Raw genomic sequence first — 72089 nt, 5'->3', positions numbered from 1 at the left:
CATCATGCAGATCACAGAACTGAATGTGAGTGAACTAAGAGTAGTACTATTAAAAAATGAAATGTACATCAGAGATAGGCTGTGGGGAGATGAGGTGCACTGTTGGAGAGTGATAGTGAGGGAATTTTCATGGTGGAGAAAGAGGTTATGGGGAGGAGAGCTGCAAAAAATCTATCAAAACAGCCGCCACCAGTGCTCAAGGTGGCCCTGGCTGGGAGTCCTAGCCCCCCTAAAGTTCGGGTCTAGTTGAGCCCCTACCTCCCCCTCCATCTAGCTACACATTGATGCCTTTCTGAATCCATACCTGAGATGCAATGGACTGAGTCAGGCCTGGATCCTCAATGTTTCAAGGGAACAATCCACACCCAGAATTTTTTTTTTTTAACTAGTATGTAAAAAAGGTTGTTGTGGTTGTTGGTTCTAGTAAAATCGCTGCCATTATTTGCTTTATGGTCTGAAATATATTAAATTATCGACTGTTGGTAAAATTAAGATAGCACATCAATATTTCATTGGAACTAATCTGATCAGCCATACCATGGGGCATTTATCTTGACAAAGTGAGTATGTAAAGAAGGTATGTTATCCATTCTGTTTGGTGATCTTGAGATTTGTTTCAGTGACAATGTATTTTATGAGATGTCTGTCATCCTGAAAAAGGCTGTCATGGCAGCATTTCCACTCTGTTGTTCTCATTGCCCTACTGGCAAAATACTCTTACACAATTAACTATGTCCTTGCCTGTCCCTCCCCAGTCACATCAAGATTGCTCTGCAAGTAATTTCTCCTACACTATTCTATCAAGATTCTTCTTCACATATGACAACATTATTTATCAAACTCTACACCACATATTATTTCTTTGTAAATCATTGCATTAACTTAGTTGTTGTGTCAGCCTGACTCAACAAGATTTTTGTTATGCCGAGATTAAGTTTACTAGCACACGTATATTGAATGTAACAGACAAAGACTTATTGGACATTCTCATCATTTATGTGACAGTAATATCAATAATCATCAAATGCAATGTGCTGTTTGGTTGCTTACTATAATTAGTTATTTTTAAATGGAAAAAACTAACTTAAATGGAACGATTATGCTTAATTTATGAAATGTTGAAATCCAGATGGTGCTGTCTGATGGCAATGTTCCAATGCCTTGAAATGTGCTGCCACTATGGAAAACATAGGTTAACAATGTGAACTCAATAGTATTACATAATAGTGCTGCAAATCTATGCCAATAGCAGAAATGTGTCATACAGACAGCAAGTGACAATGCCACTAATTGTGTACTGTCAATGTGGCAAGAAGTAATGTGTAAAGTTTTTATGCAGCCCACAAATAACACTAAAGTGAAAACACAACACATGAAAAATCCAAAACCAATTTAGAAAATCAGTTTTAAATTCCCAAGTTCAAGCCAAGTGTGATGTAGCGTAGGCAGGTTACAGGAGATGGTTAGTCTTGCTGAAAAATTTGCTTCTAAGTCCAGCATGCAGAGAGGGAGTGGCAAGGTGGAGGCTGAGCGTCGCCGATGGCCGTCACTGTAGCACAAAGAGCAGGTCAGCCTACGCAGACTGTCGTGTGTGTAGCAGGAAGAGACTTCGGGGGGCATTGTGGATGGTTATTACTGGAGCTTTGTGTGGGTTGTTGTCGTGGACTGTCGTTGCTGTAAGGGAATAGTGCAGATCTCGTGTTGGCAGTCACCATGGACAGTCATTGTCAGTGTAGATCTCACCAGAGCTTCACATTGGCAGTCTTTTCGGGCAGCAGAGTTTTTGACATGAATGGGCCCGTTCACAGTCACAAAGAGCCCAAACTTTAGAATTGTCACCTTTTCATTTAGGAAAAGCTCTTACTGATGCCAGCCAAAGGTCCAGTACCTAGGGGGCAGGTTTTGGGTATAAGGACTCACTACAACAAAGGTTAGCAGCAGCAGTGCTCATGCAGGTCCAGTTGCAGGTCTAGGCAGTTCCAATTGCAGCAGGGCTGCTGGACAGTTCCAGGGAGTCCTAACAAGCTTGCTTTGGTCCTGTAACTCACACAGGAGGTCAGTCAATTGACCCTTGGACTCACTCTCTGGATAAAGGAAAGCAGGTCCAATCTTCCTGCTCATACAGTAGAGTAGTCCTTGATGAATCACAGCAGTCCTCTTTCAGCAGGGCAGTCCTTCTTCTGTAACTTCCATACATCCATTACAGTTCTAATGATGGTCTCTGGAGGTCCAATATGTATACTTGTTGTCAGCCATTTTGTGGGGGAACTCCCTGTCCTCCACCCACATCTAGTTCTGGAAAGCTCTTCCCCTGTCAATGCTCTAAATTGTCTGGGGTGACAAAAGGTAGGGCAGGTCTGGTGTTAGATTATTTTTGTGTGCAGGAGGCAAACCCCTTTGAAGTGAAAGTAAGTCTGGGTACAGGTCCTTCCCAGTCATATTGTTAAGGTGGCCCATCCTGTCCAAAGCGAATCCAAGTCAAGTCAAGTCAAAAGAACTTTATTTCGGAGAGGGTCTCCATAAAAGGTACATAAGATAAAAATATGAAAGAACGTTTAAAAACATACATTGGATAGTTAAAAAGTGGTAAAAATGGTTACAACATTAAAAACACCAGGACATCTATATGTCCGCTAGTTACAGAAGTCATGTACAATTTAACCCGGTACAAATTAAATCAGGTAAGCGTTTTCAGGTACCGTCTTCTCGTATGCCAGAAAGCCCCCAGAAATTTGGCCACAGCAAACACAATATGAGCAGCCATTTCACTCTTGAGAATTCTGAAGGCTTCATGACACCTAGTAAAACCCAAATTCCTACAAATGGGAATGATCCATTTTCTGCGCGCCTCACTATAGCCCGGACAAAAAAATATAATGTGCAGCTCGGTTTCGTCTCTTACTCTGCATGCCGGGCAAGTGCTGGGTGCAGACTCGGACCAATGACTAGTGAGTGCACGGATTGGCAAGGACCCGTGCCTCCATTGTAGATAGAGCTTCCTAATTAGTACAGGGTAAATATTGTCCAGGGTTGGTTCCAAACTATAGGCATTTTTAGTACAGAGAAATTGCTCCGTAAGAGTCCCTAAGGTTATGGAGGAATATAATGTGGGAGCCTTGGAGTTATAATACAATTTAGTTAGAACCTTTTTTGGGAGCCTGGGGCAAGCATCCAGGGGGTCATTCCAAAGAGTGTCAAGGCCTAAACCCACCAGACTGCTCCTTACAAATTTGAACCAGGCAATATTCCCCGAGTTTGGAAGGCTAAGGACTTCCTGCAAGCCCTGTCTATAGTGAATCAATTCGGGCACCGCCCACAATCTACGCCAGTAGATCAGAGGGCGGCGCGCCAATTCTTCTTCCAGGGGTCTGATGCCTAGGTCGAGTCTTAATGGCACTAGGGGTGTGCTTGGCGGGAGGGCTACTAGGCACCTGAGAAACCTATTCTCCTCTTTAGTCAAACTTGGGGAGACTTTATGACCCCATAGTTCACTGCCATAAATAACGGCTCCTCTAGCTTGCACCCTATAAATATGGAGCGGAGGACCTATGGGTTTGAGGGTCGACCTATTCTTCCCCGCCAGCCTTAGTATCCCACCCACGTGTTGCACTAATTTTAGCCTTGCTTTCTCCTGATGCGGACCCCACCCCATTTTCTCATTAAGGGTTACACCAAGATATTCAAAGGTGTTAACTCGTTCTAGCATATTATTACCTATGCGGGGAATGCGGTGGAACCTGGGTGGCGGATTGAAGGCCATAAATTTGGTCTTTAGAGTGTTAATCTCCAATCCGTGCTCTCTACAGAAGTCCCCAAAGCCATCTAACACACGCTAAATTCCCATCGGCGACTTGGAGAGAAGGAGGGTATCATCCGCAAACATAATTGCCGGAACCCTCCTTCCTGCCAGCTTTGGGATGTCAGAATTGGGGACCTCGTTGAGGTGATCGATGACCCCGTTGACAAAGAGGCAGAACAGGGTCGGTGCAAGTACACACCCCTGTCTTACCCCTCTGTCAACCGGAAACTTGTTAGATAAGGCGCCATGCCTGCCACACCTCACTTGAGCATAGGTATTGGTATGAAGGCAGATGATCATCGTCAAAAGATCACCTGGCACCCCTGCTCTAGCCAGCACTTCCCACAGCTTACCACGAGGAACCAGGTCGAAGGCCGCCCTCAGGTCCACAAATACAGTATAGAGGCTGCCACCCTCCAATTGTATTGTTTTCCAGTATAAAAGGGACAGCCTAAAGACCTGGTCTATGGTAGAGATCTTTTGCCGAAACCCAGCCTGGTGGGGGCTCAAGATATCCCTATCTTCGATCCAGTCCAAGAGACGATCCAACAGAAGCCTCGCGAAAAGCTTCTGGGGGACGTCTATCAGACTGATCGGTCTGTAATTGGCCGGGAGTAGAGGTGAGCCCCTTTTGAATATATGGACGATCTCCGCCCTGAGCCAAGTGGGTGGGACCGCCATACCGTGGGCGATAGCATTGAACAGTACCAGGAGGTAGGGGGCCCAGATTCTAACCTCATGTTTTAGAAGGTCGCCTGGGAGCTTGTCAAGTCCTGGCGCTTTTCCCGAGGGAAGGCGAGTAATTGCCATTTTCAATTCCTCCAAGTTAAAATCTTCCATCGCGGAAGAGTTACCAATAGTTAGGGAGGCTATTTCCCCAAGCTCAATTCCTAGGTGATCCAGCCCAGCTACACTGTAGAGCGATGAAAAATGTTCCTCCCACACTTCAGGCGCGATATTTCCCTCTATAGCCATAACAGGCTCAGCAGAGCCATGTTTGACTATTTGCCAGAATTTCCTAGGGTCTCTGACTTTGAGTGCAGATGTCATTTCTGACCAGTTCTCCCAGTCCCATTCTATTTTGGCATTTTCAAGAAGGAGCTTATAAGCAGCCCGTTTTTCCCTAATGACCGTAGGGGCCTCCTTACTTTTAAATGCCTGGAGAAGGTCTGCCTTGGCTCTCCTGCAGCTAGCGTTGAACCAGGAGGCTCTTTCTCTCCTCACTTTCCTCTCCCGGACCACCGGGTTCAATACCTCGGCGAGGTTATTGCACAGGGTCAGATGGATGTCCCCGAGAGAAAGGCACCCATCATGCGAGGGCAAAAGTGGGAGAAGTCTTCCCACCTTTTCAAGGGCTGATGCCACTAGCTCATAAATTGTCCTGATGCGGTTTGGTTTTTCTAGGAGTTTTTCCCACCTTATTCTTCGCCTATTACTAGATATGGTTAGACTTGGGGCGAATACTCTATTTTCTGCGACAGCAGCATTAAGAAATCCGTCAGCAGCCAAGGAGAGGGACAGGCCATTGTGATCACTGTCCAGCCTGGGGGCTATTTTAAATTCCTTAACTAGTTTCCAGTCCTGAAGTTTGATTAATATATAGTCTATCCGGGACTCCTGGCCTAGTCTATTGAAGGTTGGTTGCGGTGGTATGTCCCCTTTGAACCTGCCATTGCAAGCTCTAAGTGAGTTTGCAAGGGTCATTGTTATTATTTGGGATAGGAGTGGTGAGCATGACCTAACCGGGGGGCCCGCAATAATTGGAATGTCCCAGAGATCATCCTCCTCACTACTAACCCCATCTAGGTGAGTCGGGAATGGCTCATACTGGGTGTTAAAGTCACCTCCGACCAGGAGTGTTACTGAACTAGAGAGAGAATCAAGGAATGTCACCAGGTCCTCCATTGTCCCTGAAGTGCCCGCTACTCCAACCGGTCTGGAATATACGTTTACCAGTGTTAGGCCCATCCCAGTGGGCCAACGTAAGGCCACACACAAAATGTCCACTGAATTGGTTTCTACAATCTCGGCCTTGCAGCCAAGATGGGAACCAATCCATATTGACAAACCACCGGACGGACGTCCCTTCCCTCCCCATATGGCTAAGACATTAAAGGTTGCAAACCCAGGGTAGCAATAGTTCTCTCTAGCCCACGTCTCCTGGAACATGCATATATCATATTTCTTTATGAAGGTTGCCCATTCACCGCAATCTAACTTATTGGGTAACCCAGCGATGTTCCAAGATAGGATTTCTAGTGACCTCAGATCCTTAGCTGTACTTATAACAATCTCGTCAGGAATACTTTGTGCTGGCCCAGAGGGGGCCCGGTCCCCGGTATCAGAGCGTTCACTATCTAGGATAACCTGTGGCGAGGGGATCTGTCTTAGTGAGCACCCACCCGCCCCATTTTTCCTCTCCCCCCAAATGCGGGACGGAGGGTGCACTTCCCTTTGGGAGTGCACCGTCAATACACAGCATCGAGGCAATCGAATCTGTTAGAGTGAATGAATGGGACCCCATTCAGATCTAAGGCTGGCTGATTCCATCTATTAATGCCCCGAGGGTCCCCTTGGGGATGGACTCTACTTCCCTGATACAGCTTTCTCCGGCCCACCCACGACCAACCCTCATCGCCTCCCTCCGCAAACCGCTCTGATTTGTCGGGGTAAAAGGCCGATAGGGGAAGTGTCTGTATGGTGGTGTGTGGTGAACACCCAACCCAATTGCAGATGTAAGCAACTGTTCTTGGGTCTCTAAAGTTGACCAGAACACAGTCCCTTGTTCCCCTTTTAATTGTCTCTCCTACCCACGGAACCCGCCTTGCCAGAATGACCTCGTTATACATGCCTGGGGGTAGGGGCCTGAATTTATTGAGCCAGTCTATAGTCTTGTTTTTGATTGAAGTGAGAGTCTCATTGGAGCCCTCAGCAAGCTCCGGGACACCACTAAGGACTACCACATAGGGAGCGGCACCAGGAGGTAGATGGGCTGATCTCCTGGCGGGCTTTGGATCAAAAGTCTTCATTTGAGGCTGCATGGGTTGCTCCCTGAGATATAAGTTGGGTCCATTCGGTAACTGTACCGGAAAATTAGGTACCTGTGTCTGGGTAACAGGGATAGCCATTACCGAAGTTTTATTAGTAGTGTCCTCCCCATGAGGTAGAAGTGAGGGGGGTGGAAGGGAAGGGTTTGAAGTGTCCCGGGCTGTGTTATTGCTTGGGGCTAGATTATTGGTAACAGATACACTAGGTTGGGTAATGGCTGAGTAGGATGGGTTCATTTGGTGGGAGGATGATGGTGTTGCGGGGGCAGCACCTCCCCTTGCTACACACTTTGAGCAGATACCACTACTATTTAGTGATACCTTCAGTGTCCCGACACCCTTTACCAAATCTTTCGTTAGACCCTCCATTCTAGTCAGCCTACCCTCCACTTTCACAAGCCCCCTGGTAGATTCCATAAGGGATCGCTCAGTTGCATTTATACCCTCCTCAATGCCACTCAGCCTAGCCTCTAGCCGTGTTAGCCTATCTTCGAAGGAGTTTATCAGGCGTTCAATGGTGGAGCTCAGTGCTCTATCCCCTGGTTGCGCTTCCCCATCAGTATTAGTAGTTGCAAGGAGACTACTTGACAATAGGGGAGTAACTTCTACCCTTGTGTTAGTGTTAAATACCTGGGGGGTCCTCCCTCGTTTCTTACTCTTATTTCGTGGGGGTTGAGGGTTATCATATTTTAGTATTTTGGATTTTTTCCCCCCCGGACCCTGGGTGAACTGTTTCCTTTTCGTGGTTGCGCCTTTGCCTTGGTTAACCTCTAGGGTCTTATTCCTAGAATCGGGACCCTGTGGGGGTTGGTTAGAGGAGACAAGGAGCAGGCTTTGGGAATCTCCTTGGATATCAGTGCTATCGATATTAGGTGAAGGTTGGGCTTCGTCAGCTGACCTTAGTAGTGGTGGTGTTAGACTCAGATTCCTGGTATTCTTCGGTTGGCCCTGCTGAATAGGTGATAGAGCCCTAGCGATAGCCCCAAGGGAAGAGCGTTTTGATGCAGCCAATCCCTGTGACAATCTCCTCTCTAGCGTGATTATTTCTTTATCAAGTACAGAGTTAGCCCTTATGATGAAGTTATCCATAGTCCCCACGGTGGAAAATGTTTGTGCTCCAGACCTGGCAAAGGTGCTCCTGGTTTCCCTTGCAGCCATGATCACCTGGTTGTATCGAAGATGGAGTTAGAGGGTGGCCCGGACCCGGCCTCTGCCGTCCTTGAACGGCCTCAAACGGCCCGCTCTTTGCCCGGTCTTCGCCCCGAGCGTCGTCCCGCGCGCGTACCGCTAGCGCGCTAGGACATAGGCAGAGTTAAGCCCGGGGGAAGAGTAGGGGGCGTGAACGGGAAGAGGAACCAGGTGAGCACAGTTAGTGGAGCGCAATGCTCCGTGGTCCTCGCAGTCCCGTGGGTGAGTCGATCTGCATCCAGCCCCCAACAAACAGCGTAGCGTCCAGTACGGTGAAGAGCAGCAAAGAGTCCCACACTTGAGATGCACCAGCCAAGATTTTATACGCTTGAGGCCAGCGAGCGGCTCCCGCGCAGCGGGGGCCATGAGGCGCGGCGTTAGAGGGAGGGACCAGACGGGAAGAGGAAACAGGTGAGCACAGTTAGTGGAGCGCAATGCTCCGTCGTCCTCGCAGTCCCGTGGGTGAGTCGATCTGCATCCAGCCCCCAACAAACAGCGTAGCGTCCAGTACGGTGAAGAGCAGCAAAGAGTCCCACACTTGAGATGCACCAGCCAAGATTTTATACGCTTGAGGCCAGCGAGCGGCACCCGGGGAGCGGGGGCCGCGAGGCGCGGCGTTAGAGGGAGGGACCAGACGGGAAGAGGAACCAGGTGAGCACAGTTAGTGGAGCGCAATGCTCCGTGGTCCTCGCAGTCCCGTGGGTGAGTCGATCTGCATCCAGCCCCCAACAAACAGCGTAGCGTCCAGTACGGTGAAGAGCAGCAAAGAGTCCCCTTTGTGGTACTGTCTAGAAGGAATACACAAGCCCGCACAACAGTCATTCACAGTCATAGTCATGTGACCTAGGAAACTGGTGCAAGGCATGGATGGTTTGGACTAGAAACTGTGATACCACAAAAACTCCTCGGGTCTTTGCAAACGCGCAATATTATATGCTGGAAATTGTGAAGAATTAGAAAATTATAGTCTCATTATGTCCCCGGACAGGAGGAAATCGCTTTCAGGACGAAAACCCTCACCCACCATAGGTGGCATGCTTCATCATATGGGTTCTCCTCCCAGTGGGAAACCTAGTCCCACTGAGGGCTACAACCCCCTCACTGTGAGGGAGGAGCTCTGGGATGTTTTTGTTTGAATGAGAAAATTTCTCTGGATGCTAAAATCCCATATGTGAATCTCAGGTGTGGTGAAGGCGCAGCGCAAAAGAAGTAAATGCGTGAATGTGCAGTGGTGAGATTAAAACTACCTACTGGGGAAAAAAACCTTTTTATTGGCTTGCTCGCACTGGTAGGATTGAAAAGCAGTGGAATTAGCAGTATGGATTTAAAACTGCTATATACCAAAAACGGTCCGTTTTTGGTATATAGCAGTTTTAATCCGAGATTCACATATGGGATTTTATCATCCAGAGAAGTTTTCTACCATTCAAACAAAAATATCCCAGAGCTCCTCCCTCACAGTGAGGGGGTTGTAGCCCTCAGTGGGACTAGGTTTCCCACTGGGAGGAGAAACCCATATGATGAAGCATGCCACCTCTGGTGGGTGAGGGTTTTTGTCCTGAAAGGGATTTCCCCCTGTCCGGGGACATAATGAGACTATAATTTTCTAATCCTTCACAATTTCCAGCATATTATATTGCGCGTTTGCAAAGACCCAGGGAGTTTTTGTGGCATCATTGAATTGTATTAGGGGATATTCTCTTTGCAGGTCTATAAACTTCTTCCCTTGGACCCTCCCCCCTTGTTTTTGTGTTAGCTTGGACTAGAAATTGCCAACTTTCTAAAAGTGGCATTTTCAGAACTGTATCTTAAAATCCAACTTCACTACTAAGAAGTGTTTTACATTGAAATTAATATGAGTGCAAATAGCAGATCTTGATCTGCTCCCAATCCAAAGCTATCACCTATTAAAAGTAATAAGGTACCCAGTGTTAGTTAATGGGGGAGATAGGCCTTATGACAGTGAAACATCACTTTGGGAATGTTTCACCCTGAGGGCATGTCTTACTTTTTAAATACAAAACACCTTGCCCTATGAGGAAGGACCTAAATAGGGGTGATTTATAAATGTTAAAAAGGAAAGTTTAGTCTTGGCAAAATGGGGGATTAAAACTGAAATACAGGCCACAGTATCAGCTCAGAGGTTTTTTTTACAGGGCTACTTCAGGGGGTGGCACAGTGAGTGCTCCAGGCTGAATAGTAGCATTTCAATTAAAGACCCTGGGTACATGTAGTACCATGTACTAGAGTCCTCCAAGTAAATTAAATATGCAATTTAGATGTAGGCTAATTTTACCATGTTTCAAGGAGAGAGCACAATCACTTGAGCACTGGCTAGAAGTGATAAAGTTTCTCAGAGCCCCAAAACCTATAAAACAAATGCAGCAAACAGGAGGTGTGAAGGAAAAATGTTAGGGGGAATAGCATAGGCCTAATCACATGCTCAGAAGCATCTGTTTGGATGCTGAATACTTTGGAGAAGTCAAGTGCCTTGATAAAGGATTGGTGTGCTATTTCCCCAAACATTTTGCTTTCACTCCTCCTATTTCCTGAATTGGTTTTTGCTTTCGTTTTTCCTTCGACAGAATTGTCAAAGCCTCTTGAAAAGGCCCGCATGTGCTCTGGAATTTTGGGATGCTGTGGAAAGCCTACGAACTGATGTTGAATCTTCCTTCTTGAGCCACAAGGCACTTTAAGCTAAAGGTTCTTGGAATCGGAGGATTCATTCAGATAAATCCCAGCCTGCTGGTAGAGTACTTTGAGGACAAAGTAGACTTATCACCAATTTTCAAAGGTCTCCTGCAACTCTCCAGAACATTGTTAGACATGGCATCCTTGGCGTGTTTTCCCCTGAATTTATGCCTCTACCTCCTGCATTTTTGCTGCTGTGCTGGATTTGGTTTTTGCTGACTTAGATGCTTTGGGCACTTTGCAACTGCTGATCAGTGTCAAAGTGCAAGTGCTCCCTGTGTAGACTGGTACTGCAATTGGTTCTCCCCGATTGGCATATTTGGTTTACTGGTAAGTCCCTAGTAAAGTGAACTGAGAGTACCAGGGCCTCTAAAATCAAATGCTACTAGTGGGCCTGCAGCACTGATTGTGTCACCCACCTAAGTACTCCTGCAAATGCAACTCAGACCTGCCACTGCAGTGTCTGTGCACAGTTTTAAAGTGCCATATCAACCAAGCAAGTGCACCAACTTGCCAAGCCCTAAATCTTCCCTTTTTCTGCATATAAGATACCAATCAGGTAGGCCCAAGGTATCCCCATGGGCAGGGTGCAGTGTATGTGAAAGGTAACATATAAACTGATGTGTGTAACATGTCCTGATAGTGAAATACTGCCAAATTTGTTTTTCACTATTGAAAGGCTATCTGTCCCATAGGATAGCATGAAAGATACTTTGTAACATCCTACAAGTATAATTTCACATTGGGACAAGATGGAAAGGTGAAGTTTAGGTTCTCTGAACTCAGAATTTATTAACACATCTTTTAGTAAAGATGGTTTTTAAAATGTTGGTTGGAAAATGCCACTTTTAGAAAGTAAAAGACAGACAATTGATGAACAGAATGCAGAATAAATCAAAACATTCACCCCAGTCAAGAGATCTGGGTTAAATCCATCATTCTTTTTCTCACCATGCTACTCCAGTTTAGATCTGGCCATATGCAAATCAGTCTTGACTCTGTGCCTCATGGGAACAGTCCAGCCCACACTGCCAAGCCAGGTCCTCACTGGACCAGAAACAAGCATCTTAGAACCAGTTTTGGGGTTTCACCCCTCATCAGCCAAGCCTTACATCCAGTGGCACAGTGAGCCAGGGACCCACATCTGGGCATACCCAACACACTTAGGGGGAGAAAGTAAAAGACACACAATGGATGGACGGTGAAACCCCGAAACCGGTATGCGTCAAATCTTCAACTGCACAGCAGGGACTGCGTCAGAGTTGGAGCGGGTGACTCAGACGTTGGAGACTCGGTGCTCAGGACTCAGACTGTGGCGATTTTTACGCCACACCGCATGTGCTAAATCAATTCTTCAGCCGCGCTGCAGTAATGTGTTGGTTTTTCAATGGCACAGAAAGCTTGCAGCAGGAAAAACAGGCCCTGAAGACCAGTGTGGGGATGTTCTTCCTTTCTTGCAGCAGAATCCAACTCCAATGGCCCTGAACTGGAATTGGCACCACTTGGCATGTCAGAACTCCAGGAGGAGGAGTTCAGGGGCTGCAGGTGAAATCTTTGATGGCCCTGAGACTTCTAAACAGTACATAATCACACACAAACTCTTGGAGAACCTTGGCAAGCAGGATGATGAAAACAAAGTCCAGTCCTTATACTCTCCAAAAAAGAAGCAGAAAACAGTAGGCCAGCACAACAAAGCAATAAGCAGAGTTTAAGCTCCCCTCCTACAGCTTCCCCAGCTCTTCTTCTTGGTAGATTTTCCTCTTAGTCCAGAACTGTTCTAAAAATGTGGGGTCACAGGTCCAATACTTATACCCCTTTCTGCCTTTGAAGTAGGCATACTTCAAAGGATAGTCTTTGTGGTTCACAGATCTTGCCTTGCCCGGACCTAGCTCCAGACACACTACGGGGGAGTGGAGACTGCTTTGTGTGAGAACAAGGACAGCCCTATTCAGGTGTCAAAGACAACTTCTCCCACAATTCTAGCTCAGTAAGGCCCATCAGCCTGGTGATGGGCAATGAGGATATGTAGGGCACACCTCAGCTTCCTTTATAAGACTGCCTAGAGTGAATTCACAAACAGCCCAACTGTCAGTCTAAACCAGACTTGGATTACACAGGCAGGCAGAGGCACAGCAAGGTAAAGCAGAAAAATGCCCACATTCTAAAAGTGACATTTTCAAACACATAATTTTAATACCACCTTCACATAAAGATGTGTTTTGAAATTCTGAGTTCAGGTAACCCAAACTCCAAGTCTTTATCTCTTCCCAGTTGAAAGTTACACTTGCAAGGTGTTACACGCCAGCTTCATTGAGAACCTATGGAAGAAATAGTCCCTACAGTAGGGAAGAAAATAGCAGTATTTCACTATCAGGACATGTAAAGCATACCCGCACATGTCCTACCTTTTACATACACTGCCCCCTGCCCATGAGCCTACCTTAGGGGTACCTGACATGTAGAAAAAGTTTTGGGCTTGGCAAATAGGTTCACTTGCCAGGTGGACATGTCAGCAAAAACTGGGCGCAAACACTGCAGTGGCAGGTCTGAGACACTTTTGAAAGGCTACTTGTGTGGGTGGCACAACCAGTGCTACAGGGCCACTAGTAGCATTTGATTTGCAGGCCCTGGGCACACACAGTGCACTTTACTAGGGACTTACAAGTAAATCAAATATGGCAATCATGGATAGTCAATCATAATCACAATTTACACAGGAAGCACTTGCACTTTAGCACTGATCAGCAATGGTAAAGTGTCAAGAGTTCAAAAACCAGCAAAAACAAAGTCTAGCCTACAATCAAAAATACAGTAGGCAGAAGCGAAAAGACAAGAGAAACCATGTCAAGGATGCCAGGTTTAACACTGTCACATTCACACAGAGAAGCATTGTGCTTAATTCAAAGAAATTACATCACTCATGCCCTCCAGGCCTCTGTGGAGAAGGTTGTGGTCTAGTGATTATGGTACTCTGTTGTCCTCTATTGAGCATTTGTTTTGTTTTGCATTTGTTTATTGCTTGAATTTCAAATGAAAAACACAGATATCGGTAGCATCATACAAAGATATGATGACTGATAGGCTCGGTGCAAAACATAATACACGTTACAGCACAGATTGGCTTGACCTAATACCTGGTTACTATGTTACGTTGAATAAAAAACTAAAGGAAGTTACGGGGGTGCTTCCAAGGGTGTGGGGAGAATGGTAGAGTAGGTGGAAGGGTCAAGAAAATAAGAAAGGACTATGGGGAGGGAGGAGAGATGGGTCCATGGGATGGTGCTAAATAGGACGTTGTGCCCCAGGGTTGGGCTCCCAGTCATCAGAAGAGACTGCGAAATCCGTGTCTATGGTTTCGTTGCTAGGGGGGAGTACAGGGAGGCAGGGAGAAGGAATGCATGCAGTCAGAGTCAACATTGCCATGTCAACCAAATATCCTTGATCATCCTGCAGGAAGGTTGACCATATGAGAAGAAATGTGTCAGCTTTGTCTTGCATATCGTAGAGGAGTTTCCCATAGGAGGGTGTCTTTTACATTTCTGTGAGCCATTCCTTGTGAGTGGGTGACTGTGGGAAGTGGCAGTGTATGCAGAGCTTAGCGGCTGTCCTATGCAACCCACTTTCATGGTGGAAGAGTTGGGGAGAATCCACCGTATTGTGGAGCAGAATCAGGGGGCATATATTCAGAATGGAATTCACTGTCTTTCTGCTCACAGTGGATCCCACCTCTTCCCAGTTGGCATGAGTGTCAGGACAGTCATGTAGTATATGTGCAATATCACAGTGTGCATGTCTGCAGCACCAATAGGTGGATTGAGGTTGGAGCCCTGTAGCTTTGACTTTGATCGGCATCCAGTGCCACTTCTGCAACATTTTAATAAGGCCGAATTTCATCGGAGCCTCTATCCCTCCTCAGCTGAGATTGTCCAGGAGTTCAGCCCAATCCTCCACCTCATACTCCACCTGGAGTCGATCTTGCCACAGTGAATGTAGTTTCACAACCTGAGGCTGAGAGTACAAGTGACAGATAAGGAGATTATATAGTCCCGATATCATGTCCTTTGATTGCCCCTAGATGTTAAGATAAATGAGTAGTGGGGTGATTTGGATGTTCCAGGGCTGTGTGCCTAGTCTGTGTGTGGCGTAATTGTATGTATTTACACTGTTATTTGAGGAATAGATACTATTCCTCTCGAAGAGTCTCAAAGGATTTGAGTGTCCCCTGAGATATTTGATTTAGGGTGGGGATCCCCACCTCACACCTCTGGCAAATGCGGAAACTGGCATTGCATCATATTGGCGCCTTATCATGGAGGCTGGCATCCACCAAGAAGTGACTATGGGCATGCGCTCCTGTTTTGGACATGGCCTGAATGGTGAACAACCTTTACAACGCAACTTTTACACCGCACTACCATTACAACGAAACTATTACAACGCAAAATCTGTTACAACGCATGCCATTACAACGCATGCTATTACAACGAAATGCACTAGATGGCGTGCTAACATTAGAAATAGTGTAGTTTTACTATCCAAACACCTTCCCTACTGCAACGTGGACTGGAGTTAGAATAGTAAATTATACATTTCTAATGTCAGCACTCCATCTAGTGTACGTCGTTGTAAAAGCATGCGTTGTAAAGGCTGGCGTTGTAACAGATCTTGCGGTGTAAAAAATGCGTTGTAACGGCATGCGGTGTAAAAGCATGCGTTGTAACGTCATACATCCGGCCTGAATTATTGGATTTAATGGTCCTGGAGTGGAAGCGTTGTGTGTATGTAGGGTATGTAGCCCATGGTTGGCACCCCGTTAAACTGTCCTCGATTGCAACCCACAGTGGGGTTCCTGGACATGGAGTTGCATATAAGTCAGTTGGGCCAAATGCAAGGCAATTCAGTAGAGTTCAACAGAGGAGAGGTCTAAGCCTCAAAACATCTGTGGGCTATGAGTTTACCCATGGCTAGTCGCGTCTCATCTTCCCCCAGATAAAGTTCTTGAGTACCATGTCTGCCTGCCTGAGTACCTTAAGTGCCCTTGATGATGGTGGAGCAGGCACTGCTAGCCATGCCTGCTCAGACATCAGTGCATGAGAACCATCGGGTCTGACGGCATGGTTCGTCCTGGATGAATAACAGTGATAACTACATCAAACAGTGATTATAGCAGGCAGGCAAAACTCATCTACTGGTAACCTAGATACAATGAAGTAGCAACAGTCTTTGGGCATATAAGTCATTGGTTGGCCTGGTCTTCAGTAGTGAGCGGGATTTGCCATGGCACCAGTCCTATGTCAGCTTCACCAATGCCCTGATCATCTATTCCTTTCCGCACTTCAATTGGGGTTATCTGATACCTGCTTCCTTGTGGTTGCGAATTCTCAGTCCCAGACTTGGGCATGGTCATGCCTGGTCTGGCTGAGGTGGGGGTAACTGGGGACGTATCCATGCTCCGGTCTTGTAGTTATTGTAGGAAAGATCACAGTTCCTCTGGACCTTAAAAGTCTTTGGACTTGCCATCCATCATAATCCACATGCGTACCAGTTCAAAGTGTCCATATTTAATGGGGGATAAGAAGGCCTTCCACTTCTTGTTCATATCTCTAGAGAAGTCAGTCGACGTGAATGTTGTGACCTTCAAAGTAAATTGATCTGTGTGACTGTGCTGTCATGGGTATTTTTTGCACCTAATCATGGCAAAAGAAAAATGCTACGATGGGCCTCAACTCTTCTGATGCCGTCGATCTCTGGGGTCCGATCATGTGGGCTCTTTGTATTTCCAGTGAGAGGGAGATAAGCCCCAAGAGGTTGGAGAGCAGATCTCGAAGGAAGCCGCCGACATTCAGCCCCCTCCACCTTTTCCAGGATACTATAGAAGCGGACATTGTCTCTGTGGCTTCTGTCTTTGAGGTTGAAGATCTTGTTACACAGGCACAAAAGCTTGGGGTCTCTACTGGAATGTTGTGGATTTTTGCTTCCAATACTGTCAAATGTTGGTCCAGCCCCTCTACTTTGTTGTGAAAGTAGGTGATGTCCATCCAGATGGACTTTGTTTCTGCCATGAAGTCTGTCATTGTTGCATCAATGAAAGATATGTGTCCCACTGCTGTGAATTCCTTGAGGATCAGGTTCATTGTGTGTTCTAAGGCCCATGGATTGGGATAATGTGGCTTTGGCATGAGAGTTGACTTCATTTTAAGAGAAGCTGTCTTGTTGACTTCCCCGAGGCCATCGTGTTCAGTACGAATGGCCAGTGGCCATTCGGTTTCCCAGGGTATATGTGTGCACTCTTGGCAGCCAGCGTGTTGCTCCCTCCAGGTGGGCAAGCAGACAACTGCAAAGTGGGATAGGGATGCCTTAGTCTTAATGGGGTCCCCCAATGTGATGGCCAATGTCCGTAGGGTCCCTGAGGGTGCCCGGTCACCCCTGGGACAGCTTCCTTGTTGAGGCCGTCCACGGGGGAGGAGATGAAAAGTAAGAGGTTTTCCCACATAGGACCAGGGTGCAGTTTATGGCCTGCTGGGTGATTGGTGGGTCTCATGCAATCTGAGTCCCCCCATGTGGTCTGCAGTCCACCCAAGGTGCATGTAGAGATGGGCAGTCTACTGGGTGGGGGTGCTTCATAGTCAGCTGGGAGCAAGTGGTAGGCTGAGTTCACTCTGCAACTCCACTGGTCTTATGCCGGGGGGAAGGGCTGGATGTAGGCCTGCTTCAGCCTAAGGCAGCTCCCTTGCAGCCAATCCTCCAGGTCAGGAGCAAACAGTTGGATTGCGGGACAGTGAGCAGGACTGTTTAATCATGGGCGCGACAGGAGTCCTCTCGTACCTGGCCCAATTAACAGTGGGGCAATATTTCTGTGGTTCGCTGTGGGGGTTGGCTCACTCAGCCGGCAATCCCACCAGCAATTGAGTAACGCTGTTACCCCGGGGCCGATGTGTCTTGTGGAGCCGCAAGGGCCGATGTAAGGCTCACTGCTGTAGAGGGAAGATGCCAGTTAGGTCTTTGTTGTAAACAGATCGTACTGCAACCAGGTTGAGTTTATAGATCTTTATTGAAGATCAAGAGAGGAGACAAGAGCGGACTCTCCACCACGGAGGCAACTAGTAACTGCCGTGGAACAGAACCCAAGATCACAAGCAAACATAGAGCAATGAGATAAAAGCATTCTATAAGTGGTAATACAATTCTAGAAAGACTAGAACAGAGACTTATGTACTACACACCTTCTTCCTTTCTGTTGTTAGGAACAAAAGCAAAACAGGAAAAGATATAAAAAGACTAAAACTAAGCACGATAAATATAATAATAAGTCACTGTGAATATAAAGATAAAATATAGCAAAAATACAATTTTAGCGGATGAAATCTTGCAAATATGCTAGTGGTCAGCAGTATCTTGGGGTACGATTGGGAGCAACACCCTCAGGCACTGAAGTTGAACCCACCACAAGGTGATCCTCAGGCGTGAGAGAATCGCCACTTCTCCCACCATGATGTTGACCTATCGGAACTAATGTTGTGGTCTCAAGAGTTGTTTGAGCCAATAGGTAACCACTACTGTTCAGAGGAGAAGAGGGTTTGTCCAAGGTAGAAGTCGTAACACCCCTTTTGTATAAGGCCACACATCTGAAATTCCAACACTCACCGTTATTGAGGATTACACAATAATCAAGAACTTTCTTGACGGTGAAGGGCCCTTTGAATTTAGACAACCCCCTACCCACCCTACCACTTTTAACTTTAACAAGGTCACCAATAATGAAAGGGTGAGACACTTTAGTAGAGGAAGGCAAGCCCGAACAGTTACTTTGTAGAGTAACAACTTGTTTCATCCAAGAAGGTATAAGTTTCAATCCGGGAGCACGCCCTCTCATAAGTTGGAAAGGGGAAAGACGTCCATCAACAAGGGGTGGTGTGCGATAGGCCCACAACATTTCATTAACAATTTTCCGCACCACAGACCCATTTGCAGAGGCCATTTGTATGATACCCTTCACCACTCTGTTTGCCCTTTCACATATTCCATTGCCGTGTGGGTTGTATAATGAAGTGCGATGATGGGAAACACCACAATCCTTAAGAAAGGCTTGCATTTCTTTGGAAGTGATTTGTGTGCCATTGTCTGTAATGATGATTGAAGGAATACCCTCATCTTTAAACAGATTTTCTAAGAACTTGATGGTACTCTCAGTAGTAACATTGTTTGTGAATTCAACAACTAACCATTTAGAACAAACAACGAATACGACAATAGCAAATCTGTCCTTTTCATGTAGCTCACTCATAGGGCCAATAAAATCCAGACAAATACTGTGCCAGGGTAAGCCTGGATTCTGTATATGTGCATCAAAGGATTTGGGGCCTACCTTGAGCCTTTTTTCTCCCTCTCTGCAGATGGAACAATTTTCTACCCACTCAACAACCAGGGAATCCATGCCTTGCCACCAGAAATGGTTCTTAAGCCAACGTTATGTAAGAGTCTGGCCCAAATGACCCTCATGTGCTAAGGCTAAAAGTTTATTTCTGAGACCAAGAGGAGGTATAAATTTCTCTTCTTTTAACTAGAACATTGTTGTTAATGAGAGAGAGATCATCAAGTACTTTGACATAAGGTCAAACAGAGATTGAAACAGAACTCTCTCTCCTAGAACCAAGTGTAATAAGTCTGATGACTTCCTGCAAAATATTATCAGAATTCATTTCACGTTCCCAATCATTAGCTTCAAAAGCACCCTCACCCACAAACACAGTATCCTCGATAGAAGCTACTGCAATGTCATAACCAGATTCAGAGACACATGGATCAATAACACTACGCCAATCCAGAGACATTCTAGAAAGGCAGTCAGCTTGTACATATTTCCACCCCTGGATGTATTGGATGGAATATTGAAACTCCTGAAGTTTTGAAGCGAGTCTAACACGTCTAGCTGACCCTTTACCAGTGCCCCCAGGAGAAAGAATTTTGAGGAGGGGTTTATGGTCTGTTCTTAAGATGAACTTCATGCCCCACAAATATCTCCTGAAATATTCTACAGCCCAGGAAGCAGCTAAGGCTTCTCTTTCAATAACTGAATAATTTTTCTCAGCATCACTGAAAGTCCTAGACGCAAAAGCAACTGTGCGCTCTGACCCATCTCTGAGTTGAGAAAGCATAGCTCCAAGGCCAGTAGCACTTGCATCCACTGTTAAAATAGACTTGTTGTGAACATCAAGAGGCAACAGGACTTTAGCATTACAGATTTCTTCTTTGATATTTTCAAAGCATTCTTGGTGTTGAGCACTCCATGAGAAGCTTACGCCTCTTTTGAGTAGTGACCTCATGCATGATGTCTTGTCTGAAAAAAAATTCACAAATTTTGAGTAATACTCAATGCACCCCATAAAAGAACGTAATTGGTCCTTGTCTTTGGGTTGTGGTGTAGAATGATTAGCACGACATAGGTCTTTCTTTGGATTCACACCAGAAGCACTGATGGTGTAACCGAGATAATCAATTTGATTGACTAAAAACTGGCATTTTTCCTTACGGAGTGTTAGACCCGCTGAGGACAGTCTGTCTAAAACTATCTTGAGAGTGGTATTGTGTTGTTCAACTGACTGACCATAAACCAAAATGTCGTCTTGAAAGTAGACCGTGTCACCCACCCCTTCAAAGATGCTGGACACCATTCTCTGAAAAACACTGGTCGCAGAGTTGAGTCCAAAAGGAAGGCGTGTAAACTGGAAAGTACCATAGGGTGTGATAAAAGCAGTCAAGTTCTTTTTAGTCTTTGTGTAAGTTGATTTGATGATATGCACTCCTAAGGCCTAATTTGGAGAACACCATGGCACCTTTTAGAGTTGTAACTAATTCAGAAATGTTTGGTAGAGGAAAGGTGTCTACGACTACACATTGGTTCAAAGACCTCAAATGCACACAGAAGCGGAGGTTGTCCGACTTCTTGGTGACGACAATCGGAGAAATCCATAGGGATGCCTCTACTGGTTCTATAACTCCCGTTGCCAGCATGTCTTCAAAAAGCCCCTTAACCTCTTGCTTGACTACAATAGGGACCCGCCATATTTGTGTTGCACTGGAATTGAACCTTTTTTTAATACAATAAGATGGGAATATCCTTTAAGTTGACATAAACCTTCTCTAAATACGCTGCTAGCTTAAGCAAGGATTTTGTCTAAGTCATTGTCTTTAATGATCATAACTTGTGGAGTAGCACGAGGGTTGACAATTATCCCTAGGTCATACTGATGGACCCACCCAAGGATAGCTGGTCCTGATTCAGACACATAAACTTTCCCTTGGATGTGTCTGTGGAAAAATATGATGTGTGCCTCAAAATAACCTAATATGTCTATAGATTCGCCTTCGTAACGCCCTGGAGAGATGGCTTTAGGAAGGAGCGGTCTGATGCCCCATTTATTTTGGAACAAATCATTAGTAACTATAGTGTCTTTTGAGCCAGTGTCAACCATTAAATGTATATCTTGGCCATTTACTGTGAATAATGCTTTTGGCCTATTCCTACGTTTGTCTTCTTCTTGTTCAAAAGATAAATCTGACTCAACAACTAATATTTTATCTTTTTTTTATCAACCAGGTAAGAAGAAGTACTTAAGCTACACTACAGCGAGGTTTACCATGGCATACTCTGGCGTAGTGACCCATGCGGCCACACTTTAAACACTCCTGTTTGGCTGCAAAACAAAACTTTGAATCAGATGAGTGTACAGTGCTCCCACACCTATTACACATTTTAAAAATAGAAGACTTTTGGGTGTTTACAGATCTCAACAGAAAGTTTTTCTTAATCATCTTCCTATTCTTGACCGCTGCAATCTCACTTTGGCCATCAACATTCTGGACCTGGTCCAGAGACTCTTGGACTGAGACTTCATTAACATAATTTGAGGATGACCTTTTTTCTAGTTCCTTCATGCAGCCTTCAGATTCTTCTACAATTTTCGCTAATTCTATAGCTGTTTGCAGATTGGGGTTCTTCTCTGCCCAAAGACCTTCTTGTATCTTTTTGTTGTTACACTGGACTATGAGTTGATCTCTGATAAGTTCTTCCGTCATGTTCCCAAATTTGCACTTAACAGACATTTCTCTCAGTCCTGCAACAAAATCGTCAATTGACTCACCTGTCTTTTGACTTTTAGTATAAAATTTGTATCTATTCATGACCAAGTTCTCTTCTTTAGAGTATCTAACCGCCAAACGACAAATTGCTTCCTTATACTCGTCTGGAAGAGGTTGACCATTTGCCTGAAGAGCTTGAGGGAGAAAGCGAAAAACGCGTTGGCCTTCTTTGCCTAAAGAACCCAAAAGTAACGCTTTCTTCCTTTTAGCTGAATAGTCTTGAGCATCTAATGCATCAAGGTAATTTTCAAACATTGGGAACCAGTCTTCCCAGGATATGCTTGGCTGTCCAGGATGAGGTAGAAAACTTGGGGGAAGAACTATAGAGGGATTTTCAGAAGACATGGCGTGAATAAGTGTTCTGCCTGGGTTTTCGGATCAGGTGGAACCCGCTCAACAGAGCCTTTCTAACCCAAACCAGAACGTTACCCCCTCCCTAGGGTCTTTTTACACCTAAATAACCACATATATATGTACCACCTAGGGACAGGGAATTCCTATTATATATATATATCAAGACCTCACAGCCTCGCGATCTCAAACAGACCCAGGACTTCCTACCCAGACGGCAGCCTCAGCCTCGCGGTCTCAGACAGACCCAGGACTTCCTACCCAGACGGCAGCCTTAGCCTCGCGGTCTCAGACAGACCCAGGACTTCCTACCCAGACGGCAGTCTCAGCCTCGCGGTCTCAGACAGACCCAGGACTTCCTACCCAGACGGCAGCCTCAGCCTCGCGGTCTCAGACAGACCCAGGACTTCCTACCCAGACGGCAGCCTCAGCCTCGCGGTCTCAGACAGACCCAGGACTTTCTACCCAGACGGCAGCCTCAGCCTCGCGGTCTCAGACAGACCCAGGACTTCCTACCCAGACGGCAGCCTCAGCCTCGCGGTCTCAGACAGACCCAGGACTTCCTACCCAGACGGCAGCCTCAGCCTCGCGGTCTCAGACAGACCCAGGACTTCCTACCCAGACGGCAGCCTCAGCCTCGCGGTCTCAGACAGACCCAGGACTTCCTACCCAGACGGCAGCCTTAGCACGAGCTCATCCTATTATTACCAGAATACACGACAGGGGAATCAGGGTTACCATGTATCAGATCACACAGAGACTATTAGTTGAGCACAACCTGTTCTTTAGTTCGAGGGGCTCTTTTCTCCCTCATTCAGTTACCACTTACCTGATCAGGATTAACATCTGTTCATGTCAAGTTGAATCTGACTAGAAGAATAGGCTATCCTCCTATACAAGGATACACGACACATGCTGACTCACAACAAGCTAAATACTTTATTTAATTGCTACATGCACACTCACAGAATACATCATATATACAACCTGCAAGGAAAGTAAAAGTTTAAGTTATACACTTCAATAAAAAGGGGTCGACATCACCTTAGTCGTATGTAGCCTGTGCTCAATGGTCATCTAGGTTCCCTTCTCGTCTGTGCCTCGGCTTCGCCTGGAAGTCACACCTCCGCAGTCGCGGATCTACTCCCTTCTCCCTCTCCGAGTCACTGGAACCTCTTCCTCATCGGCTACTCTCTCCTCTTTAGATTCAAGTTCATCATCTGTCTTCCCTGAAATAAGTAGTAGCTTTTCTGCTAACGGCCAGGTGCCGCCTATGGACTAGAAGCAAGTGCCAGTATCTGCCTCAGACTTTCACTAATATAGAGGTGCATTTTCTCATGGAAAATTCCAGCCCGTAACCTGCCGCCCACCAAATTCTTGTACCTCCCCGTACCAAGGACACGTTCCCAGCCGGCCGGCCTGATGTAGTGTCTTCGGCATGAAGAAAAATACAATCCTTCGATAAGGGCCGGCCTGAACCGGTTCTCTCCAAGCGAACAACACCTCATAACTAAAACATCACCCTCGACCTAGAAACTTTCCAAGCTGCCGGAGCGGAAAGAAAGATGGAGTCTCTCCCGTTTAAGGCCTACCAGGCCTGGATTCAGCACGGCTCCATGAAATACCCTCACTATAGGGCAGGTTATCCTTAATACTAACGAATCTATCCCCTAGGCTATGTATGTAAGCCCTGATCTATGGGGAGGAGCACAGGATCGTGTCAAAGTGTCTAATAAATAGGCTCTATTCACTACTCTAGTCCTTAGACTTGGATGGAAAGAGACTGAAGTCATATTAATCGCTCTACAACACAAGAAGGCCGGGAAAATCGAGCAGTACATTTCACCCTTGACTTCAGTCTATTATACATCCATTAAACAGAACTAACATCGGTGGAAGAATAATATGAAACAAAACTAACTAATCTATGTCTAGTACCGAGTGTACAGAAGTGAAGCAGTGAAGGGATACACTGAATAAAGCAACAGATAGAAATCAAAACAGCGATAGCAATCAAAATGCCACCTAATGTGTGGCGTAACATATGCACTTCCGGTAACCAATTAAAGAGCCAGTCAAACCGGCCCTGATCAATGTGTTTTCTAACTTCATCCGTTAAGTCATGCAACTTATCTAGGTGTGCACGAATGGATTGTGTATGATCAGATAAGTTAAAACAGCAGAGACCTTCAAAGTCTGAGCAACCATGTCCATGTTTAAGCAAAAGATAATCAATGGCTGCTCTATTTTGCAAAATGGCCCTACGTTCACCCTGGGCGTCCAATAGCAAGTCAGACAAGACTGTAGAAGTATGATTAATAGATTTCACCATCCAGCAAGCCATTTTCCCAATAGATTTGGCATTATAAACCGCCAAAGCAGGAACACCAATAATTGAAACAGCTAGGCTAAGATATTCACACTTGGAATATAAATGCAAAGATGAGTCACAATCCTCCTGTAACATCATAGTATCTCGAAGCACACGAGAGTTGGCATTTGGATGTGATGAGAACATCAGCAAACTCAGTCTGGTAATGGCACACGGGCCTCCGGAAATGTTTGCAGGGACATATGGCCAGGAAGTGTTACCACATGAGAAAAGCCATCCGGCAGGTAGCAACATCGCACGATAGTGACTGGGAGTAACTACCAAACTATTGCAAGTCATATTGTTCTGGACTGAGACACATGTGGTCGGTGTCCTCTGAAAACACAAAGTCCGTTCGTGAGTTGTGAATGAAGTGGCGCCTCTTAACTTGAGGCGTAGGCATTCAGAAATTGCATTAGGATTACATGTAAGAAAGAAGCATAGGTCACCTCGTGTGATATTATACGTAATTATTTGGGACTGGATGGGGAGTTGCTCATTCGGCAGTTCAGTGCACAAAGGACAATATACATGGGTAGCAAAATCACCCAGGATAATATTCGGACGAGCCTTCGAAACGTTAAAGATACTAATTAAAGTCTCCAGTGAGGCGGGGACAGCAACTAGACAAGTCGCTAGAATGTCATGCACAGATCTCATCGGTGTCAAGCAGAAGTGAGGGGCATCAGTCACTCTCTTGGCCAGTAATGTCCAAAAGTTCGATGACGAATCCCACGCATTGAAGGAACGCAACACTCGGGTTCTCAGTTCATCCCGGGTTGACGGGATCCCTTCTCTCTCTCCGAACCAATCCAAAAGGAGTCCAGTTCCGACACATCCTGCAGCAACAATCCAAAGAATGATCTGAAAAAGAACCAAATACAGGCATTAATCATTCTCGTAAATAACATTTATCAGCTGGGACAGCTTCCCAGCTATCTTTCCCTGGCCTCATAACCAAAATGGTATTGTCCTGACCGGTGGCAATAACCTCTGCTTGTTCAGGGGGATTCTTAGGCGATTGCACCCAAACCCTGGCCCCAGGGTTATCCGTAGAGCCAAAGCCTTTCTGGCCACGTACAGTTAGCAAAGTTGGGGCAGTGCCTTTCAATATCTCGCCACTGAAAACAGGCATAATGAGTAATTGAGCCACTCGGTCAGTGCGGTGTATCAGTAAGTCAATCTCACTGCTATTTAGCCAAAGTACCTTAATCTCTCCCTGATAGTCACTGTCGATGACACCTCCAAGTACCTGGATGCCTTTTACAGCCAGCCCCGATCTAGGGGCGATCAATCCAAAATTCCCAGGTGGTATATGAATACCAACACCAGTAGCAATGATGACCCGATTCTTACTCTCCGGAACGGTGTCATCCATGGCGTGCAAGTCTAAACCTGCCGACCCTGGGGTAGCTCTGCATGGAGTCAGAGCTCCGGGAGTAATTTCCCAATACATCACAGTTTCACTGATTACATTAGGCATAGTCTCAACATTTGGGGGAAACAAACGCATAAGTGGAGATTCAGCATTTAAAAAAGGACGATTATTCAGAATCAATAGTGCTTGTGGTAAAAAGTCTCGCCAGTTTTTATACTTGTCATCTGTTAACTTTCGTAATTGGTCCTTTAACAGGCCATTCAATCTCTCCACCAGGCCCGAGGCCTGCGGGTAGTAGGGTATATGAAATATCCATTCAATATTATTTTCCACACAGAATTCTTGTACCAATCTTCCACGAAAATGGGATGCATTATCAGATTGAATTTGGAATGGCACACCATAATACATCATAATTAATTCTAATGTTTTTATGGTATTCAATTGGGTAGCTTGCTTACATGGAAGAGCTACCAGCAAGCCACTATATGTATCGACAATTGTGCAAACATATTGACAATTCCTACTCATGGGAAGGGGTCCGATGTAATCAATCTGCCAAATTTGAGCGGGCAGTTTCCCGCGATGTAAATGGCCTCTAACAATTTGGGGTACCTTACGCTGTCTGATATGTTGACAGACGGGACAATGTAAAATAACATTTTTGATTAGATCCAGGGGAATATAAATTCCTCTATCAGCAGCCCACCTGCTAGTGGCCTTCTCTCCAAAGTGTCCTGCCTTCTGGTGTGCCCATTTCGCCAATCCCGCAATATCAGGATCTTGTCTGTCCACCACTGCCTCAGCAATTTTAGATTTTTCATCTGCAATGTTATGAAAAAATTTGTCAAGGGAGTCTATTGGAGTGTGAGCATCCACATGGAAGATTGTAACAGTACTCTGTGGGAGCATCTCCCAAATCTCTTGCCATAACTCTTTTCCCCACAATTCTTTGGAATGTAACTTCCAATTATGGGAATGCCAAGTTGGCAACCAAACAGCCAGTCCATTGGCAGTTGACCAAGAATCGGTAAAAATATGACATGTACCAGGTAATTCTTGTTTCAAAACTTGGTAAACAGCGTAAAGCTCGGCAAATTGGCTACTCTTCCCTTCACCAGTTGTGCTCAACAGTTTCTGTGTGACCGGATTATAAGACACCGCCTTCCAGTGCCGTGTCGTCCCAATAAACTTTGCCGACCCATCTGTGAACCAAACATGGTTTCTGTCCTCAGCGGACAAATCATCAAAAGGTCTACCCCACTTAACAGGAGACTCCTGTTCTAAAGGTACGGAACACTCACTCTCAGTCTCAGTCGACGGTGCTTGCGCCACTTGCTCATGTAAAGACGCAACTCCTTTCGGGCCCACACGTGCCCTGTCTTGTATGTACCATTTCCATTTAATCACGCTCGCCTCTTGAGCATGCCCAATTCGATGAGTTTTCGGGGAACTCAGAACCCACTGCATAATAGGAATTTCAGGACGCAAGAATATATCATGTCCCAAAGTCAATTGCTCGGTATCCACCAAAGCTCAATAACAAGCAAGTAGCTGTTTCTCAAAGGGTGTATAACGCTCACCAGCATCAGGTAGCTTTTTGGTCCAAAAACCTAACGGTACCTTACTCCTGCCTTGTTTCTGCCACAAACTCCAATTTGCATAAGGGCCTTGCACAGACACATTCAAATCCACATCACCATCACGTACAGGCCATAGATCCATAGCATGTTGAATTGCCTCTTTCGCCAGACTAAATGCATCTTGCTGTTGCTTATCCCATTCAAATGCATTCTTTTTACGTGTAATTTGGTACAAAGGGGCCAATATTTGACTCAAACGAGGAATATGCTGGCGCCAAAAACCAAATAAGCCAATGAAGCTCTGGGCTTCCTTCCTATTCCTCGGAACCGAAAAATCAAGAATCTTCTGTTTAACTTGAGGGATCACCTCGCGGAGTCCCTCATGCCAATTAATATCTAAAAATTTTACAGCTTGGGACGGACCTTGTAATTTATCCGGATTGATCTCCCAACCTTTCTCACGCAGACACTCAATGACTCTATCTAATTGTGTCTGAACATCCTCTTGTGTTTCGCCTTGGATCAAAACATCATCAATATAATGACATATCTGAATTTTGGGATGAACTGGTACCTCAGCCAAATGTTCTGCCACCAGCCGGTGACAAATCGTAGGACTATGCACATAGCCCTGAGGAAGACTTCTAAACGTCATCTGACGCCCGTTCCACGTAAAACTGAACTGTTCCTGACACTCAGGGGCAATTGGAATAGAAAAGAAAGCATTAGCAATATCGATGGATGCATACCATGTACCTGGATGTGTTTGGATTCTTTCAATCAGGGTAATAACATCCGGTACTGCAACAGTCAAAGAGGGTGTGTGTTTGTTCAATTCTCGATAATCAACAGTCATGCGCCAAGAATTATCACTCTTACGCACCGGCCAAACAGGATTATTCCAAGCAGAAGTAACTGGAGTTATAACACCTGCATCAACCAACTCCTGAATGGTGGTACTAATCTCTTCATGACCACCCGGAATACGATACTGCTTCTGACAAACCACTTTGGTCGCCTGGGGAACTTGTATGGGGGGCATCCTTAAACGACCAACCCGTATAGGTCTGGACGAGATATAATGCGTCGTCCCAAATTGGTAACACCCATCATCAAGATGCAACGTCATTCCCTTCAAAATATCAATTCCAATTATGAATTCTAAGAGTGGCACCACTAATACAGAATATTCCTTTCTAGGGATTCTACCTATTCTCATTTCAAGCAAAGTTTGAACTGCAGGGGTTTCTTTTCCTCCTAATCCGGTAATAGTAAAAGGCTGCCCTGTAAACTTCTTTGATTTTCCATGAATAAGAGTGGCCTCCGCTCCTGTATCAACTAATGCTCGGGCCCTTTGGATATTACGATGTCTCCAATAAATATCAATATCTACATAGGGTCTATTATCTCTATGAGCCCATCTGTGTACCGGAGCTTGACCTATTTCCTAGTCATTCTTACTGCATTCTGTGTACCAGGACAAATCAGGATAAAGACTCTCACGTTTCTTAGGTATCGGTACCTCCTGTTCATATCCATTCCCCGTACGGAACGGATTCAAGTCTTCAGTATTATACCGTGGGTTACGATCAACCAAGCTGTGACGATTCTCTCTCCTCCTCAACTCAGGAGATTGATCCCTATCATCTCTACGCCTGCTGTAAGCATGATCATTTCTCCCCCTTTCCTTTTCCCCCTCTCTCTCCCTGTCCCGCTCTCGACGGGGGGACAGATCACGTACAGGACACCGATCATCACGACGACCAGAACGCCCACGGCGATCGTCATCACCGCTACCATCAGAACAACCACGATCACACTCAGTCGTTCGAACACGCCGGGCACCCTCCTTCCGATCCAAGCCCCGTTTGCGAAACAACTCTCACAAATGAGCAGTAGTCTCACCATCAATGTCCTCCCGACGTACACCATCAGCCAAAAGACCAGTAAAGATATCACGTCTAGTAAATTTATATTCACCAGGAGTACGAGTGTCAGACCGGGGCTGACGTTCAGGTTTAAACCACTCACCCAACTCACCGAGTTGGCGCACCGATTCCAACACCGTAGATAGCACATTACCAGTCTGGTTAATCAACAAAGTCATCATGACCTGCTTGTAGGCGACAGGAGAAGAGCGAATGATACGATTCCGCACAGAAGAAGTCAACATCCCATCAAGCAACCTGTCAGCAGTGCCCAGAAAAATAGCCGTTTTCATCACTTCCTCCTTAAGACGTTGCGCAGCATCACGCAAGGTATACCACGGCTTGTCATTGACAGGCCAGTCAGATTCAGTAGGATACTTCAAATTACAACCCTCAGTTGCCAATTGGAGCAAAGAAATTTGACCACCACCATTGTAGTTACGAAAATGATCTTGCACAGTAGAATCCAAACTCAAAGAACAAAATTTCAAACAGTCGCCAGTATCCAGCATAATGCCGGCAGCGCCCAGTTCATAAAGGCGCACCATCCATGTGAGCAAGGCCTCACCAGTCCGCTGCCGAAAGCGCTGCAAAATATCACTAATTTCTTGTTGAGTAAAATCTTCTAAACAGTCCAAAGAAACACCCTGCGGAGCATTAGGAGATTGCTGCAACTTCCGACGAAAAACCGGATGCGCAGAGACCACGGGACGAGCATCACAAGGAGCCCGAGCAGTACTAGTAGAGGGACAATCAGTGTAAGAAGCATCGATCCCGCCCGAAGAACGAGCATAATCACGGGGTGCACCATCAGAGGTGCGAGAAGCAGACTTACATTCATGACGGGAACGAGAAAACTCGTGCGCAACAGACTCCTCACCCGAGGAACAAGAGGTGCTCGAGTCCCAGATATTACCATCCCATTCATCAGGATTCCAATCTAGTCCAGCTTTCGCCACGACCAGACGCACCTTACGCGTCGAAACTCGACCACGCCTGTTCTTGTACTTATAACGAGCAATTCGCACAGCCGCCCTTTCGGCAACCGTTTGGTAAGTGTCAAGTTTGTCAGAAAGCAACTTATTTTGACATCGCAGTAGAGTATTAGAATTCTGAATCTCAACAAAGTGTGCCTCCACATCCTTAAGAGAGATCTGTAATTTCAACAATCTCTCATGCAGAATCCGATACGCAGACAGAATAACCCAACCTCTGCGCCCTAAAGCGGGAACCTCCTCACCCTTCAATACAGGTGCCGTCTGCAAACAAGTAATCACGTCAGCCGGTTCCGCCGACTCCAAAGAAGAGTTCCAATTTTCACTCAGACCAGTAGAGTCAGCCCACTCACGGGCTAAGGCTCCATAAGGCATTGAATCCCATCCGGGAATATCAACGGACAATTTAAGAGTAGATTTAGATTTCTTAGAAAACATCGCGAAAAAAGAAAGAAAAAGAAACGCAGAGAAAAGAAAGGAAGAGAGAAAGAGAGAGAGGAAAAAAAAAAAAACTATACACGCAAATATATAAAAAAGAATGCAAAGAAAACCACGCACACACCGAAAGCAAACATAAGACAAACAAAACGCACACAGGTTTCGTAAACAGTTCGTGACGCCAAATGTTCTGCTTGGGTTTTCGGATCAGGTGGAACCCGCTCAACAGAGCCTTTCTAACCCAAACCAGAACGTTACCCCCTCCCTAGGGTCTTTTTACACCTAAATAACCACATATATATGTACCACCTAGGGACAGGGAATTCCTATTATATATATATATATATATATATATCAAGACCTCACAGCCTCGCGATCTCAAACAGACCCAGGACTTCCTACCCAGACGGCAGCCTCAGCCTCGCGGTCTCAGACAGACCCAGGACTTCCTACCCAGACGGCAGCCTTAGCCTCGCGGTCTCAGACAGACCCAGGACTTCCTACCCAGACGGCAGTCTCAGCCTCGCGGTCTCAGACAGACCCAGGACTTCCTACCCAGACGGCAGCCTCAGCCTCGCGGTCTCAGACAGACCCAGGACTTCCTACCCAGACGGCAGCCTCAGCCTCGCGGTCTCAGACAGACCCAGGACTTTCTACCCAGACGGCAGCCTCAGCCTCGCGGTCTCAGACAGACCCAGGACTTCCTACCCAGACGGCAGCCTCAGCCTCGCGGTCTCAGACAGACCCAGGACTTCCTACCCAGACGGCAGCCTCAGCCTCGCGGTCTCAGACAGACCCAGGACTTCCTACCCAGACGGCAGCCTCAGCCTCGCGGTCTCAGACAGACCCAGGACTTCCTACCCAGACGGCAGCCTTAGCACGAGCTCATCCTATTATTACCAGAATACACGACAGGGGAATCAGGGTTACCATGTATCAGATCACACAGAGACTATTAGTTGAGCACAACCTGTTCTTTAGTTCGAGGGGCTCTTTTCTCCCTCATTCAGTTACCACTTACCTGATCAGGATTAACATCTGTTCATGTCAAGTTGAATCTGACTAGAAGAATAGGCTATCCTCCTATACAAGGATACACGACACATGCTGACTCACAACAAGCTAAATACTTTATTTAATTGCTACATGCACACTCACAGAATACATCATATATACAACCTGCAAGGAAAGTAAAAGGTTAAGTTATACACTTCAATAAAAAGGGGTCGACATCACCTTAGTCGTATGTAGCCTGTGCTCAATGGTCATCTAGGTTCCCTTCTCGTCTGTGCCTCGGCTTCGCCTGGAAGTCACACCTCCGCAGTCGCGGATCTACTCCCTTCTCCCTCTCCGAGTCACTGGAACCTCTTCCTCATCGGCTACTCTCTCCTCTTTAGATTCAAGTTCATCATCTGTCTTCCCTGAAATAAGTAGTAGCTTTTCTGCTAACGGCCAGGTGCCGCCTATGGACTAGAAGCAAGTGCCAGTATCTGCCTCAGACTTTCACTAATATAGAGGTGCATTTTCTCATGGAAAATTCCAGCCCGTAACCTGCCGCCCACCAAATTCTTGTACCTCCCCGTACCAAGGACACGTTCCCAGCCGGCCGGCCTGATGTAGTGTCTTCGGCATGAAGAAAAATACAATCCTTCGATAAGGGCCGGCCTGAACCGGTTCTCTCCAAGCGAACAACACCTCATAACTAAAACATCACCCTCGACCTAGAAACTTTCCAAGCTGCCGGAGCGGAAAGAAAGATGGAGTCTCTCCCGTTTAAGGCCTACCAGGCCTGGATTCAGCACGGCTCCATGAAATACCCTCACTATAGGGCAGGTTATCCTTAATACTAACGAATCTATCCCCTAGGCTATGTATGTAAGCCCTGATCTATGGGGAGGAGCACAGGATCGTGTCAAAGTGTCTAATAAATAGGCTCTATTCACTACTCTAGTCCTTAGACTTGGATGGAAAGAGACTGAAGTCATATTAATCGCTCTACAACACAAGAAGGCCGGGAAAATCGAGCAGTACAATAAGATAAAACTAAGATTTTTTTTTTCTGAGCAGGAAAATAAAACTATTTGAAGTACTTTACAAATAAGCAAAGAATACTAATGAAAGAATAATTTCAAATCCCTTGACATGCTATGTATGTGCGTATGGCCGTCTAAATTGGTGAGAAAGTATGTGTATGAGGAAAATATACTGAGGACAACAGAAACTGAAACACTATGGCGTGTGTATCGCCGAAACTACCTACTGTGATGTGCGCGATACACTACGGGTGTGTGTATCGCCGAGGAGGTCGAGATAAAATGTGCCGGAGCAGTCAGAGTCTGAAACACTATGGTGTGTGTATTGCTGAAACCACTTACAGTAATGTGTGCGATACACTACGGGCATGTGTATCGCCGAGGAAGTCCAAAAGAAATGTGCTGGAGCAGTCTCTTGAAGATGAATAGCATCCTGTTGTTTCACGGAGTTAGAGAGTGTTGCCACAGTAACTGGGGAAAGCTAAGATGGCCACCAGCATGCGTAGGCAGCGTGACGATGTCAAGTACAGAGAGTCAGAGGGACTTGCCTCGTAGAAGCTACGCTTCACTGGAAGGAGAAGAGTATCAGTGATGCGAAGCCAGTGCGTCACGATGGCCGCTCCACCATAAGCTTGTGAGGCTCTATGATGTCATCAGAACAGCAGTGGGAGCTGGATGGAGAAGATCTTGCCGGTAAGTAACGGTTTTGCACATACGAGTATAAGAACTATGAAGTCAAGGATTGAAGATGCTTAAAAATAATGCCCCAGGCTGTACTGTGCTCTAGGATCATCAACTGTCTGTCCTTAGCACGTAAGTCTTGCTGAAAACAGCTACTTCAAGGCAGGTATTCCGCTGAAAACACACACAGAACAGGAATACTCGGAGGCCGAGTCTGTCCGAAAGTAGCGCCCAATACTGTGCTGTGAGCGAGCCGTACGCTTCAAAGCCATGAGTTGCTAGCTGTTAGCACAGAAGTCGTGTTGACTACATCGACTTTTACTTCTTAAAAGACAGACACTTCGGTGAAACGTACACGTAGCACAGGAATGTTCGCAGCGCAGTTCAGGCTCACCTCTGCTTCAACTGTCGGTGTGCTCCGTAAGTCCGTCTGGGATTGAAGTTTCAATCGGGTGAAGATAGACTCTTTGTCGGCTCTTGTCGTTGTGAGGTGAGACGTTTGAGAGACAGTGTGCAGCTGGATGGTGGGTTGCTAGTATCATCGCCAAAGATTGTTGTAAATAGATCGTACTGCAACCAGGTTGAGTTTATAGATCTTTATTGACGATCAAGTGAGGAGACAAGAGCGGACTCTCCATCACGGAGGCAACTAGTAACTGTCGTGGAACAGATCCCAAGATCACAAGCAAACATAGAACAATGAAGATAAAAGCATTCTATAAGTGGTAATACAATTCTAGAAAGACTAGAACAGAGACTTTTGTACTACACACTTCAGTGGCTCCGGGGGCCCCCTCTGTACCTCTGGCATTAGAATTTCACTGTGTGCAGGTGCTGGTCCCCCTGAGGCCTCCCAGCTCAGCGGAGCCTCATTCTCAAGCAGCCAGCTCTGTCAGCAGCCAGACTACGCTCCCTCTAGTGTATATTTTTAACAGAAGACTATTTCTTTCTACAAATCTTCTCTATGCTTGCCATTAAATTGCAAGGTAAATGGGTAGGAGTTCCTACTCCAACATGCCCTTTTTATTTCTGCGTACCAATACATTAATTGATAACATTTTTCTTTATAATGGGAGTGTGTCTGCACCTTCATGAACTTCCTGGATCTTCCTGTTCTTGATGTATTTAACAGTGTTGCTGTTTGCTTGGTGTGTTATGTAATATACATTTCCCTAGAGCTAGAGGTTTGCCTTGCTGCATGATGAAAATACAATTGTCATTGATGGTTACAACTGGTTCACTCTAGTGGGCCTCATGTTCGAATGATGTGTGAGTTAAACCTCAGCCTCTGACTACTTTCTGTTCAATAGCCAATGATCTGCATTCTTCTGAGTACCTCACTGTACCATTCTTTTGTCAGGTGCAAAAACTGTTGTTTTTAAAATCAGGCCAGACTGAACTTTACACTTTCAAAATTCACGAGAATTTCACGTTGTACAAAATTTGAAAAAAGTACAATTTAATATTATGCAATTTTCCACCATTTTGCGTTCACTGGTCATTGATTGGAGCAAAAATATCCTGCAGTTAGATATTTTCTGTTTCAATTACTGTCCTGCAGGTAACTCCCATGACTATTTTCATTGAAAGAACTATGCCTTCACATGAAAATTATCTTGATAACAGCAAACCGCATTTTATACCATTTGCATAATTTGCATAATATTGGATCGCTTTTACAAACTTTAGCAGAGAAAAATGATTTGACTTAACACACCTCAACACTGAGGGGCATATTTATAAGAGGGTTGCGCTGTGATTGCACCACGCAATGTGGTTTATGTGCAATGCAAACCTCTAAGACAGATTTCCGAAGCCATGCAAACTCCCTTTGCGTGGCTCTGAGTGGCTTCATAAATCGTCAGTAGTGCAGCATTAGTCACTGCATTGTGCTACTCTGCCTCCCGTAGGCGTTCCTTGGGCGTTGTGGTGGGTGTTCTCATGCAACTCCCATGGATTTTGACCCATTCCCAGATTATAAGAATTTATAAACCTGGGAGTACGCCAACAACTCACGCCTTCCCAGGGGAGACACAACGAGGAGAAATTCTTATATTTCTCCATGTTACTTTCTCTTACTATGTGGGCTACATTCTGCAGCACACATAGATAGGGAGATATGCCTCCGGGATTGTTTTTGTGCAGGAAGGTGTTGCACAAAAACAATCCTGCTTACAACAGAGGCAGCCTTGCACCATCGTGCAAGGGTGTCTGCGTTGCAGCAAGGCTACCTAAAATGCGCCAGCACAGGAGAAAAGGCAGGAATGCAATATATTTCCTTAAATACTGAGCATTCCCGCCCTTTCCTTGTGGCACAGCGCAGCAATATGATTTGCTACGCTGCACCATAGTTGAATACATATGCCCCTGAATGCATATAGACCATCAAGTCCTACAGTATAATACGCTCCTCTTCTAGTTTCATGGTCTTTATGGATGAGCCAGACTTTACATTTACTTCAATTAACGGCATTTTCTTTTGTAAACTTTTAACAATCATATTTCAGATGGCACTTTTGGAAACATACAAAAAGACTAATTAATACAGTGGGTGTTCATCTTGGTTAACAGGCTACAGGGTGTAATCATTTTAGTTGCACTAAAACCCTTCAATGCCCCTTCGTGAGAATTTGTGGTGTTTTGGATAGTTGAAGAGTAACGTCGTATTTCGGTGACAGATGTGTCCACCGGTCTAATTTGTTTTTACAGGCGCATATTTTACTGAGGATTTCAGATTACCCAGCAATTTCAAATATTATATGCATTTCTCCAGCTCTCAGCTACCATCGACTTGCTCCACCTGCTTCAGTAATCCTATTGCTTTGATGCGGATATCAGTTGTTCCAATTCTTATTTTCCTGTATCCATATGAAAATCCCCATGGATCTCTGTGAAACCAAATTATTATGTTCTGTTTTTAGAAGACAGCTAGTTTACAAGGTACACCTAAGCAGGGTTGTCCTTTGTTTGCTTTATATGGCTTTGAATAAACAATCACACAACGTTATGCGGTCTGAGCATCCGGGCTTACTATCAAATGAAAGCGCATGGCTTTATTGCATCAAAGTGTTTCTTGTGTATTCTTTTCTAGTTATGAACTTTTTCAGACTTTCAAACAGCAAATATAACACCATTGTGAAATATTGGATTTATCTGGATTTAAAAAAGTTACATTTTTAATGTTGCATGCTGTAATACGTTTGTACACACCTTTATATATCGTATACATAGTTAACAGTACACTTCAATTCAATTCATTTTTATTAATTATTTGATGTGATTTATTCTGCGTAATTTAGGACTTTCCATGTAAAATATATACGTTTAAATTTGAAAGAATAAAAACCAGTTTTACAAACATTAGGAATAAAAGAGGAGAAGAAAAGGGAAAAGGGGAAAGACAATACCATTTATGTAAATGATATCGGTATGACTAATCGCTATATAGAAAAAAACTGGCATGAAAGGCATGCTTAGGTCATTACTTTCACTTTTAGTTCTTAGGATCCCTTGTGAATTATAAACATTAAAACATTTAAAAAAACATAAAGATTAACTTAAAATTGCATAGTCATGCATTCAATTTGTATATTTGTCATTTGTGGAAAAGGTATGCCTGTGTTCCCATGTGACCACATCTCAATCCATTTTCTTACACATTAGGACATAGCAAGGCCGAAATCAGATTGTTTTAGGTGTTCTCAAAATATGCTCTTGGTATTTCTCATTTAGCGCCTGATTTGCAAAGATTTTGGGAAATGGTGTAATTTTCAGTTGTGACTTGTGTTGGTCTTGAAATATTCTCTTGTTCTGAAAAAATGTCCCGTGACTTGCCATCTCTGAGGAGCAATCAGAGCATCACTATTTTTTCTTAAATAGGTCTTTATCACTTTTGTGATTGTGCTACTTCAATGTAATTAATATCCAACTATGGGTCTGATGTACAAAGCCATTTTACTGTCGCAAAGCCCGTGATTCGAGTAATTACATGGTTTGCGACTGCAAAATGTTTTTTTATGGACTAATCCCATTTTCCGATTTGGCAAGACTTAAGAAATCTCTATTTGGAGGGGGCTTACTTAGGGCGTACATTCCAAATAATGATTTCTTAAGGTATGTATCAATGTTTTGCAACTGAAATCCGGTTGCGAGACATTGACATTTTATCTCCCCCTCTAAGGAGTTGTTAAGCCATTTGCATAGGGAAAGGGATCTACTGAAATGCCTTATATGTAGGAATTCATCAATGAGCATTACAGAGACTTCATTCTCTTCAGGATGCTGCAGCTCAACTTCTTAGGAGGGTCCAAATTTTGAGTCGGTTCCAAAGGTTCTGGAGGAGCTTCATTGGCTCCCTGTTAAGAATAGAATACCTCTCGAAGCACTCTGTCGACACACGAGGCTCTGCATGGCAGAGCTCCTGAATATCTAAAAAGGAATTTCTCATGGTATATTCCCAAGAGAATCCTGCGTTCGGCCATCTCCAGAAACACTAATGTTCCTAAAATGACTCGGGGAAGCAGAAGTTTTGTCTCCATCAAATGTCACCTTTGGAACAATCTACTGGCACATCTTAGAGGTCACCCCAATCTGCTTAGTTTCAGCAAATATCTTGAGAACTGGCTGTTTCTCTTCCTTGTTGATATCCTTTCTGTATAAGTTCCTGCCTCAGTGTTATGTTTGCTGGCTGACTTTAGCGCCAAGACACCTTACAGCATTCATGCGTTATATAAAACCTATCAATATCAACATCCCATTGGAATCCCTTCCTCTTTCTGAATTTCAAAAACATTTGTCGGGGAATAGACAAAGGTTTACAGGGCCACCGCCAACTCTCAAATAAACAAACAATAAAAACACTTTTTTTAAATGTAGCCTCATTTCCTTTAAGGAAAACAGGCTGCATTTTCAAAAAAGTAGACTTTGTTTGAAATGCGATCAAGTATATGGTGGTATGCTGACCCTAGAAGGCCATCATCCATGTGATTGCATCCAATAGAAGTGAGTCACAGTGCACGACCTACTTCATGAATATTGATGAGGTAGGTTTGATTGCGAACCAATATTATTTGGAATTTTTTCAACCAGCCTATTGGTACATAGGTCAGTTTATGGAAATCCTTTCCATTTGCAAAATAAAAGTGCATAATTCGCACCCACATTGTGTGAATGGAAATTTCGTACACCAGACCCTAAGTTCCTTTCAGGCGCAAATGCAGCCATAAGCAGGTGCCAACATTTACTATAAGAGCATGTCACTTATCATTTTAACCAACTTTCTTAAACCACAAAAAATTATTGATTCCGAACCATAGTTCCACTTCATACTCAGGTTAAACTGTTGTCACATTATTACCATGGGTGTGATTTTCCTGGAGGTGCGCATCAGTTGTTCTGAGCACTTTTAGAATCCTCAAAATGAGGGACAAAAAGATTTAAATTTGGCCTAGATGCTTGTGGAAAAATCTTGATGAAGGCTTAAGCACAAAGTGCCCCAAACATCAAAAAGGCTCAGAATGTGGGAGGGAGGAGGTAGTTGGGTTTAAGCCTCAATTCCTAAGGGGTTATTTCATGGACATGCATTTGGTCCAGTACAGTCCTCATTTCTCACAAACAAATAATCTTATATTGTATGGTGATCTCTTTGGGTACTGTCAGTCTTTTTCCATATACTGTCTTAATCATATGATCTGAATTACCTTTTTGAAAAATCCCATTTAATAGCGGTTTAGCTTGTTGTGCCCTTGTTCTCATTAAAATAATGATCAATCAGTTCTCCTACTGTGATTCACAATGGAGCATCTAGTAAAGCCTCTAAATGGAGTTGTCATGTAGTTATGGAAAAAGGTTTTCTGCCACATACTAACAACATCAGGAGAGGATTGTAGTCGAAATCAGTGCAGCCCAAGTATTCTTCATTGCTAGCATTTTGTCCTATTCCTTTTCCTGCAAAGGAACATGTCTAATCTTGTGTGTCTCCCATGTAGTGATATTTCATATAAATACCCCCAGCTGTCAAGGAAGAGTTCCCTCCACACATTGGTCTCCTGCCTCTATTGTGTCCTTGTCGCAAATGTATGTGAAGTTACACTGCATTGAGTCCCCTGTGGGAGGCAGGGTTCACTTTATCTTGCTCACAATCTAGTGTGGAATTGTAACCACCGCTCCATATACTTGGTGTGCTTTCATTTCTGGACAGGTCTGGGGACAGTGTGTCAAGAAACTCTACCTTATTAGCATTAGATGGCGCCCTCTATTGTGCCCTCAAGTATTGTAAATCTGCCTTAGTTGTCTATACACTTGGCTTTTATTTCATACGGATCCCAGAGGCTATCCAAATCAGGGTACCTTTAGAGAAAGCTGGGCATGTGCTTCCTTTGAGGGGACCTTGCTATTTTCCTTTTCAGTTGCCTCAATTCATTTTCATAATGTGGGCTTCTTGTAAACATGGTACTGGATTGTTTGGGTGATATCTTTTGGTGGTGGAAGGGTCCTGTCTCTCACTCGCATGGGTCTTGGAGTGTCCACAATATATACTGCATTGGGGTGCCTCTATTCAATCTCCACAGCCTACCCATCTTCCCACCTTTTGAGTTGCAGATGTGGTTAGATTTATTCCCAACTCCCCTTCCCCACAATTGCATCCACAGCACTTTGATTAATAACTTCCTTAATAAAGCAAACAATGTATTTATTCAACCTATTTTGACTAGCTTAAAGTGATGTGGTTGGGGAGGCAATGGAGGCTGTGTGATCTCCTCGACAGCAGTGTCAAGTACTAGCATAAGTGGGTTCAAATACATCTTGCCCTCTATTCCCGACCTTTTTTATGGAGCGATTGGTAAGTACACTTCAGTACAATGGTCCCTACACGCAGGTGATGGAAGGGCCCCGGCCATTTTCTGTTTTTTTTTTTATCTAGGGACAACTAATTCTCTGACGACTGGTTCACCATCACTGAGAGATGCCATTTGGTGATCTTCGGTTCTCCATCTGCAACCAATATGACCCTCTCATTTGCTGATTGTCGCCCCCCCGAAGCAGGTTTTAGGTTACCCTCTTAGTTTTTTTCTCTCAGACAAATCAAGGAACAACTGTATTTAAACTTATGAAAAATTGGTTTGTGAAATGTCAAGGAATCGTACTAAAGAGAAAGAGTTATTAAGGAATGGCAGAAAATGGGTTACTGGCGAGGGGGTGAAACCCTACTCAAGCAGCAACCACAAACTTTATCAGAGTGAGGCATGAGCATATCCCAAATTAACCTGAGCTCACCCCCTTGTAGCTTAGCACGGAACAGTCAGGCTTAACTTAGAGGCCATGTGTACCGTAGTTATGCAGCTCTTCAAACAGTAATTAAAGTGAAAACGCAACACAAGAAAAGGTCCACACCAATTTAGAAAAATAGAGCAGAATGTAATAGGTAAATCAAGATGAAAATGACAAAAATCAAATCAATAGAACCAGAGATATGCAATTTTAAATATTTAAGTAAAAATAGTGGCAAAAAGCCCAAAGTACCACTCGCGGCTATTTGGACATGCAAGCTCGGGAGAAAGTCACAAGTTCAGGCCGACAACGATGGAGTTCGAGTTGGATACAGGAACCAGGTTAGTCCTGTTTAAAAGTTATGTTCTCAGTCCAGCGTAAAGAGTCCATTTTGAGTTGGAAGGGGCCGTGAGGAGCAGGGAAGCATCACGGGTGGTCATCGATGTATCATGAAGATCAGGCTTGGCATTGCAGATGGCCATTGCTGTTACATGAAGATCCTGTTGACGTAGCGTACAGTCAGACAGGAAACTCACTGTAGCCTTTCCCATGAGTGGTTGTGCTGTAGCGAGAAGGGTTGGGTTGCTAGAACTTCACGTTGGCAAGCAGTGGGAGTAACAAGGTTTGACACCCACAGCCTGTTTGCGGTTGCCCCAAGCCCAAAAACTTCAATTCACCTCCACTGTGACCACTTCAAGGGTACAGAACCTGAGGGGCACCACTTGGGGGTCAGAGGCTTACCTGAGCTGGATCTGTGTGCAGGTACAGGTGCTTTGGAGCCTGTTATGTCCCTGTGGCTCTGGATAGGAGTCTAGCAGATTATCCTTTGGAGTCACTTTGGGAGTCCTGGGTTCAATTGCAGGTCCAATCCCTCTGACTCAGGCAGGAAGACAGCAGGGCAGTAGGGCAGCAATCCAGCAAGGCAGCTTTCCAACAATGCACTAAACAGCCGGACAGCAGTTTGCCAGAGTGACAGTCCTTTCAGCAGCAAAACATTCCTTCTGCCTGGCAGAGTCTCCACAAGTCTAGAAGTGTACTGAAGCGTTGGTGTCTGCGGGCCAATATTTATACCAGGTGCCTCCCTTGAAGTGGGAGAATCTTATAGAGGTTTCCCTTTGAAGTGCACAGGTTCGGTGCCTCCCTTGCCCTGGCGCCAGACTAACTACAGGGGGTATGCAGCATTTTTCTGTTGGCAGGACACAGCCTATTCAAGTGTACATAGATCTGTACCCAGCTCCACCGCCCACTCTTGCCAGTGATGGCCCATCCAGGCACACCTAAGCTCTCTAATGTGCATAGTTGTCTGGGAGGAATACACAAATCCCAACTGTCAGCTTCACCCAGTCATGGTACCCAGAGACAGGCTGCAGGCACTAAATGGCTAATGTTGAAAAATCCAACTTTCTAAAATTGGAATTTTCAGAATTGTACTTTAAAATCTAAATTTACCGTAAGAGACGATTTTTGATTACAAATCCAACAACACCAAACATGAACTGGCTACTTGTTCCCATTTGGAAGTTACAACTTATTAAATGTAATTAGATAACTTCAATTTTATCTTAGGGGAGAAGTGGGCCTTGGAGTAGTGAAAAATTAATGTAAGAGTTTTCCACTACCAGGACATCAAAAATTTAAAAGTACATGTCACAATTCCTAAATACTCTGTACCCTGCCCTCTGAGCTGTCCAGGGCTGCTTTGATTGCATTGTTGTGTGTGATTTCCCCCGGCGCCCTGCTCTGACCTCCCCTCCATTTTGATCCTGCTGTTGTTGTGTTCCCCTGAGCCCGCCACGCCTCCCAGCTGAGCCGCCCTCCCACAAGCACCCAAAAGCATTCCCCAAACCTCGCAGCGCTGTGATTCACTCGCTGCTTCCGCCTTGAGTGATCGCTCCCCTCGCTGCTCCTCACAGCGTGGTATCGTATTGCTGCATTGTAACCAAGTTGTGATATCTGCATAGCTCCATTTTTAGTAAGCTTCGTAATTTCATAGCGCTATTATCCCACAGCGCTTACATTGCTTTGATTGCATTGTTGTGTGTGATTTCCCCCGGCGCCCTGCTCTGACCTCCCCTCCATTTTGATCCTGCTGTTGTTGTGTTCCCCTGAGCCCGCCACGCCTCCCAGCTGAGCCGCCCTCGCCCCTCCCCCTCCGCTATCCATATATGACAGTAGTTCCCGCGCGCAGCGTCCACGCGCAGCGTCCGCGCCCAACCCGCGCCGAAGGTGCGCCAAAGGTAAGCCCGTCTACGCCCGTCCGCGCCTGGACCGCGCCCAGCGCCAGACCCCCTGCCCCTCGAGCTGCCCAGCCCTCCCGCATTACCTACGATGCCGCCTCCCTCCTAGCCCTCGACCCCGGTCGCGCCCCCAACTGCGTCCTTGCCGCTCCTGGACACACCCATGGCCCTTTCTCCTGCTACTCCTGCAAATTCAGCGGCACCGACAACATCTCTGCTACGTCCACACCACAGATTCCCGACCCCAACCACCTACAATGCATCCTTCTCAACACCCGATCGGTCCATAGGCATGCCATTGACCTATGGAATCTACTAGACACCATTTCCCCGTACATCGCCTTCCTTACGGAAACATGGATGAATGCTTCCTCCGCACCAGACATCACCATTGCCATCCCTGAAGACTATAAGATCACCCGCAAAGACCGTACCAGCCACACAGGAGGAGGAATCGCCATCGTCCACAAGAAATCTATCCGCATCTCAACCAGCTCTGACGTCAATCTCGCCAACTCCGAACATCTTCACTTCCAGATCCACATCGACCCCAAAACAACACTCAGAGGCACTCTCCTCTACAGACCACCAGGACCCCGCGCAAAATTCAGTGAAGACATCACGGACTTCATCACCCCACACGCGCTCCCCTCCAAAGATTACATCCTTCTGGGAGACCTCAACTTTCACCTTGAAAAGACCAACGACCACAACACCTCCACCCTCGTGGACAACCTCGCCAACCTCGGACTTAAACAACTAGTCACTTCCCCCACCCACATCGCAGGTCACACACTCGACCCCATCTTCACATCCAGCAATCATATCTCCTTCTGCCACACTACGGATCTCCTCTGGACCGACCACAGCTGCTTTCACTTCATCTACAACAAGCCGAAACCCATCATCCACTCCCAACCTACCCTGCAAAGAAACTGGAACAAAATCACCACGGACCAAATCTCCGCATCGCTCCTTCGAAACTCCCCAGCCCTCTCTTCTAACGCCAACGAAGCCGCCGCCAACCTCACCCTATGGTTATCCAACACCGCCGACACCTTAGCTCCACTGAAAAAACGTCAAAGCAAACCTGGCAGCAAGAAAGCCTCATGGTTCAACGATGATCTCAAGAAGTCCAAGAAACTCTGCCGCTCCCTTGAAAAGGCCTGGAAAAAAGACCCAACCACCAGCACCAAGGACGCCTTCAAAAGCGCCACCCGCACCCACCACCAACTGATCCGAAAAGCCAAGAAAACAGCTTTCAAGGATCGACTTGACAACAACGCCCACAACAGCAAGGAACTTTTCAACATCGTCAAGGAATTTTCCAATCCCTCGGCCAACTCCAACGACATCACCCCCTCTCAAACCCTCTGCGACTCCCTAGCCTCTTTTTTCCACAACAAGATTGCAGACATCCACAACAGCTTTGACAACCAACCCGGAAACCAACCCACCCTACCATCTGCTGACCACCTTCCCCCCGTGAACACCCTTAACGCTTGGAACCCAATCTCCACTGAGGACACCATCCGCCTGATGAATTCCATCCACTCAGGATCCCCCACAGACCCATGCCCTCACTGCATCTTCAACAAAGCAGACTCCGTCATAGCACCGCACCTCCGAGACGTCATCAACTGCTCCTTCAACTCCGCTACCTTCCCAGAAGACTGGAAACACGCCGAACTCACTGCCCTTCTGAAAAAACCAACAGCGGACCCCACCGAACTCAAAAATTACCGCCCCATCTCGCTTCTTCCATTCCCGGCCAAAGTCATCGAGAAAGCCGTCAACAACCAGCTCGCCGCTTTCCTCGAAGCCAACAAATCCCTCGACTCCTCACAGTCCGGCTTCCGAGCCAAACACAGCACTGAGACCGCCCTCATCGCATCAACAGACGACATTCGAACTCTACTGGACAACGGAGACACAGTCGCCCTCATCCTCCTCGACCTCTCTGCAGCATTCGATACAGTCTGCCACAGCACCCTTCTACAACGCCTCAATAACATCGGAATCCAAGGTCAGCACTTGAATGGATCACCTCGTTCCTCACCGGAAGAACCCAGAGAGTCCGCCTTCCTCCATTCAAGTCCGAGGCCTCTGAAGTCATCTGCGGCGTCCCTCAAGGATCCTCACTCAGTCCCACCCTCTTCAACGTATACATGAGCCCCCTCGCGGCCATCGCACGCCGACACAACCTCAACATCATCTCCTACGCGGACGACACTCAACTAATCCTTTCTCTCACCAATGACCCTAGCACCGCCAAAACTAACCTACACGAAGGAATGAAAGAAGTTGCCGAATGGATGAAACAAAGCCGTCTGAAACTGAACTCAGACAAAACTGAAGTCCTCATCTTATGTACATCCCCCTCTGCATGGGACGATTCCTGGTGGCCTGAAGCCCTCGGAAAAGCACCCATCCCGACAGACCACGCACGGAACCTAGGCGTCATCCTGGATTCTTCACTCTCAATGAACAGACAAGTCAGCGCCGTATCCTCTTCCTGCTTCAACATTCTTCGCATGCTCAGAAAAACATTTCGCTGGATCCCCCTCGAAACAAGGAAAACAGTTACCCACGCTCTTGTCACGAGCCGACTGGACTACGGAAACACCCTCTACGCGGGTACTACCGCAAAGCTCCAGAAGAAACTCCAACGAATCCAAAACGCATCAGCCAGGCTCATATTAGACATCCCTCTCAACGAACACATCTCTGATCACCTTAAAGACCTCCACTGGCTACCCGTCAATAAGAGGATCACCTTCCGACTGCTTACCCACGCACACAAATCACTCTACGACATCGGACCAGATTGCCTCAACTCTCGACTGTCCTTCTACACCCCCTCCCGCCAACTACGATCTTCCAGCCAAGCCCTCGCCACTATACCTCGCATCAACAAGACCACCATGGGAGGCAGATCCTTTGCATACCTCTCTGCTAAAACATGGAACTCACTCCCCGCCTACCTTCGCCTCACCCAGAACCACCTAGCGTTCAGAAAGCAGCTTAAAACGTGGATATTTGACAAATAACCCTCCTCCCCTTCCTAAGCGCCTTGAAACCCTCTGGGTACGTAGTGCGCTATACAAATTCTATGACTTGACTTGACTTGACTATGTATTAAAAAGGAAGGTTTGAACCTGGCAAAAGGTTAATTTTTGCCAGGATAAAATGGCAGTTAAAAACTGTACACACAGGCTGCAATGATAGAAACAAGATATTTTTAAAAGGTTGCTTAAGTGGGTGGCACCATCAGTGTTGCCGATCCACTTGTAGTATTTAATTTACAGGCCCTGGGCATGGGTAGTGCCCCTCTAATAGGTGTTTACAAGGAAATAAAATATGCGAATTGGTTGTAAGCAAATTTTACAAGGTTTTAGAGGAGAGATCAAAAGCACTTTAGCAATGTAAAGTGCACAGTGTCCTAAAAGTCAACAAAATGGGTTCAACAAACAGGAGAGTTGTTAGAAATGGAATCCCTGGTTGGCTAAGGCTTGCGCCAAAGCCAGGCAGAGACCACCAGGGCAAGGGAGTTACACGCCAAAGATAACCCCTGCGCACCCCCTTGGCAGCTTGGCACAAGCAGTCAGGCTTATCCCAGAGGCAATGTGTAAAGCGTTTGCACACGCAAACAGCAACAACATACCAGGCACACCACAAAAGGAACTCCACACAAGGTTGTATCAAAAATAGCTTTTGTATTCTCATAACACATTAGAATAGTAATCACATAATATACATCATGCCCTCTGGCACTAGGTAATATCTACAAGGGATTAAATACACATGACAGGGCCAATTGGACCACTGTCAGAACCATCACTTAGTGAACATAGTAAATGTAGAACATATCATAAGCGTAGAACACAACCAGTAACTACTGGCAAACACTGTACTCAGCATCATCCTTTAACATAAACTATATTATGCACAGTATCACATTTAGGCGTGAAATACATTCTGTGCCAACCTCACCAGCATAAGCAAATTATGCAATCTTCTCATAAGTCTAAACGCATTAGACAATAACCTCACCAGTATAAATACATTATGCAGTAGCACGTAAACAGAACGATTAGTTTAGGGCATAACTCACGGTAGAGAATATTCTCGCTAGCATAAACCACAGTCTGCAAATAACCTGATACATAAACCACAGTTAAAGGCATAATACAGGGCGCGTAAATCATAGTACATGAATCACATTTCCTAGCACCACATAAATCACATTAGGGCCTGGAGCCCTACAAACCTCACAGTCCCCCTGGCCAACCAGCCTTCTCAAAGGGACTCAAATGCCCTATGTCCAAAATGTCAGGCCTGCTGCCAAGGCAGCTGAATACAATGTGTGCCATTGCGCTGGAGCAGAAGAGTGTACCTCACTCCTATTCTCATAACTCATGCCCCCAAAGAACTGTTGGCCTAAACATAGCAGCTGATGCTAATTGCCATGCAGCTGTGAACATCAAATGGGCCCAAGCATGACTGTGCCCTCGGGGCCCCACTGGGGCTCTCTAATTACCTCTGCCCCCATAGTTGCAGTTGCCCGCGCTCTTGCAGGACAGTTGGGATCATCGCTAAAACAGGAGGGCACAGGCACTACTGGCCCTCGGGGCTTTTATGGGCCTTTAAAACAAACATGCCCCCTCATTGGTGCAGCTGCCCTCTGGCAGGTGGGGAAGCTGTGAGAATGGCCAAACAGGAAGGCACGGGCCCCTCTGGGCTCTCTCTAAACAAATATGCCAGCAACGTTGGAGCGGCCCGCTCTCCTGGCGGGACTGCTAAGACTCTGTGCCTTGAACAAGCACCAACAAAAAAGAGCCATCACTCATCGGCTCTTGGGATCGGAAAGGCAACCCCCACTAACCGGGGTCTGCTGGATTCCTCCCGTCTCCTCTTTGGGCGGTCGCGGGGCTCTCCCTCACTCACGGGAGCCCGACCGATCAGCTGCCACACCTCTTCTCACTTCTCCCGGGCCCCCTCCTGGGACCCAGGTCTTCTACATGGAGCCTACGAGGCTCCGGACCGGGACTTCCTCTCTGCCCTCAGCTTCCCATGCTGGCCCCGCCCACGTCTCAGGCAAGGTTGCCTGACTTCCGGGTCGCATTCGGCAGCGGCCCGGCAGTTTCTTTTGGCGACTTCTCCTTCTCTTGGCGGCAATGAGGGTTAGGTTCCCTCGTAATTTGAAATATAAAGCGGGGTGGGATCCCGCTAATTAATACAAGCAAAATGCGGGGTGGGCACCTGCTCGGTGCACAAACATGCGGGGTGGGCACCCGCTTCAGCCAGTATCACGGGGGAATCCCTCACACCGGGATTCCCTCTAAAGGGACGGGCAGCGCCACGCTGCGCAGTCCACGCTCTCCCCTTCCCTGGGGAATAATTAAAATATAGCGCTTACGAGGCACTAGCTGTCCAAGCAAATTCATGGAGATCCAGGGGGCCAGGCAGGGCCCAGGGAGGAAAGCCCTCATGGCGATTCCTCCTGGGCTCCAGCAGCAGCGCGCTTCAAAAGAAATGATACTTAAAACAACCTCTGACACAATAATCCCCATCCATGTGACTATCTAAATGCAGAGCTTGTAGTGCCACCAGTTGTCGCTGTGGTACTGCGCAAACGTAAGTCCTATCCTCACCGCTGCCAACCAATGTTAGAAATAGGATCTCTGGTTGGCTAAGGCTTGCACCAAAGCCAGGCAGAGACCATCACTCTAGTCAGGGCAAGGGAGTTACACGGCAAAGATAACCCCTGCTCACCCCCTTGGTAGATTGGCACGAGCAGTCAGGCTTATCCCGGAGGCAATGTGTAAAGAGTTTGCGCACGCACAAAGCAACAACATACCAGGCACACCACAAAAGGAACTCCACACAAGGTTATATGAACAATAGCCTTTGTATTCTCATAACACATTAGAATAGTAATCACATAATATACATTGTGCCCTCTGGCACTAGGTAATATCTACAAGGGATTATATACACATGACAGGGCCAATTGGACCACTGTCAGAACCATCACTTAGTGAACATAGTAAATGTAGAACATATCATAAGCGTAGAACACAACCAGTAACTACTGGAAAACACTGTACTCAGCATCATCCTGTAACATAAACTATATTATGCACAGTATCACATTGAGGCGTGAAATAGATTCTGCGCCAACCTCACCAGCAAAAACACCTTATGCAATCTTCTCATAAGTCTAAACGCATTAGACAATAACCTCACCAGCATAAATACATTATGCAGTAGCACGTAAACAGAACGATTAGATTAGGGCATAACTCACGGTAGAGAATAATCTCGCTAGCATAAACTACAGTATGCAAATAGCCTCATACATAAATCACAGGTAGAGGCATAAAACAGGGTGCGTAAATCATAGTACATGAATCACATTTCCTAGCACCACAAAAATCACATTAGGGCCTGGCGCCCTACAAACCTCACAGTTCTCCTGGCCAACCGGCCTTCTCAAAGGGGCTCAAATGCCCTATGTCTAAAATGTCAGGGCTGCCGCCAAGGCAGCGGAATCCAATGTGCGCCATTGCGCTGGGGCAGAGGACTGTACCTCACTCCTATTCTCATAACTCATGCCCCCAAAGAACTGTTGGCCTAAACGTAGCAGCTGGCGCTAATTGCCGTGCAGCTGTGAACATCAAATGGGCCCTAGCATGACTGTGCCCTCGAGGCCCCACTGGGGCTCTCTTATTAACTCTGCCCCCATCATTGCAGCTGCCTGGGCTCTCGCAGGACAGCTGGGATTATCGCCAAAACAGGAGGGCATGGGCACTACTGGCCCTCGGGGCTTTTATGGGCCTTTAAAAACAAACATGACCCCTTGTTGGTGCAGCTGCCCTTTGTCAGGCGGGGCAGCTGTGAGAATGGCCAAACGGGAAGGCACGGGCCCCTCTGGGCCCTCTCTAAACAAATATGCCAGCAACATTGGAGCGGCCCTCTCTCCTGGCGGGACCGCTCAGACTCTGTGCCTTGAACAGGCACCAACAACAAAGAACCATCACTCACTGGCTCTCAGGATCGGAAAGGCAACCCCCACTCACCAGGGTCTGCTGGACTCCTCCCATCTCATCTTCGGGCGGTCGCAGGGCTCTCCCTCACTCACGGGAGCCCCGGCGATCAGCTGCCACACCTCTTCTCACTTCACCCGGGTCCCCTCCTGGGACCCGGGACTTCTACGTGGCGCCTGCAAGGCTCCGGACAGATCTCCGGCTGGGACTTCCTCTCTGGCCTCAGCTTCCTGTGCTGGCCCCGCCCATGTCTCGGGCAAGGTTGCCTGACTTCCAGGTCGCATTCAGCAGCGGCCCAGCAGTTTCCTTTGGCGACTTCTCCTTCTCTTGGCGGCAATGAGGATTAGGCTCCCTCGTAATTTAACTATCAAGGGGTCACAGCCCCTCTACTTATACCAACATTTCCTTTGTCTGTAGTGCAGGGCATGGGGGAAGCAGATGCAACTGGTTCAGGGAGGATTTGGAGCACTTTGTTTTGCAAGCTCCTCTTCCCCTTTGTCAGGTGTGGGCTAGGTGATCAGACACACCACTGGGGGCGGAGCCAGCATTGTACAGGGCAGGCACACTCCTATTCAGAGTCAGGGGATTACTCCTCCTACTACTCCCAGCACAGATGTCCTATTCAGCCCAGCGCTGACTCACCCTGCCCCTCCTGGAACCACACACACCTCCCATACCAGGAATTACCACTGACACAAATTTAGCAGGGAATTCCCAATGCATTCCTATGGGAGGGCAGGCCAATCTCACCAATGTAACACAGAGAGCGCACACACTTTACACTGGACCACAGTGCTAAAGTGCCCAGAGGCCTAAAACCACCAACACCATGTCAGAACTTAAGGCAAAAAGTTCAGGGGTGAACCTGCCTAAAAGGGCCAAGTCCAACAAGAGTGAAGGTAAAAATGTCTGGGGTTGACCATGTAGAAACTGTCAAGTCCAACAAGGAAGTAAAGTAATTTTTATCAGATTAACTCTTTTTACTAATGCAAAGGGCAACTTATCCCATGATGTCAGTTGTTTACGGATATGACCCAATAAGGACTTGTGAGTCAAACTGTATACAGAATTGAGATATCATTTTGATCTTATATGCCTTAATATTTGATGAGCACAGAACTTTCCCTAGTGCAGCGCTCAGAAGGAAAAACATCTGATTTGGAGATAAATAAATGTCTGTGTAAGTGTAAATAATTTTATATCCCAACAATTGCAGAGAACTGGCTTATTTCATCTAATGTTCTTGATATATTTTCTCTATAAGACCTCAGAAATAGATTCACATTATCTTCAAAAAGCTTTGTAATGTTCCCCAGCAGTAGACAGACGTAAACTAAGCCCTCTTTATAGGTTGTAATGACTAGGGACATGATCAAAAGGGTTCAAAGCCCAATCATGATCTTGTGGATGCCCACATTCAACCCATAAAAAGCCTTCCCAACGCAGAGTAACACAAGGTAGAGATTTGCACTGCCGAGCACTACTCTGGATTTACTAAGTCACACAGAGACATGCAAGGTGGCTTTCCATAGCTTAGCAAATATTACTTAAGTCCTTGAATAGCCTTGCGAAGCAATGGCAATGCAGGGGCTTAGTAACTCAAGTAAATTTGAACCTTGGTGTCCAAGCCCATCAGGACCAGGTGCTTTCCCTGTTGAGAGTTGTTTATTAGATAAATCCACTTCTTCCCTTGAAAAGGGTAATAGTAAGTAAGTAACTTGTTCCTTTTTCATACATAGTAACTGTATATTAAGATTTGAGTCACAATTTAATCACAATTGAGTTTTTCTGTATAGAGGTTTGAATATGATTTATGGAATATTGAATAGGATTTTGTTTTTAATCCCCTCCAGAGACGACTAGTGGTCTTAGGGCATTGAATATTCTCACGCGCTTTCTTGCTCTTGAACTGCCAGGCAAAATCCAATCTACCTTACTTCCATCCTCATATAGCTGTTGCTGGTTGAAATAGTCAGCAAAAGACACACAATTGATGGACGGAATGCAGAACCAATTAAAAAATTCAACCCCAGTCAAGAGATCTGGGTTAAATCCATTATTCTTTTGCTCACCATGCCACCCCAGTTTAGACCTGGCCATATGCAAATCAGTCTTGGCCCTGTGCACAGTGGCACAGTGAGCCCGGGACCCACGTCTGGGCATACCCTGCACACTTAGGGCGAGACGAATTGATGGATTTAGGCCCAGATCTCTGTACTGGAGTGAATGTATGACATTGTTCTGCATTCTGTCCATCAACTGTTGTTTTTGCATTTGTCACCCCGAGTGGGACGAGTATGCCCAGACGTGGGTCCCGTGCTCTCCATGCCACTGGAATCAAGCTATCCTGGCTGAAGAGGGGTGAAACCCCAAAACCGGTCCTAGGATGCTTGTTTCCAGTCCAGGGAGGACCTGGCTTGGCAGTTCGGGCTGGACTGTTCCCATGAGGCACATGGTCAAGACTTATTTGCATATGGCTTGGTTCAAATTGGAATTGCATAGTGAGCAAAAAAACGATAGATTTAGCCCCAGATATCTGTACTGGGGTGAATGTATGACATTGTTCTGCATTCTGTCCATCAACTGTTGTTTTTGCTGTTTAAATAGTCATGCATAATTTGCAGCCCCCCAAATGTGCACCATGAAATGCAGACATTCCACAAGACTGCAGTGAAGCAGTTAGGCATCATTGTTTTGCTAGCACTTTCTTTATTGTCTTCAAAGTAAGTTTGAATTTAACATTTTATTCATTCCTTAGTCTCATCGTACTCTAATAAAGATCTTTTAAACCGTCATTGGGCCATAGGATACATCAAGATTTTTTATTTAATGGCACCACTTTCTTATAGGACAGTGATCAGAAAAGACAGAACTACAGATAACATGTCCTCTTTATTTACCATGATCTCTTTAGCCACCAGTAAAAAATCCACCCTTGCTTCTATGCCATACTGTGTACTTCTGTACATGATTGTTGGAATCAAGGATATTTTTCTCACCAAATATCCCCTAATCGGCAGTTCACTACTGCCTCCCTCATCTGAGACTTAACCATTTTCCAAGCGGCGTTTGATCAAAATGAGATGAGAAGAATATAAACATTGTAATAGTAACATCTCCACCCTAAATAATTGGAGAGGGATAAGAGTTTAAAGAAAATTGCAGCTTTGCCACCACATCTGGGTCATTTACACTGGGGTATAGTACAAAACTAAATTCATGCTCGTGCTCTGAAATCTAATATGTTCCTGCATACCTTCATTCATTATGCAAATCATGCCTCATAATTTGAGAACCCTAAATGTTACAAAATAATATTTCTTCTCGATTAGCTACTAAAGGACTTGTTGACTATCTCTCAGACTCATCCATAATGCTGTGTCCAATTGGTAAAATTTTCCTTATTCATAGATATATAAGTTTACTTTAGAACAATGATTTGTGCACTGATATGTCTTAGACATCCACGAACTAATCTACATGTTTGGGGGTTTTCAAGAACATTCACAATTATTGCAAATACTTGCAAGCTACTCATGATCCTCTTTCAATCAGAAATAATCCTCCTGTGACTCTATCCCCAGATGATATCCATTTCTATTCCAAATACTCTGTCTCTTCTCTATCCCTACTGTTGAGCTCCAGTGATAGGTGCAGGGAGTTGCTCTCTCCAACCCCATATCTTCACACTCTTATTGACTTTGAATGAACGCATCAGCATGTGTTTATAGACCAAGGTCTACAATGCCTGTACAGTGCCACCTCATCTATCCTCATCAATCAATCACTTCTACCTTCTATCATTCATGCATTGGCTTCCATACTAACAGATTCTAATTCACAGCTTCTCAGGTACCCTATTGTCAATCAATGGCCAGTATGTTAAATCCACTGAAGAAAAAAGTAAGGGGGAAGGCACATTGTCTCCAAAATGCAATCTGCAATCTAGCGTATCCACTACATCTCACAAGGCTAAGCCAACTGTTGGAATATTTTCAGAGCCTTTTTTGGCTTCTTGGAAAACAGGGAATATACCATGCAATTCTAATTTTAAATCAGAATTGGCAACAATACCTGAAGAAACTGTCAATTCCTTAAATTGAGGTAAAGGTCCTCTCAGTTCTTTCATTATTTTACCAATTTCCCAATTTCAAAGTCAAGGTCTCGAAATATAGAAAAGATATGTCCTGTAGGGGTACTGATGAGTCGCTTTTCCTGAGCCCTCATCAGTTCTTTCTCTTTGACAAGGAAGTTTTGAAAAACGCTATGAAAGTTCTTTGGTGAACAAGCAATGGATTAGTGGGCAAGAACTACTCTAAAGCAATCAGGTATCATAGCCTTCTCATTATCTGGGATATGAGCACACAATTGATCATTCCGTTTTTCATTTGTGATCTCGTTTGCAGTGATTCCACATCTTCTGAGTTGTTCACTATTCACAGGTTTGACCTCTGAAATCTATTCTCAAGATCTTCACATTTTCTCTCAAAAGTGCTACATGCGTGGTCCTGCCTGCTGATCTCACACTGAGTGAAGGTTTCAGTCTCAGAAATTCAGCACTGCATTGCTTCACAGAACCGGGGTTGGAGCCAGGCTACGGGACTCACTCTCCCAGGCTCCCCTGCATCATTTCTGCACGGCTGATGATACTCAACGTCTTCGTCGGATATAGCTGAGGGAAGATCACCGCTGCGTGGGACGAGCTTCTACGGAACCGGGGTTGGAGCCAGGCTACGGGACTCACTCTCCCAGGCTCCCTTGCATCGTTTCTACACAGCTGACGACACTCAGCGTCTTCAGCGGATATAGCTGCGGGAGGATCACTGCTGTGCGGGACGTGCTTCTACAGAACCAGGGTTGGAGCCAGGCTACGGGACTCACTCTCCCAGGCTCCCCTGCATAGTTTCTGCACAGCTGACGACACTCACCGTCTTCGGCGGATATAGCTGAGGGAGGATCACCGCTGCATGGGCCGCACGCGGGCCATGCCCGGACCATGCCCGGACCAAGGGCTGGCCCGTCTGGGCCCGTCCGTGACTGTATGAGGCTGGGTTGGGCCCCCCCTCTGTGATCTGTGTTTGGGGGCTGAGGGCGCTATCCCACAGGAACCCTACACTCATCGAGCCGTGGTGAGTTTGCTTGTTTTTCCTTTGGGGTTGTCCGGCCTGGGAGTTTACATCAGTGACACTATTATTCAACAAGTTTGGATCACCTTATAAAGTGAGGTGGCCGGGGACGCTTGGTCAGTCAAGTCCACGTTGAGGTTGTCTGTACATCATTGCCTAGCAGCTGAGCGGACTGTGTCTGTTTGCTAGGCTCCCCTAGTGTCGCCTTGTCTTTTAAAACCCTGTTGCTACCCCTGGATTTTTTAGTCATGGCTAGGCGCAAAGCTACGACGTCAACTTCTGTTACTGCCACTGCCTCGGTGAAGAGGAAGACGGGTGTTGTCTCGTCAGCCTCTACTATGGACTCTTTTTTACAAAGGGCTGCCTCTGTACTGGACAAGGAGATCGAGATGGTGAATAGGCGTCTCTCGGGGTCTCTTAGCACCCCTCCCTATTTTCCCACTGTGGAATTTTGTATGCCTAAGGAAGGTGACACGAATGAACAAGCAGGACGGACAAACAGCCCTGGGCCTTATTCGAACTTACAGAGTGGCACGGGGCCTTCTAATGCTCTACCTACTGACTCTAACCGAACTTTAGTGCCGGTGGTAGTCTTGCCGGTTGTTGTAATATGTAATAGGGAGGGTGGTGATTTTACAGTTGCTATAGATAATCAGGGAAATGGTACTTGTTTGGTTAATAATGCATTGTTACCTCATTAGATCATTTAAGTTTAGGTGAAACCCAGGTATTGAGTGGGACCCCGCGGCAGGGTACTGTAACCAAAAGAAAAATTCAAGCTAATGGGGGTAAGGCAAAGAAAGCAAAACCCAATCTGGTTCCTAAAACACCTGTATCTGACCCAGTTTCTTCTACCATCCCCCCTACTCTGGATTTTCCTGGGGTACTATTAACATTTCAGTCAGTATTGTCTGAAATGATAGACTTAAAATTGAACCCTATTTTTGAGAGGCTGTCTTGAATTGAGGACAGCTTAGCATCAAGTAACGCTGCGGGGTCGGCGCCTCCACTAGGATTGTTTTCCAAGGCCAGAAGCTTGTACGGGTCCCTGAGTTACGGATCAACCAGCGGTATTCCCTAGATCAGCCTTTAACCTCTTCACTAATGCAGCCTGTAGTACAGGTGGGGCCTGGGGACATGAGTCCAGCAGCAGGGCCGAGAAGAGTTACCCCTGTAATTGGGAACGGCTCAGGCGCTAGTCACCCCCATGGGGTTGGGAGGCTGGAGATAAGTGAGGTGCTAACGAGTCTTCCAGTAAGAGACCTACCACCTGATTCCACTCCCTATGTAGTAGTTTTGGGGAGTGTTCCATCTCTCCCCAGGGGGACCAATGAGGATTTTGGGCAGTTGGAAAATAAAATAACTCATTGGCTCACACATAACACCGCCCTGGGTGCCCGTGTGGCTAAAAACATCAGCATGGCCCGCAGGGTTAGCTGGATTGGGAGCTCACGAAAAACAGACATGGGTGATTGCGTAATTGTTAATTTTGATAACCCGCATATTGCGTGCAGGATTTTGTTCAGGGATAATCGTCCCACAAAACCAGGATACGTTATCAGGGCCCTCCCATTGTTTTTTTTTTTATAAGCCCGATTTACCAAGGGAATTGCACTCCAATGCCCTTATGGCAGATCCCCGAGGTGCCAGAGATTGGTGTTCATTTAGAATACCGTATGCACAACAGCTAATTCCCTCGGCCCCTTTACCATCTGAAACACTTGGATCGCATGAAGTTTGTCCCTCGGTGGAATTAAATAACAGATTCTTTCCACTAACAGGGCTGGAAGAGTGTGACTGACCAAGGAATAGTACGTCCTATAATAATGAGCTTGAGGCATTGAAGCAGCCTCCTTTAGAGGGACTTGAGGGAAGCCGAGGTGTAACAACTGATAAATTCTTGTCCTGGACTATCGCAGGGTTGGCAAATAAGTTTAACGTTCCACTATGGCTGCAATTTGTGAGGCAATTTCATGTGATCATCTTCCAAGAAACATGGTTGGTGGGCTGTGATCTATTTCTGGAGGGTTACAAGGCTTTTTTTGTTCCAGCTATTCCTGTGCCAAGTGGAAGACCTAAGGATGGTTTAGTTACCTATATATACTAGGCTGTTGACTGTCAGATCCGGGTTGTGCCATCTTCATGCCCGGGAATATTGACATTGAGAGTAAAAAATTGAGATACCAGCTGGGGTCTCATGAACTTTTATAACTCTGTGGCAGATCTTCCTGGTGCCTGTAATATCACCATCCTGGGCACATTTATTAGACAGACCTTTAGCTCTATTTTACATAACCTCATGGTTTTGGTGATTTTAATATCCATCCTTGTGGTAACCCTATGTCAAGTTGTATATCTGAAATGGACTGTCCGCGAATGAAGGGGTTTCATTTTGAACATCTTGCCCAGGGGGAATTGTTGAATAACCTGTTATTCGAATATGACATGATGTCCATGATGTCCTTAACCGCCCGCACATCACATTCCCTGTTCCAACTTTTCAAGGGAGAGGCAGGGGTTCATTTATTGACTTTATTTTAGTCTCTTCCTCCTTACAATCCTCATTTTGTGGTTTTAATATTGTTGAGAGTGAATATAGTGACCATAATCCCCTTTGTGTGTCCATGAGGGGCCCATTGTCAGCACGTATTGGTGAGATAGCATCCAGGGGATGACTTAGGCCTACAGATAGTAAACGTCGTCTGAAATGGTCCCAGATCTCCCCAGTTAAATTTTACCAGGCAGTTAGAGACTCCTGTGCTCAGGAGCTAGCACGGTGTACGTCGGCAGATTCTTCCCCAGGTGAGGTTATTGATGCCTATGAATCTATCTCTTATAAAGTTGGTGAAATTGTAAGCATTTCGGCCGGAACAACGGCTAGTCCTGACCCTAGATGGTTCGATACTCCTTGTTCCCGGGCTGCGAAGAATGTGAGGGAAGCTCTGGCCTTTAGACCAAGAAATCAAACCCTAGTGCGATTATCCCAGGCTAGACGGAAGGGTGCTTTGAAGGTGGAGGCTTGGAGGGAGTTGATTAATTCAAGTATCCTCAGGAATAGTTCCAGGTTTTGGAACATTGTAAACAGCCCTCTTCTTGCACAGGAAGTGGGGTGGGGGGGCCTTAGACGCGCATATCACCGAGGAAGAATGGGTGTCCCATTTTAAATCAATGTTTGATAGTCCAATGGATCACCGTTGCCCTCTTTTAGAATGACGGGTTATAAATGCCTCTGTAATGACTTTCGAACAAGGCGAGGTTGAGGTTGGCATTGCAGGGCTATTCTCCAACAAAGCGCTGGGCCCAAATGGCATTCCACCGGACTTGTTGAAGTCCGATCCCTCCTTTTAGGCACCAGTATTGATGGCGCTGTTTAATGCAGCCGCAAGAGCGGTTGCCGCCAGTCCTGGGCCACTACCACCATAGTTCCTGTTTTTAAGAAGGGTAACAAGAATAGTACCCATTGTTATAGGCCTATCTCCCTCCTCGACTCTGTGGTCAAGGTCGCAGGTCGCATCCTCCTAGAGAGATTATCCACTTGGGCAGAGGAGCATAAGATTATGTTGGATGTTCAGTTTGAATTCCATCCGGGCAGATCAACGGCTGCCCAGTGCCTCAATCTATCCATGCCACTGAGCAAATACACAGTTGCCCGCCACTGTTTATCTTGCCTTCATGGACTTGTCATCCGCTTTTGACTGTGTCAACAGGGTCAAATTGTGGCAGTCCATGAGGGTAATGGGGGTGGACAACAGTGTTTTTAACTTTTTAGAGGACTTGCACAAGTCTACTACGGCCAATGTTAGGTTCTCTAAGGATCTCAGGGTTACCAGGGACCTGGAAATTAAGAGGGGAGTACAGCAAGGCTGTATCTTGGCTCCATTTTTGTTTAGTCTCTATATTAACGAGCTACATAGGGTAGATTTCCCTTGTGTAGGGAGGCGTGGCATACCTGTTTTACTTTATGCAGACAATGCTGTCCTTTTATCTAGGACCGCATTAGGTCTGAAAATTTTATTAAAGGCATTTTCTAAATTTATGTTGGACCAGAACCTGGCAATAAATAATGCAAAATCTTATATAATGCAAGTGGGGCAACGTTAGCAAATTTAGTGTTGGTCCGGCCAAAATCCTCCGTACAAATGTTTTTTCATATTTAGGGTTTCTCATAGATGATCAGTTAAAGTGGAGACCACTAATTTTGAGGAAAAGGGGAGACTTGACCCGGGTGAATGCGGCAATTTTTAACTTTGCATCAAAAATAGGGAGGAAACCGATTGGATCCATGTTAAAAGTTTATCAAGCTAACAGTGTGGCAGCAGCTAGCTATGGAAGTGAAATTTGGGGCCATGTCGCTGTGGATTCTCTTCAGGTGATCGAGAACACTTTCTTGAAGCGCCTGCTGTGTGTCCCGCGTGGTCTATCCAACCTAGCGGCTCACAAGGAGTTGGGGGTTCCTTTTTTAAGTGATACCTTGGCTTTACACCCTCTTGTGTTTTGGTTGAAGTGCTGATTGAATGAGGAACTAACTCTTAACCATCTGATATTACGAGAATGTATGTCCCTTGATAATGCAACCCGAATCCCCTGGTTATATTATATTAAATGTAGCTTTGAAGGGGTGGGGCGTGTTGATTTATTTTTCAAGCCTGAAACTATTGTGAAGAAAGATGTGGAATCAATCAGGGAAGCCTTTTTAAACCAAAGAAAATTGGTTAGGGACGAACAAGAGTTGCAGAAGTTAAGTGTTCGTATGTTTTTAATGCTTAAAACAACTCAGTTGATGGAACCTTATCTTATGGGGCCCCTATCTACACACAAGAGGTTTTCACTTACTAGGTTTCGGATGAACCTTTTCCACCTCCTGTTATCAAGTCCCAAGGGATGCAGTAGAGGTCATGTGCTAGCACCCCGTGGCTGCGACGGTCAGTCTCCACAGGATTTGCTGCATTTTATGTTTATATGTAAGTTTTATGTAATTCCTTGAAGGCACTTTTTGGTTCCAATTTTAAAGAAGATGGATTTTACTCAGGCTCGCCCCGCCCTTTTGTACTTGCAATTGCTGAAAGAGGACGGTTTACCCTTCATTGTGGGATATCTAAAATCCACTGTGAAAACCAGGGCTTGTTTGGATGTATAGTTAATGTATGCATCATTGGTATTTTATTAAGTTGTGAAGGCTCAGACTACATTATAAGGTTAAATCCTCGAAGGAGTGATGATTTTTATGGCACATTGCACTTTGTGATTAAGATTAAATTGGGAGGCTGTGTAAACTGTTTTATTTTTAACTTGTATTTTTAATGAATTACGGTTTTTATGTAATTGTATGTTTGTAACTATTATGGTTCTCCTCTGTGAAACTGAATATAGTTTGCTTGATTGATTGATTGATTGATTGTTTGATTGATTGATTGATTGAGTTTCACAAGACCACACTTTCTTTCCAATAGGTCTACTTTCTCATTTAAGTTCATACGATGTATATTAAACTCACCTTGAGCGGACATAATTTACAAAGCCTCCTTTAATATAGTTTTAGATTTTGAACAGATCCTTCCTTCTGTAATTTATCTTGTCTATAATGTTTTTGGCAATGCTACGTTTTTCCTGGTCAGTGACACCATCTGCTTTTTCTAATGCGTTGTCCCAGCTAGCATCTTCAATTCAACTGTTGCCAATAGAGTTGTTGGAATGTTATGCTGTGCTTTTCTTCAGCATTTCTAATGCTCCATGCCCTAAAACACCGTCTGTTGGGCAAGGCTCCTGAATTCTTCCCTTTAATGGGAATTACCTCCCTATTTGTAGCTGTTAACTTTGCCTTTTCCACCAAATGTACCAGTTCTGTATATGTAGGTTTGCCTCTCTTTAAATAACTGTGTGTTAATAACAGTAATCCTACACAACCCTTATCATTTTGAAAATATTGCTTGCTTTTCAAAGTAAGTTCTTTTATTTTGGCTGTGTATTTAGGGGCTGTCTTCAACCTCCGAGACAGGCACCAAATAGATCACCCAGACTATGTCATATGTAGAACATTGCTTTTGGCCTCCCAAGAGAGATTTACTTGGATAGCTGCACTTAAGTTCTCTGATTTTGTCAAATCTCCTTGATTTAAATCATGCTTTTCGGAAACAGTGAAAAGGAAGGCAGTGCCTAGATGTTCTCAACTAAGGTGTTTTCTCACCTCCACCACTTGCTGAATGCCCTTTCAGGGTATAGAGCTGATGGGGGCATCAGTCATAGCACCACCATTGACAAAGCCATGATGATGTTTAGTTCTTAGATAATTCCAGTCACAGATGCAGAACCTTTCTAAATCTCTGGACTGTCTTTATCCATCACAGTCACCACCTCAGAAATGCTTTTCTATGGGTCGTCTTTGCATCTTCTGCTATGGCAGGCTGACTTACACTCATGTCTAGGCTTGCATCAGGATAGTTGGATCACCAGTGTTTCTATTGCTTATGGGGGTTCCCGGTTCCCTTGCTAAAATCTTACTTGTATCATACCCTGGATCCTGAGTGGACCGCTATCGTCTGAAATTTGCCTTTTCTCATACTTTTCCTGATTTTTTTATCTTTTAAATTCATTCTCCCCTTCTGTTTTATGAAATGTGGTAGCTTTGATAAAAGAGGAGTGCACTAACTCACTTTTTTCCTCAAAGCTTTTTTGCTAGCTCACTTACCCTGAAACAATAGAAGATTGTACAACTGCCCTTGCCCAATCGTTTGCTTACAAGACTGCCAGTTTTTTCGGAAGCCCCTAATTCCTGGGAGGAACTATTTGTGCAGTGCCAGTCCCAGACCAGTGCCCATAGCTCCACCATAATGCTATTAGCCACTTAGCCTCTCAGATGACATACTGATTCATAGTTAGTTCACCATTAAAAAACAATGCAATGTGTTGGAAATGACTTTTGTGTGGTATTCCACAAGAGCTTTGCCTTTTTTGCTGAACCCATTTTTCTGGCCATAGGACTCTGCGCATGTTGCTCATGCGCCTGTGGTAAAGTACTTGTGCTTACCTCTCTAAACATGTTATGATAGGCATACCCCTAAATGGCACATTACATTTACTGCTAAGTCCCTAGCATATGGTATCAAATGTACCCAGGGCCAGTAAATTAAATGCTACTAGTGGGCTGCATACCTCATTGTGCCACCCACTGAACTAGTCCCGGAAAACATATACCTAGGCCTGCCATTTGAGCCTGGGTGTGCAGTTTTAAAACAGGCATTTTGAACTGGTAAAAAAACCCTGTTTACAGCTCTAAACCTTCTTTTTTCATACTTATAAGATAGGCCCTAAATGCACATAGTTCAGGGAGCATGATATTTAAAAGGTATGATATGTAAGTTTAATATTTTACATGTCCTGGCAGTGAAAAACCTCCAACTACGTTTTTCACTCGCGCATTGCTGAATCTCCTGTACGCTAACACTGGTTTACATTATTACATTTAATAAGTGCTAAATTCAGTGTAGGAGAAGCTAGAAAAATGGTCCAGGACGCCTTTTAATAAAAATTTACTATCAAATAAGTCATATTTTATAATATTATTTTGGAAATGACACTTTTAGAAAGTTGTCATTTTTCTGTCTAAAACTGAAAGGCTTTTCTGGACAATAGTTTGAGTGTGGGGTTGGGGACTTCTCCCCTCGCAGGATGGCCTGGGGGTTGTGCCCAGCCCATTCCTGAGCTTCAAAGGATGACTATCTTGCCACTGGCAGATGAAACTCACACTTAGGCTTCTGTTCCCTTTGTTTTTCTAGTCAAGATGGCACCAAACCCAAGGTAAGGGAAGGAACTGACCAGAAGTGGTTCGGGGTGTAGACAAGGGCTTGCCCTCCACCCACAGGCAGTCACCGGGAATGAAAGTGAACCCGCAGTTCTATTCTCTGAAGATCGGTAAAGGGACTGCACTGCTGTCTCAAACCTGGAGGAAGACTGGACCTGCTTGCCTTGAACCAAGGACTCTATAAGTGATTCAAAGGGTCAGTTGACTGTCCTCCTATTTGAGCTACAGGGACACAACTGCTCACCTGACCAATTTCAGCTGGATTTCCCCTGCACATTGCTGCTGGATGCAGTTAGAGTGACTGCTAAACCCCAAGTGTTGTTCCCCAGGTCCAGGACTCTTGGATGGTGGTGGGGTTTGCTCCTCCTCTCTCCAACTTCAAGAAGTTGGTCTTAGAAACGTTTTACCTTTCTGTCGGAGAATCGATTGTGACCAGGATTGCTGTTGAAGTCAAAGCCATCAACATCAAATCACCGGCTGGCCAAAGCTTGCTTGTTTGCCAATCTGAAGGATATCTGGGGCCCCATTTATGGGGTTTTGATATAGGGCAGCACAGTAGGTCACGTTGCAGTTCTGCCCTATTTCAAAGTGAAAGGGCAATACAATGCATTCCTGTCCTTTCTACCCGCATTGGCACAATTTCAACAGCTTGGTGCCAACATGGGCACCCTTGCACCATGCTGCAAGGGTGCCTGTGTTGTCACCAGAATTGTTTTGATGCAGGAAAGGGCACCTTCCTGCACAAAAACAATCCTGGGAGGCTTTTATCTCTATCCATCTGTTCTGCAGAATACAGCACATGGAAAGAGGAACAAATGTGATTTTCTCCTTGTTGTGCCTCCCCTGAGGAGGTGTGAGGTCTTGGCATACCCCCTTGTTTACATGTTTTTTTAAATACGGGAAAGCATCAAAATCGATAGGTGTTACATGGGAACACCCACTGCAAAACCCATGGGATGCCTTTCTAGCACAGAGTAAGGCAACACAGTGAGTTGTGCTACCTTGCTTTACTTCATATTTATGAGGGCATTCAAAGCCACACGAAGTGGCTTTGTGTGACCTCATAAATATGATTTTGTAGTTTACTCCACTGGAGTGTCACAAACAGTGATGCTCCGGTGGTGCATGGAGCTCATAAATATGCCCCTTGACATCCAGTAATGTTCCCAAGTCTGTACATGGAGTGCTTAATTGTACTGACATCGACCAGCATGTGATCAACATTGAGGTCTTTCTGGACAAGGACTTCACTTTGCATGCTCCAAGCTTTCAACCTTGGTCAACAAAGGTACTGAGACCCTGCTTCTCAGCACACCGCCATTGTGGAGCGCCTCTTTAGATCCTGCTTGCAGTTTGGCCTGCTGATGACTCCTTGATGACCACATTTTCTCCATAAATCTTTGAAAATCAGAAGGTAAACTTTCCACTGGGATGATCCTGGTCCCTGTATTTGGCCCTCACTCCAGCACAGTCAGCCTGAACTCCCTGCTTTGACACTGTCTAGCATGACCCGATAACCGCATTTGACGCTTTGTTCTTTTTGGCACTATTTTGAATTCAAACTTTAAAAATTCATATCTCTGGTACTACTTATTGGATGTTTGTTGTTTTGGTGTCATATTATTTGTGCAAAGCTGCCAGCAGTTTTAAGCTCATGTTTACTTAGCGGCTTTGGTAGTTGACCCTGACATATTGTTGGACTTGGCCCTTTTTGGCAAGTTCACCCCTAAACTTTTTGCCTTTTTTGTGACCTGGTGTTGGTAGTTTTAGGCCTCTGGGCACTTTAGCACTGTTGTCCAGTATAAAGTGTGTGCGCTCTCTGTGTTACATTTGTAAGGTTGGCCTGCCCTCCCATAGGAATGCATTGGGGATTCCCTGATCAATGTGTGTCAGTGGTAATTCATGTTTTGAGAGGAGCAGTGTGACCAAGTCTGGTATGTATGAAATTGTGTGAATAAATGCTGCACAATGGTGTTCGCAGATTGATTGTGGTTATTTTAGAAATGCCACTTTTAGACGTTGGCATTTATGTGTGCTAGGTGTCTGCCTGTCTGATGTGAATTGCATGTCTGGCTTGTGAATGACAGGAGCTGGGAGGTGTGTGTGGCTCCAGGAGGGGCAGGATGAGTCAGCGCTAGGCTGAATGGGACACCTGGGCTGAGAGTTGTGGGAGGGCTAATCCCCTGACTCTGAATAGGATGGTGGCTGCCCTGTACAATGCTGGCTCCACCCCCTGTGATGTGTCTGATCACCTAGCCCCCACCTGACAAAGGGGAAGAGGAGCTTGCAAAACAAAGTGCTCCAAATCCCCCCTGAACCAGTTGCATCTGGTTCCCCCATGCCCTGCACTACAGACAATGGAATGCTGGGTATAAGTATAGGGGCTGTGACCCCATGATGTTGTTCAGTTGGTTCCTGAATTCTGCCGGGGCTTGCTGCTACTGGGGCCCGGGGGGGCTGCCATGAGGGCTTGCCTTCCTGGGCCCTGCATTGCTCCTTTATCTCTAGAGGAACTTTTTGCTTGGACTTCTTGTGCCCTATGAGCGCTTTGCACATTTCAGGACCTGCAGGACTTTGTCTGCGTTTAGTGCTCAGCGAACGCTTTATATTAATTTCCCCACCAGGAAAGGAGAGCGTGGGTTTCGCAGCGCGGCGCTGCAGTCCTTGGAGAGGGAATCCCCATGGTAGGGATTCCCCCGTGATACAGGCATCATTGCGGGTGCCCACCCCGCATTTGGATTTTTAATCGCCTGTTTTGAGGAGGGCGGGACTTCCGGTTTTGCGCGGGAAGCCCCGCGCATGCCCCTGCTAGAGAAAGGAGCAGACCGAGGGATATCCTGCTGCTGCCCAGGGCACCCGTGTGCTGTTGGGAGCCCCGGTGACCAAATGGAGGAGTGGGGGCTCTCCTGAGATCGCCGGCAAGGGAAGGAGAAGTCGTCTGGAGCCTCGTGGGCTCCCCTGCCAAGTCCCGTGTCCCCGGGGAGGGGGCGGGTGAAGGAGCATGCAGGGGGAGCCTTGCGGGCTCCTCAGGAGAAGACGGAGCCTCCCCATTAGGAGAGAAGAGCCTGCCCCGCAGCCCGGTGAATGAAGAGGGCTGGGGGGGAGAGGTGATTGAGGCACAAGTGCTGGTGCCTACCTCCTGAGCGGCCCGCATGACAGAGGTCCGCTCCATCGTGGGGCATATTTGAGTCCAGAGCCCACGTGGCTCCAACGAGGGGGCAGTTTTCAGTTAATTATATGCCCGAAGCCCAGTGACTTGGGGGCATATCGAGGCACATTGTCGGTGCGTGGGCAGTCCCACAAGAGAGGGTGCCGCCCCAACGAAGGGGGCCAATTTAATTTAAAAGCCCAGTAGGGCCCCAAGTGCACAAATGTGCCAGGGCCCCTTCAGTTTGTTTATCTCAGCTGCCCCGCTTGCAGAGGGCAGAATCACCGATGGGGTGATTTTATTTAGAGAGCCCAGTGGGTGCCCCGAGGGCACAGTCATGCCAGGGCCCATTTTGCCTTGTCCCCAGCTGCGCTGCACCAGCGCGAGCAGCTGCAAAGTTTCTGCCTATTTGTTCAGAAGGCACAGTGGTGCCAGGGCCTTCACTTGATTTACAGCTGCCCAGCAAGTAGTGGGCAGCTGCCACGTTTAGGCCATCATTCCTTTGGGGGCATTGTGAGCGATAGGGGTGAGATGCAGTCCTGCCCCTGCGCAATGACCCGCTTTTGGATATTGCTGCATTGGCAGCGCACCCTGACATTTTGGACACAGGGCATTTGAGCCCCTTGGAGAAGGCCAGTTGGCCAGGGGGACTGTTAGGTGTGTAGGGCACCAGGCCCTAATGTGATTTATGTCTCTACGATGGTTTTTATTAGAAGGGTTTGTGCTAATGTGATTTTTGTGGTGCTAGGAAATGTGATTTATCTGCTATAATCTACACACCCTGTATTATGCCTCTAAATGTGGTATTATGATTATGAGGATTTGCATACTGTGTTTATATTTGAGTTATACTCTACTGTGGTTTATGCTAGTGAGATTATTTCCTAACGTGAATTATGCTTAGGAGGTTATGGTTTAATATGTTTGGGTTTAGGATTACTTGTGTGAACACCCCTGAGGCGGAAGCCGGGGGCCGTATGAGTGCAACGCTGTGTATTTTGTTTTAAATAATCTTGTGTTGTGCGCTGCGTGGTGTGTTACTGTTCGCCCCTTGTGAATGCTGCACACGCTCGCTTTTCTGCTCATTTTTAACCTAAAACTCTTACCTTGCGCACTGTGTATCTGGCACTACTGACATCCTTGCCATTTCGCTTCACTCCCACCTCAGTTCCCCTCTTGGCCGGACTCCCTCCTCGCTCGGGACACCTGCCATTGGGTTGAGCTGAGGGTGGCCGCCATCTTGGGAGAAGGCAGGGGTAGCGCTCTAGTTGCGGCTGCCTCCCACTCTCCTCTCCCCCTATATAATGATTATTGTTCCCAGACGGCGCAGCGGGCGGGTGCAGCGGGCGTGCCGGCGGCGCGCCAAAGGCAAGCCCGTCTGCCCCCGTCCGCGACCGGCCGGGACCAGGGGCCACAAACATTGGGGCCGATTCACAGAACTAACTCAAGACAAAATCCTAAACTTACCACTTTTGGTATTCACAGAAGGCATTTAGTAGTAGTAAAGTTAGGATTTTGTCTTAAGTTTGACTTAAGTTTGACTTAAGACAGACTTAAGACAGACTTAAGACAAACTTAAGACAAAATCCTAACTTAAGTCTGTCTTAAGTCTGTCTTAAGTCTGTCTTAAGTTTGTCTTAAGTTTGTCTTAAGTCTGTCTTAAGTTTGTCTTAAGTCTGTCTTAAGTCTGTCTTAAGTTTGTCTTAAGTCAAACTTAAGACAAAATCCTAACTTTACTACTACTAAATGCCTTCTGTGAATACCAAAAGTAGTAAGTTGAGGATTTTGTCTTAAGTTAATTCTGTGAATCGGGCCCACTGCCTCTATCATTAAGTTTTCCTCTAGCCAGCTTCTCACTATACATGGCACCTGGCCCCTTATTCCCTCCACGCTCAGCCGCATCCAGGCACTTAACATTGCCACTTCACTCTCATCTACTCAATCACTACCCGTGCCCCTTGCACATTCCCCCTCTCGTCCCTGTTCCCCGACGGAGGCTCCCGCTTACCTTCTCAATACTCGTTCAGCTGGCAAGCATCAGCTGGAGCTCTATAACCTTCTCAATACTGAGTCACCCGATTTTCTGTTTCTAACGGAAACGTGGTTCTCCGCTGATTCCCAGCCCGATGTCTTATCTGCTCTACCTGATTCTTATTACATCTTACGTGCCGACCGTCCAGTTGGGAAAGTTGGTGGGGGAGTAGCTTTGATAATTCGGTCCACCCTCCAGTTTCAGCCCCTACCCTCCCCCCCATACCTAAAATTGACTACATTGTGGCCCGCTCAGTGAATATTTCCATTCCCTTCACCATAGTTCTCATCTACCGCCCCCCTCAAGCAACGCCCCACTTTCTTCCCGCTCTGCAAGAACTCTTGGCCACTCTTGTAATCAACAATACGTCAGTTCTACTGTTGGGTGATTTTAATTATTGGCCCGGCAATTCGAAAGAAGACTTGGCCTCCAGAGACTTTTCTGACACCCTTCGCTGCCTCAATTTTATTCCCCACATCCACGTCCCTACCCACATCCACGGTCATATTCTTGACCAGATCTGGTCAGTAAATCGGACCCTCTCTCCTACCACTACCCTCCCTTGCACCTGGTCCGACCACTCGCTTATTTCTTTTTCCATCGACCTAGCAGTTACCGACAAATCCTCCCTGCCTAAGAATGTTTCCGCACGTAACTGGAACCGGGTAGACTTCCACTCCCTTCACTCCTCGCTGAGGACCACCTCCCCGGATTTATCTGCTCTTCCCCTCGACCTTCAAGCAGATGCCATTTACACCTGGCTCTCTACCTGCTGTGACCGAATAGCTCCGCTCAGGACGGTCAAAGCTTGCCGACCCCATGAAGCCAATAAATGGTTCTCGAGCGACCTCAAAACCCTCAAATTAGCTCTCCGACAGTCTGAGCGCCAGTGGAGACGCAATTATTGCCCCTCTCTGAGAGATCAATATCGGTCCCTTCTTAACAACTATAAGAGAGCTATTCTTGTGGCAAAATCAGAATATTTCTCGGGCAAGATCATATCAGCAGCTAATAAGCCCAAGGAAATTTTCTCAGTTGTCCACAATCTAGCCCTATCAGATCGTGTCAATCTCCACCCCACTCCTTCTCCCTCTCTCTGTCTCTCTCTCAACGATTACTTCTTTGAGAAAACTGCCAATATTAAACGGAACATCCCTTCACCATCTTCTTACCTCCCCCCCTTCTCTACCCCCCTTCTGCTTTCCTCTCTCACCCATTTCCCACCCATGTCCAAAGAATCTTTCTTGGCTCTGCTCAGGAAAGTCAAATCAGGCTCGCCCGCTGACTTCGCCCCTGCTCGAATCCTCGCGGAACTATTTGCTGGCTGTCCCGATCCCTCTCTGTCCTTTCTTAACCTATCTATTTCTACGGGGTCTGTCCCTCTACAGTTTAAATCAGCCACTGTCATCCCTATCCTAAAGAAGCCTGGCTCTGATCCAACCCTTCCTGTCAATTTCAGGCCGATTTCTTTGCTCCCATACTTAGGCAAGATCCTAGAAAGCCATGTAACCACCTGCCTGTCAACCTACATTGAGGACAACCAGCTACTGGCCTCACATCAGGCGGGCTTTCGCCCGGCACATTCAACCGAAACTGTGGTCCTTTCTGTCCTTGACGAGCTGAAGAGCAAAACGGACTCCAACTGCCCCCAAGCTCTGGTGCTCCTGGATTTGTCCGCTGCCTTTGACACGGTCGATCATTCCATCCTTTTGAACCGTGTCAGGGCGGCGGGCATCCAGGGCACCGCTCTCTCATGGCTCACGTCATTCCTTCAAGGCCGGTATCAGGCTGTCCAGCTCTCTGGTTTTTATGCTCCGTTTCGCACAATTTCCTGTGGGGTCCCCCAGGGCTCCTCTCTTTCTCCCCTTCTTTTTAACCTTTACATTTACCCTCTTATTGTTTCCCTGCTTAGAATGGAGGTATCCGTTTACAATTATGCGGACAACCTCCAACTTATCTTTAATCTCTCCTCCTCTACTGATTCTCTCTCCAAATTTCAAACCACTCTCACATTTATTTCCGATTGGATGAGCCACAACCATTTGAAACTCAATCCTGACAAAACCGAGCTGATCTTAACTGGCGGCTCTTCAAGCCCCTGGTCATCTGCTTATTGGCCTGCCAGCTTTGATCCCCCTCCGGCTCCTTCAACATCAGTTAGAACCCTCGGGATCAAAATCAGCCAGGACCTTTCCATGCGTCCTCAGATCAGCTCCGTAGTGTCCTCCTGCTTCTTATCCCTGCGGATCATCTGTAAGATTTGCCGTTTCTTTACTTTCGATGCCCTCAAAATCATTATCTTAGCCATGGTCCTTTCCCGGTTAGACTATGGGAATTGCCTCTATGCTGGCATTCCTGCCTATGAGCTACGGCGCCTTCAGACTATTCAGAATCAGGCGGCTCGCCTAATTTACCAACTTCTCAAATTCCACCACTCTTCTCCTCTCCTAAAAACCCTTCATTGGCTTCCTATTTTATTTCGCACCCTCTTCAAAATGGGATGCATAGTTTTTATGGCTCGTGCTCGCACAGCCCCTCTCTTCGTCAATTCCATGATCTCTCACTACCTCCCCAGCCGTCATCTTCGCTCCTCTAGTCAGGCTCTCCTCACTGTTCCCCGATTTCGCAAATCTCGAACAGGTGGCACCAGGTTCTCTTTCCTGGCCCCTCGCTTCTGGAATAGTCTTCCTCTAATTATCCGATTAATCCCCTCCTACCTCCTCTTCCGGAAAGCGCTCAAGACTTACTTGTTCGCCCAGGCGTTCCCCTCCACTTAACCTCTCCTACTCCGCCTCTAGTAATCCCCAGCGCCAGGAAACCGCCCGGTCACAGTGCGCTTTACAAATGCTTTTAACTTCAACTTTATGAGGTTGGCGCAAAATATATTTCACACATAATATGATACTGTGCATACTATAGTTTGTGATACAGGATGATGCTGAGTACAGTGGTTGCCAGTAACTACTGGTTGTGTTCTATGTCTATTATATGTTCTACATTTACTATCTTTACTAATTGATGGTTCTGGCAGTGGCCCAAGTGGCCCTGTCATTTGTATATAATCCCCTGTAAATATTGCCCAGTGCCCGGTGGCACAGTATATATTGAGTGATTACTATTCTAATGTGTTTTATGATAATACAAAGGCTATTTTTGATATAACCTTGTGTGGAGTTCCTTTTGTGGTGTGCCTAGTATGTTGTTGCTGTGTGCGTGTTGCGCAAACGCTTTACACATTGCCTCCGGGATAAGCCTGAGTGCTTGTGCCAAGCTACCAAGGGGGTGGGCAGGGGTTATCTTTGGTGTGTAACTCCCTTGCCCTGACTAGAGTGGTGGTCTCTGCCTGGATTTGGCGCAAGCCTTAGCTAACCAGAAATCCCATTTCTTACACATATGTTGTGAATATATACTCCCAGTTTGTGATTTCCACACATCATCATCTGGGGCCCAGGTTTCTGAGCTCTCTGCAGTGAGATTCAGTTTCACCTCAACAGCCAGTCAATTGTTCCCTTTCCCTAACAGTCTCGGTCTGTACATTAACTCACCCGTTCCCGCTTCCTTTTTTGTGTAAGTGTTATTATTTCTGTTGTTGTCCTTTTGATGTATCCTGGGTTCTTGAGTTCAGTCTTTTCTACAAATTTGTGTTTTAGGTATGCTTTTTTCTAAACACTTCCTTTGGTTTCTTCACATGTTAGTATCATTTTTCTGCCAGCGGACTAATAGTACCCGTCTCCGATTAAACTAGAAATATCATGGTTAAAAAAAATCCAAGAACACAACCATTTCTCCCAGGAAAGAGTATTTCCCC

This window comes from Triturus cristatus, chromosome 10, assembly GCF_964204655.1.
Source record: "Triturus cristatus chromosome 10, aTriCri1.1, whole genome shotgun sequence".
Classification (NCBI taxonomy): Eukaryota; Metazoa; Chordata; class Amphibia; order Caudata; family Salamandridae; genus Triturus; species Triturus cristatus.
The sequence above is the reverse complement of the archived record's forward strand: the minus strand, read 5'-3'. Positions refer to the sequence as shown.